This window comes from Cupressus sempervirens, chromosome 2, assembly GCF_028749045.1.
Source record: "Cupressus sempervirens isolate cs-2001-9-10 chromosome 2, ASM2874904v1, whole genome shotgun sequence".
In the NCBI taxonomy this organism is placed as follows: Eukaryota; Viridiplantae; Streptophyta; class Pinopsida; order Cupressales; family Cupressaceae; genus Cupressus; species Cupressus sempervirens.
Window position 1 is genome coordinate 150817941 of NC_143119.1, and position 72089 is coordinate 150890029.

The window sequence follows — 72089 nt, forward strand, 5'->3', positions numbered from 1 at the left end:
TAATCTAGCCTCTATTCATGTCTCCATGGTCAAATCCATCTTTTTCTAGTTGTCAAGAAGTGGAAGCTTTGGCATCATTAGTAGTATTTGGAGTATCTTCTCCCCAAAGGAGAGAAGTTGTAGGCACAAAATCTTCATCTTGTGAAGTAGCATAGACAAAGGGAGGGTTATCATCCTATGATTCACTAGACATAGGTACTCTTTGATCAAATGTTGATATATCATTTTCTAGCCCAAAACCTAGGCTAGTAGTATCTTGAGCATCACAACCTTGAGTATGACTTATAGGTTAAACCAGAGCTTTTTTGTTACCAATTAGAGACTCGTGGCCTTGATAGCCCATGTCTATTAGAAATTTATAGCCTTTTCCACAACATTTAGGATAGATGGGAGTAGTGACTATGACTTCCTCTTCATCTTCCTCTCCCCTATAGATCCAATCTTTAATAGCCTATTCTTCTTTCTCTGCTTCTAGGGGAATTGAGGACTGTACAAAAGTACCAAATAGAGTCATGGCAGAAGCAGAGGGCTTCTTTTTGGTAGATGGTTTCCCATAAGACCGAGGGGAAATAGGTAGGGCAACAATAGAGTCTAGAGTGTATTCACCCATGCCAAGACTCATCATCATCAATTTCTGTTCACACCCTTTGAAAGATGGTGTCAGCTCGTGAGAAGAGCGATTATGTGGAACCAATGTTTTAGCAGCAGATAATGTCTTGATAGACATTGAGTTATCACTGGGGACAACTACTTCATTACCATTAAAAGGGAACTTGATACACTGATGGTACGTAGAGGGTACTGCTTGCATGTTATGGATCCATGGTTATCCCAACAACAAATTGTATCCAAGTGGTATGTCTAGGACTTGGAAAATGACATTCTTCTCAACTAGACCAACTCTGATTGGAACCACAATTAGACCTTTAGAAGGCCTTTCGACCTCATGATAGGCTTTTATAGTGATTTTGCGTTTAAGATCAATGGAAAATTCAAACATGCCCAACTGTTGGATTACATTGAATGAAATGATATTCAACCCTACACCATTGTCTATCAAGACTCGACGGAGGCAAGTATGGAAGATTTGAACTTTGACACGGAGAACAAGGTTGTGGGGATGACTGAGGGCTTGGTCATCTTCTTCAGAAAAGGTGAGATAGTGAGGTGAAGAGATATGGTTCACCATGGCTTCAAATCATTCTACATTAATGTCAGTGGGAACGTTGGTAGAACCTAAAGCTTTTTCGAGGATATCCCTGTGCAAGGGGGACGATTCTAACAACTTGAAACTAGAAATTTGGGCCGGGGTATGTTGTAGTTGACTTACAAGGTCATAGTTGGAGATCTTAGAGGTAGTTGGTTGTTTAGAAGATGAAACATTCTTAGGATCATGAGCAACTTTAAGGAAAACCTTAGATTGCCCCCTAGTGACGGCGTTAACCAGTTCACTCTGTGAAGAGGAAGATTTGGCCACTCAGAGCACCACCTTAGGTCTAGTGTCATTATGGTGTTGACAAACATTTCATGCTTTTAGGATAACTTTGGGTCGTTCATCCTCAACATCATAATTGGGTTGTTTATCATCATGAGGACTAGCCATGCAGAGATACTCAACGGGCTCAAGCATACCTATAAGATTTTTCGTGTTAGCATAGGCATAGTTGATTTTGGCATCATGATTCTTTTTAGTAGCTTTGGATGTCTCATCTTTCTTGTATTCTAGCAAGGGTTGTTTAAAAGCTTTGTGGTCAGCATTTTTAATGAGGCCATCTGTGACAACTTTTCCTTCCTTAATGAGATCTTGAATTATGTCTTTGAGCTTAAAACAATTTTCAATGTTATGTCCCTTGCTTCGGTGATAATTGCAAGTGTGATCCTCTCTCCACCATGGAGGTCTAATGGGTGGATCATAAGGATGAGAGTTGTTTGGTAAGGTAACCAGTTTGTTTGCAATCAAAGTTTTCAAAACCACTTCATAAGGCTCAACCATAGGTGTGTAAACACGTCGTTTCTTGGTAAACTTAGAGCTCTTGTCAAATGCTTATGGTTTTGAACTTTCTTATTATTTTATAGCATAGATGGTATTAGAAAGGTTAAACATAGGTTCCTTGGTCTCAGGAGTGTCCACTACTCCATCGTTGACAACATACTTATTCTTATTCCAAGGTTTGCCTTTGTCTTTACCATTTTCATTGTTATTTTTGTCTTTGTTTATAACAATGTCACCCCTTTTGATAGCAACAGCCTCAATGCGATATTTACTCTCAACCATGGCATTGAAGGATGTGAACAACTATTTTCTTAGATCAAAGTATAGCTTAGGTACAAGTGTATTGACAAAAATGTCAATTTTTTTAGCCTCAGAAACTTGTCGAGGATACCAAGAGTATAAAGATCTCCATCATTAAAGGTATGTTGCAAAAGGTTCTCCCAATTTTTGTTTGATGTTGCATAAGTCCAGCACAGTCATAGGATGTTGAATGTTGTATGCATATTGCTAGATAAAGTGTTCTACAAGTTCATTGAATGTTTTAAGAGGAGGAATCAGTTTTGTGAACCATTCCAAAGCTTGCCCTCTTAGACTTCTAGGAAAAAAATGCATAAGAAAGGTGTCTTCATGCATAAATTCCATGCTAATAGCATAGAAATGTCTCACATGATCATGAGGGTCACCATTTCCATCGTATTTTAGGAAATATGATGGAAATGGTAGCATGTATAGACTCCTATCAAATGGAAGAGCACAAATTGATTCAACAAATGAAGTCTTAGGTGACTCTTTTGAAGTTTGTAGTTGTGCAAATTATTTCCTCAGCTCCTGTATTTCTTCCCTTAAAATTTTAGCCTCAATGAGCTCTTGTTTGGGGATTATGCATTCAACATCAAAACCTTGAGGGAGTTTCCATCCCCTAGCTACCATGTATCGAAAGTATCGGTCTCTATTTTCCTCTAAAGCTCTAAGCATTAGTTTTTGAGCGAAGCCATCTTGTTGGAACTTTATGACATCTTCGCTAGTTACTTCCTCATCACTGTCATGATGAGAAAGGCATGTGCCTGTGGTGACTCTAGGAGTTTTTGGAGGTGTGTGGTTGCCATCGTTGCCATCAAAAGTATTTCGAGAGCAAGTCCCTTTGTTCCCTTCATGACGAGTATAGTTATTGTTTTCCAATTTTTGACATTCTTTCTCCCTAGCATACATGGCTTCAATGATCCTTTGGTTTTCACATGCTTGTTCCTCTAAACAATGTTGGACTTCATTAGGGTGTACTATGGTTACCAAACCATTCTCACCCTTAGGTGTCTCACAAGGTGTGTCAAATGGGTTCTCAAAACTATAAAACGGATTATGCCTAACATTAGATGTTTGTGTTTGATCACAAGGTTTCTTGCGAGGACATTTAGATGGTGTTTCTAATTGCTTGAAAATGAAAGGCATATGGTCATTGTTACCAATTTGATGTCTAGTTGTGACTGGCATGTAAAGATTTGTCTTTGTTTAATAGGACAAGAGAAGTATGTTAGATTTGAAGCTTTCACAACCAGGACTAGTCACTTGTCAAAGTGTAATAGATGGCTTGTCAAATAGTACTCAAGAGCTTACAACACTAGTGAATCGAGCTGAGCGAGTGAGCAAGAAGCTCAATAGCGAATAGCTAGAATAGAATAATAATAAGATTTTGACAAGTGATTCATCAAGGATGTTTCAAGACTTACATTCGACAAACTAAATCCATGTTTTCAACTTAGGATAAATTCCTAACACACGAACATGCAACCAGGACCAAGGAAGGCTGACGTGAAGTACCTTAGGCTAGAAAAATATGATTGCAGACATTATTTTGGCAAAAAATAATCTCAAGCGATACTTTCTCAGGAAGTAGGTGACAGTAGGACAACATAAAGTATCATGTGATATAGTTTTCAACTTTGAATGACACTTTTTTAGTTGGTGATAATTCACACTAAGCAAGATGATAGAATTTGAAACCAAGTACAATAGAGTTTTATACTGACAGGCAACACAATTTTTTTGAAAATCATGTTGCGTGATATTTCTCTTGAAGATCGGAAACACAGTGCTAGTTTTGTGCAAAAAAAGATCAATTTTTGACTTAAAGTGTTTGTTTCAGTTTGTCAATCAGATGGTTTTTCAAGTCAGACAGTGTGTTTTTCCAGTTCATGTTAGTTATCAGCAAGGTTTGCAAATAGTAGGTATTTTAAAATGTCTTCAAACAATTGAATAAGGGTAAAAACAACCTTGTCAACAAGCATTCATGATATTAGAACAACCTTCCTAACAATTTTACGAAAATGTTTATGTTTTGCAAGAACATTAACACTGGTCAACACATCTGAAAATAGTAGCCAAGCAATCTACCTTAAGGTCATGGTTCATTACTGAACAACTTGGCCCACGCTTGATGCTCCTTCACCTCACACCAAGTGGTTGTCCACAAGAGATATTGGCTTTGTCATGGAAGTGCCATAAACACAACCAAGGGAACACATATGGTGAGTGTAAAATCTTGGGGTGATCCGGGTAGTCCACTAGGATCGATCCTTGCACCAAGAAGTTGAGCAGCTAAAAAGGGTAGTTACTAACTTAGAGTTTTTAGATAGGGCTTCCGTTTGTAATGTTCCTCTTGCACCCAATTAAGGGAAACCACACCTTGCAGTGGGTAACAAGCCTCGTGGCCACAAGAGCACCTTAAGCATTCTTGCCTAGTGATCTCCCTATGCTCAAAATTCCATAAGCGATCACACTAAGTGAAGACAAACACTATGTCTACCAAGGTTTTGTGTCCTTTATAGCCTTGAGTTTATAGTAGGTTGGAAGAGTTGGGTAATCTATCATTCCTCTCAAGTTGTCTGAGAGCAAGCCCACTAAAGGATTCTAACTAAACATTGAGTGGATTAACTTTTGGAAGTCAAGATTTTTGATTCACCTCAAGGGTGAAGAGCATACTCTCCTATCCCAATCATTTCTCCCAAACATGCCAAGAAGATTCAATTACCTCTTACTTTCGAAAATCCCAAAGACAAGTCAAGATTTCTGATTCACCACAAGGGTGAAGAGCATACTCTCTTATTTCCAAGGGACCCCAACTGCAAGTTTTAATGTGCCTAAAAAAATGAACAATTAGTCAATGCTACACATGAAAATAAAAAATCAAGCAAGTTTGGCTTTTTATGCTTTGGGCAGCCCTGTAAACAGGTATTAGTAGCCCTTTTGCATTTGAAGCTTTGACGTGCAGTCTTTTAGGCAATGTCTCAAGTTTTCAAAGAATGGCAACCTTCAACCACAACCATTAGCATCACGAGTTAGCTTCAAAAAAAAACAAAAACCTACAAATTGGCCTCTATAAAATAGCTTAAAGACCTATAAAAGCCAGTAACCAGCCAACAATAATGGAATACTTGGCTAAAATACTATAAACAACAACTGATCTTTGTCAGGCGATGTTTTGCGCTGGAAGAGTATTGCACGATACTTCACAGTATAACAAGGTGATATAATTTTTCTAGGTGATACTTCTCACTGATCTGTATGATAGAAATTTCACTGAGTAGGTGACAAAAAGTAGTAAGGACATGCGACACAATTTACACAAAAATTATCGTACGACAATAATGTGAACAGTCGCACGAAACTGGAAAAATGTCACCCACAACTGCGACTGTTAAAAAAAGAAAATGCAGAATAGTAAAGGAAAAAAGGCAACAAAAATAGCAAGATGAAGGACCAAACATACATTTATGCTCCATGGTGGGCACCAAAAATGTACACTAGAAAAGGTGCACTTCTCTAAACCATTCTATCCAAGGTATTCCATGAGTTTTGAATGCTTGAATGGCGGTTTAGAGCTCCCTAGTCATGGAGTGCAAGAGGCATACAAATGAGCATACAAGAGCTCTCAGTTAAGCTTTAGAAATGTAGCCCTTGCTAGTAAACCACAAAATGGAAGATTCTTTAGACAAGAGCAAGAATGCTAGTGCCAAAGAACTCTTGAATCATGCAATGCAAGAATGGAGCTATATTAAGATGAAATGCACAATGCAAAATATTCTAAGCATGGATGAGAGTACTAAAAATATAACTATTAAACCATGTGATCTAACTATTTGCAAAGAAACTACACTACCATGCAATATGATCTTAAGGCTAATATGAAGTGGATGAAAGAATGAGACAAGAAATGAGAAGTTCTCCAAAAGCTCCAAGGAAATCTGTTAGAAAACCTGCAACATAACAATACTCAAAAGATGGATCCTTTGGGAAGGAGAGATCTCTCTCTTTTAAAGTTGTACAGATGGTGGAGATCAAGATGAAGATGGTGGATGATCAATGATTGAATTCAAAAATGGGAGGGATCCATGTGCACACACAAGTCAACCAATAGAATATAAGTTGACTTGTCACATAATACAAAAGTCTCAAAAGCCTTTTCTTTTAATTAAGAAAATAGAAGAAGGACTTTATGTGTGCACTTTAAGTGGGTTAGAAGAATGGGGTCTTTTATTTAATTAAAGGGGACATGTTCTTTTAATCAAATAACAAACTTAGGATAGCATAGTCAAACTATAGGTTATAATCAAATTAATTGATTATTAGCAATTTGGTCTAGGTAAATGATTAATTAATTTAGCCAAAATGCTGAGAAGGGGTTTAATAGTCTAGATGACTATTTTTAGGTGATTACAGTAAGGACCAAGCCATGTGGGTTCGAACTTGCCTTTCTTTTCTCGGTCAGCTTGGACCTTCATGTTTTCTTTAAGGACCATGTCTCCTTCTTAAAATTGGCACATATGTACCTTCCCATTGAAGTTGCGCTTGAGGCGATTCTGGTAGACCATGAGATGGTCATAGGATTGTTTCCTTTTTTCATCAAGTAAATCCAGGTGGGTAAGTCTAGCCACCCTATAATCCTCATCTAATATCTGGCCCCACAAAGAAATGCACAGGGATGGGAGTTCAACCTCAATAGGTAATACTACTTCAACACCATAAACTAGGGAGTATAGGGTTGTGCCTATTGATGTATGGAACAAGTTGAGGTAGGCCCATAGGGTGGGGTTGATTTTCAAATTCCAATCATGACTGGAATCATTAACAACTTTCTTTAGGATTTTAAGTAAGGTTTTATTAGTTGCCTTCGCTTGAACATTACCTTGTGGAAAGTATGGGCTATAAAAATGGTGGTGGATATGAAGGGAAGTGCATAATTCCTCCATATTGAGATTTTCAAAATTACTTCCATGGTCAATAAAAATTGCAGCTAGGATACCAAAGTGACATATGATATGATAGAGGATAAACTTGGACACTTGAACTCTCATAGCAGTGACAAGTGGGACTACTTCCACCCATTTAGTGAAATAATCGGTAGCGGTGATTATCCACTTGTGTCCTTCTAAAGAGAGAGGTGCTATAACACCAACTAGGTCAAACCCCCAACATGCAAATGGCCATGGTGGCACAATAGGTTGCAGATCTTGAGCTGGGGCTTGGATTAGATTAGCATGTTGTTGAAAAGGTAGACACCTTTTCACAAAGTCAAATGCATCATGCTCTAGAGTAGGCCAATAATATCCAACCTAAAGGATTTTCTTAGCAAGAACTATTACACTCGTGTGAGAACTACAAAGTTTGACATGTACCTCTTTAAGATAATTGCAACCTCATTTTGGTCTAAATATCAAGAGAGAATATCGTGATAGCCATGATGATATAGGGTTTGAGCTTTGATAGTATAACGAGATGCTGTACGAACAAGCATATAGTGTTGGGTTTGTGTGAGATGGGGAGATATGATACCATTTAGTAGGTAGGTGTGAATTTCATGGTACCATGGGGATTGGGGACCAACCAAGATGCATACCCATGTTGATTCACCATTCTCATATGTAGGTTTGTGTAGTTGCTCAACTAAGAATTCATATTATGTAGCCTTTCGCAGGATCTCCAAAAGTGAACCAATAGTGGTCATGGCATCTGCAACCTTGTTTTGTAACCTAGGTATTTGTATGAACTGAATCTAAGTAAAGTATTCCTTCAACTGGTTTACCAACTCCTTGTAAGGTTGCAACTTGTCATCTTTGGTCTGATAGTCATCTAGATCATGCCTGATAATTAGTTGTGAATCTTTGAAGACCTGTAGCTCTATGATATTCCATTCAATTTTAATTTTGAGCCCTGCAATAAGGTCATCATACTCTGAGATGTTGTTGGTACACTAGAACTATAGTTTAAAAGATTTAGGAAAGCAATCTCCCTGAGGTGTGACCAAGAGTATGCCAACTTTGGAGCCATGGGATGTGTAAGATCCATCAAAGTATAACTTTCAGGATGGTTTTTCTTCTACTAAATAGAGGTGTTCATCTAGGAATTCCATAACAAGAGGGTGATTCACAACCAAAGGTGCATCGTCCAAGTGATCTACTATAGCTTGGCCTTTGATAGCCTTTCTGTCGACATATTGGATATTGAATTTGCTGAGAAGTGTGACCCATTTAGCCAAATGCTCTGCGAGCATTGTGCATGACAACATATACTTTAATGGATCAATTGTGGATATTAGTTGCATAGTGTGGCTTAACATATAATGACACAACTTCTAAGTGGAAAATACCATGACTAAGCAAGCCTTTTCCATTGGTGTGTAATTGAGCTCATATCTAACTAGAGTATGACTGATGTAGTAAATAGGTCTTTCCTTGCTTGTGTCATCAAGTTGTGCTAAAAGAGCACCTAGTGTTGTTGGGGTAGTTGTGATGTATAATATGAGTGGGTATCCTGCAATAGGAGGAACCAATATAGGTGGATTAGCCAAATATTTCTTTATTAGTTCAAAGTTGCATTGGAAAATGGGGTCCCACCTAAAATTTTGATCCTTTTTGAGTAAATGCGTAAAAGGTCGGCACTTATCAACGAGCTGGGAGATGAATCATCTGATTGATTGTAGTTTCCCCTAAAGAGAGAAAAGCTTCCTAAGTGTCTTAGGAGGATCCATATCCATGATGGCCTTGAGCTTTTTAGTATCAATCTCAATACCACACCGTGATATAATGAATCCCAAGAGCTCTCCTGAGGTAATGCCGAAGACACATTTCTTAGGGTTGAGCATGAGACGATATTTAGCCAACCAATCAAACACTTCCTCAATATGAGATAAGTGATCAAGGGCATTAAGATATTTGAATAGAATATCATCCATGTAATCCTCAAGAGTTTTATGGATTAGGTCATGGAAGATGACTATCATAGCATGCTGATATGTTGCTCCAAAGTTCTTTAATTTGAATGGCATTATGTTATAACAAAATGTCCCCCAAGGGGTGTAAAAGTTGTCTTATGTTGATTTTCTTTTGCTATCTAAATCTAATTGTATCTAGAGAAATTGTCCATGAGTGATAAGAGCTCATGACCTACAGTGAGATCAATGATCATGTCTATGTTTGGCAATGAGAAATCATCATTAAGGCAGGCTTTGTTGAGATCTCTGAAGTTTGTGCAAATCCTAATGTCCATAGAAGGCTTTGTGACAGGTACCATATTGGAGATCCATTTTGAATAGTCAATCGAGTGAATGATCTTTGCCTCTAGTAATATTTCTAACTCTGCTTTGACTAGTAAAGCAACTTTGGGGTGCATCTTTCAAAGTTTTTGCTTGACAGGCTTAGCCTTTGGATACATGACCAAATGGTGAACTACCATCTTGGGGTATAACCCTAACATGTCTTGATAGGACCACACAAAGTGACCAACATTTTCACAGAGGACTTTGAAAAGAAGTTCCATCTATTCGGGTGGTAGAGATGCCACAATATATGTGATCTTTGGTACCTCAGTCAGACTGACATTGATTGGTCTAGTTTCTTCTATCAAGACTAATGATATGGTAGGCCTGTGATCCTATGGGGGAAGGATGAAATCTCCATCGTCGGGTGCCTCCAAGAGGTTTCACTGTTGGATGCATCCTTTATTTTCTTTTCATTTTTTGAGTCATCTAATGGCACTCTAGAGGAGTTTTCATGAGAGGATGGCTTTGCTTAGCTTTTATGTTGTTTTGTTTCATTTTTTAGTTCAATAGTGTGACTGGATATTTACTCCTCCCCAAAGTAACCTACTGGATCCAACTTGTAGACATATGTTGATGGTGGTGGTGGCCATTTATGTGGTGTTTCTACTCCCATGAATCTTAGGAGTACGTGCTCTATAGAGAATTTGTCAAGATGGACACAACTTGGTTGGTCCTAATCAATGAGTTCAGGATGAGCAAGTGGTAAGTCTATGAGGTTTAGGGATAATTGGCAGAGCATAGAAGCTCCTAGGATAATTTCATCAAGGGAGATATCATTGTAAGCTTTCTTTTCTATTTCCTTAGGGATGTCTTTAACCTCAACAGGACAATTTTGGATTTGTGTGAAGGCATGGCCTTCTTTCGTGGTGCCCTTAGTTACAAGGAGTCCATAGCCTAAGCCTTTCTTTTTATTTTCTTTATATGCTTCCACAGGCTACTTAATGCCTGACTCTAGATGGCCTAGACCACCTCCTTGATAATCCCATTGTGCAGTAGCAAGGTGATGTGACCATGGGTATTTTTGTTTAAGGTGATCGAGAAGTTCTTCACTTTTCAGAGGTGGCTCTTTGTATAGCCATGTACTAATGTCTAGAGCGGTTTCCTTTCCATCGAGGATACCTTTGGTAATAAATGTGGAAGGGCCCAATTTTCTAAGTTGAGGGGTTGTATCTAGCCTTGGACCTTGATGTGTCGGGTGCCCTTGAGTATGTGGATCAAGTGGTAAAGCATCAACAACAAAAGCATCTATGAGACTATATTCTCTGCAACCTTGGTAGTTGACCTTAACCATGCAAAGGGTGGAGGCTAAAATGGTATTGGATCATGGAAAGTGCTAGAGGAACTAGCCATGATGTGGCCACTTTCAATTCTAGGATGATAGGGGGTGTATGAAGCTTTGACCGCATTGCAATAAGCAAAGGGTTTAGGATATGTGTAGATGGTTATCTCAGTGCCATTATGCAGAAACTTGATGCATTGGTGATATGTGGATGGAATGACCTTCATGGTGTGAATCCATGGTTGGCCAAGAAGGATGTTGTATGAAAGGTTAAGATCAACTACATGAAAAATTATTTCTTGAGTGGTTGGGTCAACTCTGAGAGGTAGTAAGGTGGTTCCTTTAGTGGTGTGCTCCAAGTCGTCATATGCTTTGATGGTAATGACCTCATTAAGGATATCCACCTCAGTTTATCTTGCTTGTTTGATGAACTTTAAAGTACATATATTTAGAGCGAATCCATTATCTATCATGACCCATTTGATCGTGAAGTCATAAACTATGATAGCTATGCAAAGTGGAAGTATATGATCGGGTTCAACTGCTGGGATGTTAGAGGCTTTGAAGGATAGAGTACATGATGCAAAAAGGTGGTCAACCAAGTTGCAAAACTTGGTGGCATTTATGTCCATGGGGATGCATGATTCATGGAGAGTACTATTGAGGATCTCTTGATAAAGTGGGCTTGTTTGTAAGGGGTCTGGAATGGAAATTTGAGCTAGCATATTTCCAAGGTGTTACAAGATATTATATTGTGTTCCTAGTGGGGATGCTTCTGATGAAGGTGGTCTTGATGGTTTAGATATAGATGGGCCAACTATATTGAGTCGAGATCATCAAGTAGTAACCACACATTGGGAGTCTGGGCCTTTGATGTTTATAACATTGATAGAAGGCTCTACTTTTGATATACATCTTATTATATTTCCATAGTCTAAGTATGTTGAGGTATAATTTTGAGACTTATCTTAGTTATCTCCTTTTTTTTTTTGAGCATTGTTGGGTTTTTTATTGACAAGAGTGTTTGTTGGTGCTTTACCCCTATTTGTGTTATGGGAAGGAAAAGCATTTTGGTATATCAATAATCCTACATTTGGTAAGGCTTGTACCCCCACTGTGATCTCTTTCTGATCAATAAGGTCTTGGAAATAGTCCTTGAGTTGCATGCACTTGAGGGTGGTATGCCCTTTGACACGATGAAATTTGCAAAACTCATTATCCTTATACCAAAATGCCCTAGACTGATTAGGTTCGAAAGGTTGTGTCTATGGATGTCAAATAAGATTATCCTTGGCTAGTTTCTCAAAGATTGCATCAAGGAGCTCCCCAAATGGGGTGTATACATGAGGTTGTCTCTCAACACGTGGTTTAGGTCCAATTGAAAGTGTGATAACATTATTCTAATTTTGATGGCTGGGTATTTGGACATTGTCTTTATTGATTTGCATAGGCAGTTGCTGATAGATTGATGGTTGTTTCTGGTAAGGTTGTTGTTGACAAAATGTGGTAGGAATGTCGGGTGTTGGTGATGCCATTAGTAGCTATGTTTTTATTCTTATTCCAATACCGTGGTTTGTCATTGCTTGGATCATGGCCCTGGGTGTTTTCCTCATAAATTTTGATGACACCATCCTTGATGAGCCCTTGCTCAAGTCCCATCCCTTTTTCCTTAATGTCTTTATATGTTTGTAAATAGTTCATAACCATGTGATGGGCAAGACTAGGATGTGTGTTGTTAATGAACATTTTGACAAGGTGACATTTGGGGATGGTACCTGAGATCCTAGTTGCGAGGGTTTGCCAACGTTGTAAGTATTCTGCAAGGCTTTCTCCTCCCTTTTTCTTGGTATAAACTAGGTCTACAATAGATAACCCAGCCTCGACTAGATCAACATATTGAGCCATAAAGGCTTCAGAAAGATTAGAAAAAGTCTTAATGGTACCCTAGGGTATACGACAAAACCATTTGAGGGCAGGGCCCCCTAAGCTTTTTGGAAAAAGTGGCATAATGAACACATCATTATAGGCTACTTCTTGGCACCGCATATAGAATTCCTTGACATGTGTTACTGGATCGCTTTTCCCTCTAAATTTATCAAAATTTGGGATCTCAAAATGTTTAGGAAAATGTTTCATCATAATAGTTTTGTCAAATGGATATGGACAATCATTTTTGAATTTGAAACTTTTTTACTCTGTCCCATCCTTAAGGGCTTTGAGAGCATTTTTCATCTCTTCCCATTCAGAGTTTATAGGTAGGTTAATGGGTGCCCCTGGTCTAGGTGCCCCCAGTGTGGGGTATGTAGTAGATGTTCAAGGTTGGTATGGAAAACCTTGACTGCCATATTGTGGTGGTAGAAAAATAGGTTGCACCATTGTTGGGATGGATGTCATGGGTTGTTGGAATGTAGTTTGTGCATACTACTGCATCTGCTGGGTAGACTGTTGATGGGGAATGTAAGTATGAGGTTGTTGCCCTACTATACAATTCTATGAGGATGCCTGAGCATGCTGCTATGTTAGGAATGCTTTAAAAGAACTGGGCAGAGGGGGGGGGGGGTGTGAATTAGTTATTCAAGATCCAAATGTCCTATTCAAACTTTTCACTAAGTATAGTGAACCCATTCAACCATTCATTCATCCAAGCTTTAACTTATCTAATTAGCAAGTTACTGTAAATCAACATGCAAGCATAAAATATAAGAAATCAACACATGACATAGTGATTTACGTGGAAACCCAATTTGGGAAAAACCACCAGTAACATGCTACTCAATTCTCACTCTTATGAAGTGATGCCCTGTGAAAGGTCTGCCCTATTAAAGGCTTACAACACACTGTTAAATGTGACCTTGTTAGAGGATTTATCCACCTTGTTAGAAGTGGACCTGGTTAAAGGACTTTAGAACATTCACTTGGAATGCCACCCTTTTAAATGATTTACAAATGGCTATTAAACCAACCTAAGTCCATAGGATTTTTCCCTATCTAATACAATTGCTAGAGAGTATTAGAAAATCTTGACCTGACTACAATATACAACTTATCTTGCAGATCTCATATCACTTCTCAGCTCATACCCTTGCCTGGCCTTCAATCTCTGCAACTCTGATAGCTTGCCCTCCTTTCAAGCTTTGTCTCCTTGAGTCTCCATACTCAATGTACCAGTGCAATCATCCCTTCATGACCACTCATAGAATCTGAGCCTCTATGCTCTTCCTTCTCCTAGATGTCTTCCCCTTGGCACCCTTCCAACCACTTTGCAGATTTCGCTCTTCAGTAGCAACAGTATTAGTAGCTCTTTTCTTGTTGGTCTATGAATCCTTAAATAGAAATCTTGGAGTTCCTTTTCCTGCTTGATTCTTTCATTCTTTTATTTTAATTCACATGGATTAGGTAGGATTCAATACATCTAACCCATATTTTGTTTACTCTAGAAAATTCTTGAATAATCCTCTTGAATTCACTCAAAAATGATTTACATAGATTTCTGTGCCACCAGCTCATCATTCTTATCTTCCAACTCGTTCACAAAATACAGAGTAACCACTTTGTTAGCTTAGATTTGGTGAATCTTCATCATTTGAAATAATGCAGTAGCTTGGCACTATTGAAATACTAGTGTTCAACGACATCAACTAAGTTTTCCTAATGCTTGGCACCTGAAGATCACTCGGCACCAACTAAGAATTTTCTAATGCTTGGCACCTAATCTTCACTTGGCACCTGAAGATCACTCGGCACACACTAAAATTTCCTGTTACTTGGCTCCAACTGAGAATTTTCTTGGCTTCAACTAACTTGGTCGGCACCCACTAAAGATCTTAGTTTAAACTTTGCAGTCAACCTTGTTACAACTTCTTCCTCCAATGTTTCTAAGTGTGGCCAACCTCTGTATCTTTGAGTATGTTATTAATACATCATTTAACCATTGTCTTAACTGATCCTTGCACTACATTACAACATCATAAATCAAGCTTTCCCTTAGGTATTCTTGTCACATCTTTTTGATCAAATCCTCTTCATCAATCAACTAAGTGATAGTACTTGGATCTTAAAGTAAATGGTATTCCTACAGATAGTAGATTTGACATCAATGACAAAACAATGATTGAAAATATTATTTTACAACAATCTCCCTTTTTGATCTTCAACAATGAGCTTTTTAATCAGATTTCCAACAATCTCCCTCTTTGGCATTGATGGCAAACCAAACTGATCAACCATCAGACTCAACTATTCAACCACAAGCTTACTAGGTTAGAACAGTAAGTCAAATGCCAAAAATTAAATTGTATCTCCATATCTCCTTTTACTATTCTGATTGCTTCATTTCTTCTTCTCCCTCTTTGTTGTTGTATCCTTGTTCTTTGTCTTTCTCCCTCTGTATTGCTCATCTTTTGCTGTTCTGATCAATCTCTGATTATTTCTATCAATTTCTCCCTCTATCTTCAATTGATCAATTTTCTCTCCCTCTTGATCCTTCTCCTATTGATTAGTTTCAAACATCTTCTCTCTCTTTGACAACAATGCCAAAGACATATAAACATCTTAGTATGTAGGTGTAGCTTTTGCAGGTTCATTCAATTTCTCCCTCTGTCACCTGGCTTGTGACTAATTTGGAATTTCAACACTTCTACTACTTCAGGCATGAATCCTAAAGTAAACATCCTCTACATCAATGTGTAAAGTCTTCAACATTCAGCTCATTTGATGTAGGGCATGCTTGCTTTTACTTAAAGTAGCCTTGGCTAGGGGTATCACCCCTAACTTACCTCTAAGATATTCAAAAGCATCTTTAGGTAATGCTTTTGTGAAGATGTTAGCAATCTGTTCCTTTGAGCTAACATATTCCATCTTCACTTGTTTGTCTTCCACCAACTCTCTTACATAGTGATACTTGATTACAATATGCTTAGTTTTGGCATGCATTACAATGTTCTTTGATATGTTGATAGCACTTGTATTATCACAATAGAGTATCATAGGCTCAATTACCTCTTCCTTCATACCTTGCAGCAAATGTTTGATCCATACAATATTGGTGCAATTTATAGCAGCTGCCACATATTTAGCTTCAGCAATGGACTGTAAGGTGCAGCTTTGTTTATTGCTAGTCCATGTAATCAACCTTTTTCCTAAGAAAAGTGCTCCTCTATTGGTGCTTTTCCTATCATCAATGTTACCTCCCCAATCTACATTAGTGTAGGCTCTTAGTTCAAACTTCTCATTCCTCTTGTAGTACAAACCAATGTCATAAGTTCCTTTCAGGTATCTTAGTATTCTCTTCATTGCCATTAAGTGTTTTTCTCTTGGATTTGCAGAAAATCTTGCCACTATTCCAGTATCTAATGCAATGTCTAGTCTACTATGTACAACATATTGCAGCTTTCCAATCATTGATCTATATAATGTCTGATTTACTTCACCAGACTCATCATTCTTGGATAGCTTATGACCTGTTGCCATTGGTGTCCTAACTAGTTTTGAGTCTTCCAACCCAAATGTTTTGAGTATCTCCTTGATGCATTTGGATTGGGTCACAAATATGCCATGCTTCAATTGATGTACTTGTAAACCAACAAATAATTTGATTTCTCCAAACATTGACATCTCAAATTCATGCTTCATTTGATCAGCAAAATCTTTGCATAAAACATCTTTTCCTCCAAATATTATATCATCAACAAAGATTTCTAATATCAAAATGTCTTTACCTTTTTCAGCTTTCATGTACAAGTTGTTGTTGTCATCTGTTCTTTCAAATCCTATTTTCACAAGATATTTGTACAACCTCTCATATCATGGTCTAGGTGCTTGCTTCAATCCATAAAGTGCTTTGTGTAGTTTGCAGACCATGTCCTTGTTCTTCTCATCAACAAATCCCTTTGGTTGTTCTATGTAGACTTCTTCTTCTAGTATACCATTTAGAAAAGTAGACTTCACATCTAATTGGTAGACTTTGAAACTTTTGTATGCAACATACGCAAGCAGTGTTCTTACTCCTTCCACTCTTGCAATAGGAGCAAATGTCTCTCCATAATCAAATGCTTCTTCTTGTGCATAGCCTTTGCAAACTAGTTTGGCTTTGTTTCTTGTTATCTCACCATTCTCATGAAGTTTTTTTTTAAACACTCGTTTGGTACTAATCACATTCTTATCAGCTGGTCTAGGAACTAGAGACCATGTTTTATTCTTCTCAATCTGATCTATCTCTTCTTCCATGGCTTTATACTAGTCATCATCTTGTAGTGCATCTTTCACTATTTTAGGTTCAACCTTGCTTAGCAGGCATGATTCATTCCTGAGTCTATTCCTTATCATTGGTCTAGCATCCTTATCACCAATGATTTGATTTGCAGGGTGATGTTTTCTCACATACTTGGCTAATCTTGGTTCTATCCTTCTTTCTACGTTTGGTCCTTCAGCTTTAGAGTCATTTCATTCTTCTTCATCTGACACTTCATCATTCCTCTCATGTATACTATTTTTAGAATTAGAATGTGCATTTTCTACATTCTGCAACTTGGTTTCTAAATGCAGCTCGACATTCATAGGCTAAGATTTGGTAGATACTAAATTTTTTTGTTGATTCCCAACTTGATTTGCAGTATTGTCTTCAACAGTCATTCCTTCATAGAAGTATACAAAGGATCTATAATCCTCTGGTTTCTTGAACTCATCAATCTAAACTTCTGCATGTTCATCAAAATTTACATTTGCACTCTCCATAATCTTGTTAGTGTTAGTATTCAAACACTTATATGCTTTGCTTCTAGTGGAGTATCCAAGGAATATGCCTTCATCACTCTTTGCATCAAACTTTCCATTTCTAGTATCTTTAAGAATATAACATTTACAACTAAATACTTTGAAATGTTTAACATTAGGTGAGTGACCATACCATAGTTCAAAAGGTGTTGCATTTGTACCTTTCTTGACTTGAACTCTATTCAATATGTAGACTGTAGTACTTACAGCTTCTCTCTAGTACTTTAGTGCAACATTTTTCTCCATCATTAAGGTTCTAGCATAGTTAATCACTAACATATTCCTCATTTCAGAAATTCCATTATGTGGTGGAGTTCTTGGTGCTGATGTTTTCCTTTTGATACCTCTGTCATTGCAAAATATTTCAAATTCTTTTGATGTGAACTCACCTCCTCTATCTGATGTTAGGAATTTCAGGTTCTTTCCTGTTTCTTTCTCAAGTCTGGCCAAATACCACTTGAACATTTGAAATGCATCATGTTTGCTTCAAGAACATAGCAGTCATCATCCTGGAATAATCATCTACAAATAACATTATGTATATGTCTCCTACATAGCTTTGCACTTCTATTGGACCACATAAGTTTGTATGAACTAACTCTAGTACTTCTTTGGAAGTGTATGTTTTACTTTTGAAACTAGACTGTCATTTTCCCTAGTTTACATTGTTTACACATTGTGTTTATAGGTTTCTTCAATTTTAGTAATCCTCTAAGCTTATTCTTTTTGCTAATGCTAACTAGATTATCAAAGTTAACATGACACAACCTTTTATGCCACAACCACACATCATCAAGTCTAATAACAAGACATGTTGCATCTTCCATATCAAGATAAAATAGATTACTCCTAGTTTGTTCACCTTTTCCTATCAGATTTCCATCAGTATCATAGATGTTGGCAATTTTGTTTCCAAATTCAACTTTGTAACCTACATTGCCTAACTGTGATACACTCAACAAGTTGTAGTACAATCCTGCAACATAGTATGCATTATTACATAAAATTTTCTTTGTGAGCTTAATAGAGTCTTTTCCTTTGATTTGACATGGGGCATCATTACCAAATCTAACACTATTTTCATCATGCTGCGTAAAGGTAATGAACTTACTTTTATCTCATGTCATGTGATGTGAGCACCCACTCTCTATGATCCACTTGTCATTCTTGTTCACACAAGTAACCAATGTTGTTGCTTCATCTTCATCTTTATCTTATTCGTCCTTCATGGCTACATAGACTACTTCATCATCATTCTCATCAGAATCTTCTTCAACAATGTAACATCTCTTGCCTTTCTCCTTGAAGTCTTTGATATCATCTTCTTTCTTGTTCCTGTACTTGTTTCTTTCTTTGTAGTTCTTCTTCTGTGTACGTCTTGTAGCAATATGACCTACTTCATTGCAATTGAAACATATGATAGGGAGCTTACCTTTGAATTTACCTTTGCCTCTATGGAATCTCCTAGCTAGTAGTGCTTCTAATTGTTCCACATCTTCCTCATCTGTGCTGCTATCACTGGATGCATGTTTTCCCTTTCTTCTCTTTTTGCTTGATGTTTCCTCCTTAGTGTCTTTTATTATCATCTTGGCCTTGAAAGAAAATTCAAGGTTCTTAGTTCTGTAGTTGTCAAAATTAGATAGCTCAAATGTAGTTAGTCTTCCCACTATTCCTTCAAAGGTTAGTGTGTTTCCTTGTACACACCTTAGCTCTTGGATGGCTAAAACTCTAATAGCATAGATAGGGAGTAGAGTTCTTAAGTATTTTCTGATGGTTGTTTCTTCTTCCAATTGACCACCTAGGCTTCTTATTGCGCTTACCACTTCTTTCATTCTTGCAGCATATTTAGCATCATTTTCACCTTCCTCCATTTTCATGTCATCAAACTTTCCTCTTAAGCTTTCTCTTTTTGCTCTCTGAACATTCTGATCTCCTCCATAGATATCTGATAAGGCTTTCCACATCTTGAATGCAGTGTCACAATCTTTGATATCATCATATTCAACATAGTTAAGTGTAGAACCAATTTCTAGGATTGCTTGATTGTGCTCATTTTTATTCAAATCTTATGTAGTAAGAGGTTCTGCTAGATTTACATATTCTGTTCCAATTGAGGTTTGTGCATAGTCACCTATTGATCCAAGGTGCAATTTTATCAAAATTTTCCATGTAGCAAAGTTATGCTCGTTGATCTCAAGAACTTCTCTCTTGGACATCTTGATCTTCTTGCTTCTCGTGCCTTGAAACTAAATCAACAGATAGCTCTAATACCAATTGTTAGGAATGCTTTAGAATAACTAAGAGTAGGGGGTGGGGTCAATCAGTTATTCAAGGTCCAAACATCCTATTCAAACTTTTCACTAAGTATAGTGAACCCATTTGACCATTCATTCATCCAAGCTTTAACTTATCTAAATAGCAAGTTATTGTAAATCAACATGCAAGCATAACACATAAGAAATCAACACATGACACAGTGATTTACATGGAAACCCAATTTGGGAAAAAACCACCAGTAACATGCTACTCAATTCTCACTCTTTTGAAGTGATGCCTTATGAAAGGCCTACCCTGTTAAAGGCTTACAACACATTGTTAAATGTGATCTTGTTAGAGGATTTATCCACCTTGTTAGAAGTGGGCCTGGTTAAAGGACTTTAGAACATTCACTTGGAATGCCACCCTATTAAAGGATTTACAAATGGTTATTTAACCAACCTAAGTCCATAGGATTTTTCCCTATCTAATACAATTGCTAGAGAGTATTAGAAAATCTTGACCTGACTACAATATACAACTTATCTTTCAAATCTCATATCACTTCTCAGCTCATACCCTTGCCTAGCCTTCAATCTCTGCAACTCTGATAGCTTGCCCTCCTTTCAAGCTTTGTCTCCTTAAGTCTCCATACTCAATGTACCAGTGCAATCATCCCTTCATGAACACTCATAGAAGCTGAGCCTCTGTGCTTTTCCTTCTCAAGTAGATGTCTTCCCCTTGACACCCTCCCAACCACTTTGCAAATTTGGCTCTTCAGTAACAACAGTATTAGAAGCTCTTTGCTTCTTGGTCTATGACTCCTTAAATAGAAGTCTTGGAGTTCCTTTTCCCACTCGATTCTTCCATTCTTTTATTTTAATTCACATGGATTACATAGGATTCATTGCATCTAACCCATATTTTGTTTCTTCTATAAACTTCTTGAACAATCCTCTTGAATTCGCTAAAAAATGATTTACATAGATTTTTGTGCCATCAACTCATCATCCTTATCTTCCAACTCACTCACAAAATTCAAAGTAACCACTTTATTGGCTTAGATTTGGTGAATCTTCATCATTTGAAATAATGTAGCAGCTCGACACTATTGAAATACTGGTGCTCGACACATACTGTGTTACTCGATATCAACTAAGTTTTTCTTGATGCTCGACACCTGAAGATCACTTGGCATCAACTAAGAATTTTTTGATGCTCAACACCTAATCTTGACTCGGCACCTGAAGATCACTCGACACACACTAGAATTTTTTGTTACTTAGCTCTAACTGAAAATTTGCTTGGCTTCAACTAACTTGCTCGGAACCCACTAAAAATCTTAGTTTAAGCTTTGCAGTCAACCTTGTTACAACTTCTTCATCCAATGTTTCTAAGTGTGACAAACCTTTATATGTTTGAGTATGTTATCAATACATCATTTAACCATTATCTTAATTGATCCTTGCACTTCATTACAACATCATAATTCAACCTTTCCCTTAGGTATTCTTGTTACATCTTGTTAATCAAATCCTCTTCATTAATCAACTAAGTGATAGTACTTGGATCTTATAAGTAAATGCCATTCATACAGATAGTAGATTTGACATCAATGACAAAACAATGATTGAAAACATTCTTTTACAACAATATCCCTTTTTGATCTTCAACAATGAGCTTTTCAATCAGATTTCCAACATGCTGGTGTAATGATTGTGGCTGAAAAGATGGTAGCGTAGGCAATACCTAGGTCATGCTTTGGGAATGTATACCTTGCCCAATATATGTTGGTTGTGCTCCTACTTGAGAAAGCAATTGAGTATTAATAGGTGCTAGGTAACTGATGCGAGGAAGAGTGTTCACAACTAGGTATTGCAATGGAGGGGTGATTTGGCTATTGCCTAAGGGTGGCATAGAAAAATGATTGGTAATGGGTGGTAATGAATAGACTTGAGGAGGAAGGGATGAATGTGACTGAGGTATGGACATGGATGTAGTGCTGAAGCGGATACTAGTAGTAGGTGTTTGTGTCGTGCCAAAATTCCAAGGTCCTAAAGGAAATGAGGTCGAAGTACCTTGGCTAGTGACAAATGGATTGATAGTGATGTTGGGTAGGATGGAAGATGAAGTATTCGACCCTAATGAAAGCATTCCTATAGTGTACTGGGATGTAGTTGGATGGTTATGGTACTAGTGAATGGATTGGCTATTTTTTGAGATGGAAGGAAAAATGTAGTGTTGCCAAGTGAAAAATGAGTATATTGTGAAGTAGGGATATGGGTGGTGGAAGCAGATGCAGATGGTACACTTGTGGATGGTTGGGATGTGGTATGAACTAAGGTTTGAGTGAGGATGGGTTGAATATTTTGTGGAATGGGGGCATTGACTTGTGTTGAAGGGATATTAAAGTTTACTGGTTTTACTTGTGTGACTTGGTACCTGTTGTTTGGTGAAAAGAAAGGATCACGAGTAACATATGACCCTGCACATGGTGGTTGCCATCCAAATAGAGGATGTGTAGGATTTGTGATGTTGGTAGGCAGTGGCCTTCCAAAATCAAAGGTGCCAAAATTGTCTCTTAGGAAGTTCTCCATGATGGTCTCTCTATTTCGATCTATGATGGCATTAACAATGGTTGTCTATCTAGGTTGGTTCATGAAAGCATTAATATCTATTGAAGAACCTATTTCTTTAGGATTTTGTGGTAGTGGGTCTGGTGGTACCATGGAAACTATGTTGTATGGCTGAGCCCGAGCTATGCTACTACTAAGACTAGGATCCATGTCATTCTTTTTCTATTTATTCTTATTGACATGTGTGTTAGGTGGCATGAAATGATGACCTCCCTATGGATGGAATGCAAAAGGATGATGATAAATTTATGTGAGAAGATGACTTGTCTAGGTGTGACTAGGGTGTAGGAATTTCCTAAGATGCAAATGAGGATGTGTGAAAATGTTCTTAGTGACATCTAGGAAGCCTAAATGATGTGGTACTAAGTGAAGGAGATTATGTTTTCCTTACATGTGAACTTGAGAATGTGATGGTGATATCAAACCTTAAGGTCACCTTGTGACCTTGTGGAAGACAAATGGGGATCAAGTGTGTAGCCTGACCTTTTGCTCAAGGTGATGTGGGACACAAGTGACAGTTTATCCTTAACAATGCTTAGTTTGAGGGTAACTATGATAGTGAGATGGATGAAGACTCATTAAGGGAAACAAAACTTTTAATGGGGTGATGCTAAATGCTCTAAGTTATGACTAAATAATGGAGGATACTAGGGCTTAATGATGTTGAATTTGGAAGATTTCTGAAAATCTATGGTTGATGACAAAAAGAGAGGAGATGACTCTACCAAATGCTTAAATGGGATGAGGAGCTATGTGAAATACTAAGCCTATGAGGAGCTAAGTGCACAAGTGTGTTTGAAAAAAGGACCTAATCAAAGTAAGTAACACTAGAGTTATCAATAAGGCTATGGTTGACACCTCGTCAGAGAGTTAGGTTTTGAATTTTGTAATCCCACTTAGTTTGTAGTGTAATGTCTACACTGTCCTTCTCAATTTGGTCTAGTTTAGCGATCCTTGGGTTGGGGATATACTTCTTGTGTTCTAGTTCTATTTCCTTGTAAACTAGTATTTGTGGAAGTTTAGCCTTTTTGAACTTGGTCTTGGTTTGGCTTGACATGAGATAAATCTATGAGATTTGATCACAACTGTGGGTTTTTAGAGGTAATGACTATGCTAAGTATACCTTTTAACCTTGGGCTGAAAACATAAATAAGTTGAGGAGTAGCTAGGTTTCAAGAAATTGTGTGTTTTATGTAAAAGGGGCAAAGTGGTTTTTGAGGTATTTTGGGATGTAAGTAGTAAAGTGAGACAAACTAGGCTTAGGATTGTTGCGAATAAACTTGCTAACAATCCTTTTGAACAAAGGTAAGGATGACCTATTTTGAAGACAAATGTTTTGTTTGAAGGATTAAAAAGAAAGTTTTCAGTCAAGTAAGATAGGTAACAAGGATATTTTGAAAATGATAAATTTATACTAAGGAGAAAAAAGTTTGTTTGCAACAGAACCTTGCCAATAACTATTTTTGAGATTACAAGGATAGTTTTGAAAAAAAGTTACAGTCGAACCAACAAGACTAAAGTTGTTGTGAATGGACTTGCTAACAACTACTTTTGAAATAACAAGGATAGGACCTTTTTTGACGTGACAGGTTATGAGCAAACAGTTTCTCAAAGGTCAAAGCAACTTTGAGAAAGATAAACAAGCGATCTCTTTAGCAAAAGGATTTGATAGTAACCATAGAAATTGTGTATGTTTTTACAAAAAAAATTCATAGGTCTTTTGCACAAATAAGATAATTCAAACACACTCTTTATCCCTAAGGTCAAATTTTGGTTGCAATATGCTATTTAACGGCCCACAACTTGATGTATCTTAATTCTAGTGCATATGAGTCGATTAAAGAATCAATCAACAAATGATACACATCAAAGAATCTTAAAGGCATGGCAAATAGAAGTTCCCCTTTTGTGGGAACAGTAACCCTTGGAGATGAAACCCAAGTAGCCTTATGCCTCTACCAGGGGAGCACAATGGTGAGTAATCTTGGGGGATATTGTTTCCCTTGCATTGTGAATTAACACACCATGGATAAAATCATGATGACTAAAATGGGATTGTAAATAGGTCTGTAGAGTCTTGCCAAACAGTTGTTACGTATGTGATCCACTTAAGGATCTATTCTAGACATGCTAAAATTGTGGGAAAGTTTTCCCACCTCAGGCTACCCCTAGAAACACACCACCCAAACTTGGGAGATAGAGCGAGAAATTTTACCTTTCCCTCATTTATATACCAGCCAAATTTTTATTGGTTTGAGCTTCTCACCAAAGGGGACACACTTTTCGGAGGTGGATGAACTCGCTAGAAGCATTCCTAGGTTGTTGCAGATGATCTTGCTAACAACTTTCTATACATGCATCGTGTACATTAAGGTCTTAAGTTGTAGAAAATAGAGAAGAAAAAGATGTGCTAGAGGGCACAATCTCAAAACATGCAAGGCAATTGGTTCATTTCTATTTTGGATGCTTTAGTGTATCCTAACAAACTAGTTTTGAAGACATATATGATCTTAGTATTCAATTGTTCATTTCCAACTTCACAGTGATGGCCAACAAAGTAAATTGCATCAACAAAAGGAAATTGATTGAGAAAGCTTTTAAAAGGAGGGAATAAGAGCAAGTTTATCCTTAGATCATTCAAGATTTGATGAATTCATTTTAAGCCCTAAAATTGAGGTGTTTTCACACAATGTTCATTTGTGCCTTTAAATGAAGTGTTGATCACATTGGTTTAGGCTTTAACACTTAACATTCAAGAGTGGAGTTTGTAATTAAACTATTTCAAACATTCCAATGAAAAAATATTCTAAGTTTTCAGCATGCATTCCATGAAAAAGAAAAAATTGTTCATTTAAAGCACTAAAAGATAATTTTTTTAGCAAACATTGTAAGAAAACTTGCAAACACACATTAGCATTTAGCTTCAATAGATACCCACAACAGAAAAATGTTAAAATTTGGCACTGGTAGGTGAAACTAGCAAACCCACAGATTTTAATCCATGATCTCGTTGTGCGGGAACATAGTTAAAAGATCATGGGATCTAGGTGCAGGTAATTGGTGAAAACACATAAAAGCGAGCCGTGGGAAAAAGGATAATAGAGCGATCCCATGAAAGTGTGATCCCATGGGTTTGTGGGGGAGTGTTCTCAGAGATAGATTTATTCACAGTTTGATGGAGGAGAAGAGAAAGTGGGGTTTAAAGTTGATTGCTTTGGTCATGCATTCTTGCATGCTTTAACAATGATCCCACTGGTAAAAAATGGCGTTCTTGCAGGAATAAGCTCAGTGGGAATGATGGGGATGTTTTTGGTGGCATATGGTGATGGGGTTTAAGATAGAGAGAAATCCTATCCTCACAGGTCGCATTCCCGCTAGTTTAGGATCGTGATATCGCGGCTATGGGTTCCTGATTTTGTGGTTGCAGGATCACGAACAAAGGTTGCTAAAATGTGGTTTAAGTTGGAATTTTCTTTTATGGCCGGGAGTGCACTTCCTGATAAGAGACCTTGGTGCCTACAAAAAATGTTAGAAGACCACTTGCGTACACAAACACACATAAAACATTAGGTTGGTTAGTCTAACATAAACAAGCAAAAACATGATTATAGTGACCCAAATGCGGGGTCCCAAGGGGCGTGCCAAAATGTATCACCTAATTTAGTATATGTAATAAAGGAATGCTAACATTTAACAAAGTATTCACAAATACTAAAAAGAGCAAACACTTATGATAGGACAAGGTTATCACCAAGAAGGAAGGCAAACCAAGAATATTAAGCTCCTTGGGTGTAACCTATGATGATGTAGATATGTCCCTAATGGATAGGGAATGTATGCTCACGGTGTGTTCAAACTTCCAATGGATAGGTGTTTTACCAAGCATGTAGATGGGTGAGGGTTTCAACAATGGAGTTATGGATGGATTTTAGCCTAGTGATGGTGTAAAAATGGCTGTGATGTAGTGGTCAGTGGGGCATTATAAGTTTGCATGAAAGTTGATGATGGATTGTGAGAAGGAAGGGTTTTATTTATAGGCCAAGGGTAAAGAGATGGATGATCAAGATGCTTTGATGGAAGAATGATGAGGGAGGGCTAGGATGTATTGAAAGGGGAGCACATTGATTATGCTTGTTCAAGGCTCTAGTCTTGTGACAAGTGTCACAAGGGGATTAGGTGGTCAAAATGGAGGGTCAAGGGGAGTAATGAGGGAGAAAGAGTGTGTAAGAGGGATGTAAGAGGCATTAATGGCATGTAAGAGCTATTAATGCTCTTAGATAGGGATGGACTAGGACAAGGGAGACTTGTTGACTTGGGTTTGGGTTGGCAAGTCCTAACCCTTGCTTAAAATTGTGCACATGTTTAGGAAGGGGATTAGGCTTAGCTTAGGAAGGGGTTTAGGGGGCAAGTGGCTTATCTTTGATGGGATGGATTAGTTAGGTGGCTAAGTGAGGTTAATATGGGTGAATGGGTTGGATTGGGGGTAAAGGTAGGGTTTAGGGATATTTTAGGGGTTAGGAATGATTTATTAAATGATTTATTTAATAAATGGGGGATGTGGGATTAAATTAAGTAGATTTGGACATTTATTTAATTTAATAGAGGAATAGAGTTTTAATTGATGAATTGATTTTAGGTTATCATTCAATTTTATCAACTAGACTATAGTTAATTAAATAAATAAATAAACTAGGGAATGATGATTAATTAGTTAAATAATAAATATTTAATCAGTAATGTCCTAGGAGATGACTAAATATGATTACCTAGTAGTGTAATCAGAGTTAGGTGTCTACACCTTGAAGATAATTTTTCTGAGATTTAATTCTATCTACACTTATTGCTGGGAGACATCTTTGTTTAGAATATTACTTACAATTCTACCTACAAACCTTAAGTGTTTGATCTGCACTAGGAAGGGTGGCTGTAAACATATCTATCTTTGTTGATATTGTTGCCTGAAAGGTCATAGGATTTTGAATAATTTCAAATGCTAAAGTCCTGTTCTTGGCATATAATTGTTCATGGTTTCTAAGTATCGTTTGTGGCTTCATTCATGTGAGTTGTCCAGTCCCAATTATCATCCACATGAAATAGTCTAGACTAGTCATCATCTCTCGTGTGCAATCCAAGCATATCAAGGAGGACCTGTGGTTTGCTAGTTGTGTTCTAGATAGCAATAGCATATCGGTTTCCAATAGTGATCATCAATAATTTTCTATTAGGGCCTTTGGTATATACATGGAGCTGAGTTTTGAGAATCATAACCAGATCGCATCCATTATATGAACCATGGTTGGTTTTTTTAGAGAGTTGTAGAATATCTAGAGGCAACAACATTCATTTAGAGGGAAGTATTAAGGAGAAAAGAGGCTTGTTTTGACCTCGAAGTGTCTATGTTCCATGATTACATGCATTAGCAGCAAGTTATATTCAACTTACGAGAGATGTTATCCATTTAAGGGCTTCATCATAGTTGTGTTATCTTTCCAGGTACTGTTGTAGGTGAACATTTAAATCAGATTATGGAATTGTTTAAGAAATTTATATTTAGTCAAATTTCTTGGCTAAATTCATATCAGTATTGTCCTAAAGTTTGCAAGAAATAATGAGTATTTAATTGTATGTCATAAACTTTGATGTAATGTGATATCTTAACTGTTCCTATGCAACATAATAGCTTTCATGCCAAGTGTTTGACAAAATGTCAAACTCATAAATTAGTGCAAAGAAGTTGTTGTTAAGTAGATATAGCCACTCAGGGTTTTTATAGTGGTATCAGAGTGGTCTCCTACTATCTGGTGGGGTAGGAAAATATTAATTATTTCATGTCTTCTATTGTGATTGGAGTGATCAACACTCTTGTTGTTTATAGCTATGGACAGTTACAGTAGGCCTAGTAGTTCCGGGAGCTGGTGGAGTGGTGAGGGAGTTAGTTTGAAAATGAATGCTTTGTAGAAAAGTATGGAGAAACTTAAGCTTCATCAAAAAAGGCTAGTGGAGAGCTTGTCATATCTAGTGATAGTTGAGAGGGTAATAAAGTATATGCTTTCCACCTTTAGAAGGCCAACATCAAGGTTGCAAGGAAGGAAGCTTGAGTTTTCCCTGACAGGTGTCCATGATGCTGATGTACCTATATTTAGTATGACACTTGCAAGTCCTATCTTTATCATTGATAATGGACTTATTTCATAGGGACATGTAGATGTGCCCATGATGGATAGCAACACTAAGCTTCTGTAGGTTGAGGCTCCTAAAGTAGTCGCTATGGCTAGTTCAAAGGCAGTTGATGTTGTAGTTATCACTGACTTTTTAAATTCAAAGGAGGAGGGAGTTTTTGTCAGCTACTATAGTGTTGCTTTAGTATAGGACGCAGTTGCTTCCCTAGGTGGGGCTGAGGCATGTATGGAGTCACCCAACTTTGATGTTGGTGATATAGGTGGTACAATAAAGTTGGGAGATGTGGATGCAAATGATATGGACACATCTAATGATGCTATGAGCTACACTGGGTATGATATCCCTTATTAGATATTGGGTGACAACTCTGAGGAAGTTTTGGATGAGTCCCAGGATTGATGTTTACATGATCTTATGATTGAGGTGGAAGTTGAGACATGTGAGGAGATTGATATTGCAAGGGCTTTGATTTCTTTGGATGAAGAGTTGTGCAAGGATGATGAAACACGTATGAGTGATTTTGTGGTGAGTAGTTCTAATTTAGTTTCCTATCACAGTATTGTTAGTGAGATAGAGAGATTTCATAGGAGTCAGGGGTCACAACGATATCATGTGACCAATTAGTTGATGGTGAGTGACAATGACATTTCTTGAGCTCTTGGCCATTGTGGTGTTGTTTGTCATATGCTAGCTACATCTAGTTTGGGTACTCCTATGTTTAATGAGCACAGTGATAGTACTCTTTTTCTAGTAGAGGTTCATGCACTTCAAGAGGCTATTAGGATCTTGAAGCATAATTACTCACAACTAGGTGATGACTAGGATTACCTTTTGGAGTGGGGTAGCACTTATCATGAGACATTGTTAGAAAAAGAGGAGGAGGTGGTGGAGCTCACCCAAGAGCTTGAGGTGGTCATGGACTCTCTTCAGTGTATTAAGTGGGCTCTTCAAGAGTCACAGTCATGACTAGATGAGGTGATTATAGAGTTGAAGCATGTTCGAACCACAATAGACCCAAATCTAGTTTAGTTGCATATTGTGGTTGGTGGTGAGTTTGCTTCTACGGTTGGGGATGATGGATGTAATGATGTGGCTAATACATCCGTCCAAGATATGCGTGTAATAGGTATGAATGAGTGTATCAAGGGTGTTGCGTTCTCATACTGATTTGCTTCCTTCTGCTAGAGGTGAATCTATTTCTTTGTCTCATACAACTGTTAGCATTGGACAATTGGCAGTACCACATTTTCAGAGTCATCAACTGTGGGTTGCGGGGGAGAAAGTTGATGGTTCCACATATAAATTCTACTATATTGAGTCATTCATGGAGTATTTTACTAAGAGCTTAGACTTCTGAAAGGATTCATACAAGGTTTCTGAGGGTACTCTCATTTGGGGCTCTCATGCTATATGACATTTGGTGGGGAAGATTGTAGAGACCTTGGTTACGATGCTCCCTAATAGAGTTTGGGTTTGCTGAGAGGATTACCCATGATCTTGGCCAACCAATAGTTTAGTGTCAGAGATTGGAGCCATCTTCTGATTCCCAGAGTGATACTGATGAGCCCTTGATAGAGATTTGGAGTTTTAATCAACTTTATATTGTGAGGAGTGCTCATCACTTTTATTTTGGCCCACAGGTCAACAATTTGGTTTCATGTCGGTGGGGGTTGGCTCTAGTTTCATACCATCCATTATGGGATGGGTTAGAACCATCTTTTATAGATAGGATTAATAGTTGCAAATTTGATCCCTTGTAATCTCTACACACCTAGGGTAGTTTGCTAGAGGTTGGAGTTGGTGATAGTGCTTTAGGTACCTATGGTTGTCACCATCTCCATAGTGTGGTTAGGTGTGGGTATCAGTTTGATGGGAACTTAGGTGTTGATAGAGTTGGTATTTCAGTTATTTTGAGTTATGATGGGTTGTTGCTTTCATCAGCACCTTAGGTTAGTTTTCAGATGATTCTAATGTTGATTTTTGTTATTTGGGTGTTGGTGCTATAGGAGTTTCTTATACACAATAGGGATGGTACACAGTTCTACCTTTGGGATCCAGGTAGCTTCTCTGTTCATTTTGCTCTGGGATTACTTGGGGAAAAGCAATCTTAGGGAGGGAGGACTGTCACGTCCCCATTTTTAGTAGGTTCCTATAGTTGGCCAAGTCTGTTCACCATAGCTGCCCTCGTGAGCTAACAGGGCATTTTTGGGGTCTCAGTTATGGATTTACTATTTTTAGTAAGTCTATTTTTAGCAATGTAGTGGGTGGCTTGGTAGTTGTTCGTCACCTACAGTTAATCAAGTTAAGAATTGCATGAACTTTTATTTGTTTATTATTCATTGAGTTTGATTATTATAATAATTTTTATATTATTGTAATAATGACTTTAAGAGATATTTCTAAAAAGCAAGTTGGCAAGTTTCTAGTGTTGAGTTCTTTTGGGAAACTTCCAAGATTTTTGAAGCAAAGTTTTATGGAAACTTTTGCCAATGAAAGCTTATAAATGAGAGATCATTTCATTGGGAAAGGCACACTTGATTATATATTTTCTCTTGTGCCTTTGTAGCTTTTTCGTAAGCTCTAAATTGTATACCCTTTCTTATGTATAAGGGTTAAGTTTGAGAAGTTTTCTTGGCAATTGTGCTGAAGTATACAATTGGCCAACATTCTCCTACTGTATTTTTTGTAGCTAAGGAGAACAATCTTTATTATTATATTCTCTCATCTTCTGATCTAGCTGAGGGTTTGAGTAGTTTCTAAGGCTTCCCGAAGATCATATATTTTCCAGTCTACTACTAAGGTATAGTAGAATTGGGATTGGAGACTAGTGAATTAATTTGGTGTCTTTGATTGATGCTATTAGTGTTCCTTGAAGATAATTGTTTTGAGATTTAATTCTATCTACACCTGTTCCTGGGAGACACCTTTTTTGGAATATTAATTGCAATTCTACTTACAAACCTTAAGTGTTCGATCTACATTAGGGAGGGTGGTTGTTGACATATTTATCTCTGTCAATATTGTTGCCTAAAAGGTTGTGGGATTCTGAATAATTTCCAATGCTAAAGTCATGTTCTTGGCATATAAGTTTTCATGGTTTCTAAGTATCTTTTGTGGATTCATGTGAGCTATCCAATCCCAGTTATCATCCACATGAAATAGTCTGGACTAGTCATCATCTCTCATGAGAAATCCAAGCATATCAAGGAGGACCTATGGTTTGCCAGTTGTATTCTAGATTGCAAGAGTAGATCAATTCCCATTACTAATCATTAGTGATTTGCTATTAGGGCCTTTGATATACATGTGGAGCTGAGTTTTGAGAATCATAACTAGATACCAACCATTATATGAACCATGGTTAGTTTTTTCAAAGAGTTGTAGGCTATCTAGAGGCAATGACATTCATTTAGAGGGCAACGTTAGGGAGAAAAGAGGCTTGTTTTGACCTAGAAATGTCTATCTTCCATGATTACATGCATTGGTAGCAAGTTATATTCAACTTCTAAGAGATATTATCCATTTAAGGGCTCAATCATACTTGTGTTATCTTTCTAGGTACTATTGTATGCGATCATTTATATCAGACAACATAATTGTTTAAGAAATTTATATTTAATCAAATTTCAAGGCTAAATTCATATCAGTATCAAGAAATAATGAGTATTTAATTGTATACCTTAAACTTTGATGTAATTTCATATCTTAACTATTCTTATTCAACATAAAAGCTTTCATGCCAAGTGTTTGATGAAATGTCAAACTCATAAATTAGTGGGAAGAATTTATTGTTAAGTAGATATAGCCACTCAGGGTTTTTACAAAATTCTTGCAAGGTAAGCAGTCAAAATTGTTACACGAAGAATGCCACATTAGAAATGAGGTAACTTCTATTCAAGCATAATTATTACCTCATATGGAAGTAGTGCAAAGGAACTTACAGACTATAGAGGATATTATTTAGAATCAACACTTATCAATTGCTGATAACGTGGTGAATTTGGTGGCCAAGATAGAAATTGAGAAGTAGGTCCTTAAAACTTTGAAGACTAATTGAGACAACACAATGGCTATTATTATTGTATTGCACCATCCATTTTTGAAAGATTTTGGTATACTATCCAAGGGGTTTAGCTTAGTTTTTTGAAGTAATGAGTTCTCATTGTGGACACCCTAGTTCAAATCCCAAGAGGGACATCTTTGTGGAATTCTAAGTTGTGATTCTTGGTCTTCCAATTATTTTGTCTAGTGTGATTGCTTGAAAGGAGCTTGAATTAGTTGTAATTGCTGCTCTTAAGGAGCACCTAATATGTAAATGATCTTAATATAAAAAAAGAGAGTCTGGTATACTCCTTGCGCCCCAATTGAATATCACTTCTAGGCACAAGTGACAGAAAAAAGGGGGAAATTCTATGATCAAGTAAGTATAAGCATGAAAAAGGTATACATATTTTGTTATGTATAATAAGAATATTTATCTTTTGATGCTATAAAATAAAATATTTTTTGGAAAAAGATTTTGAAAATGCAAGTTATAGTAGCATATGTAGATCGAGCTATAGTTACGGTGTATATCCTAAGGGGGAGTACATATTCTTGAAGTTTTTTGATATGCTAAGTTATGATCATGACAAGTGTTTTTGATTGTTGACCCTAAAGGCAATCATATTATTGTCAGTTACTACAAAATACTTAAGTCATTTACAAGGTATAGTTGGTTGGTCAACACCATGACTGAGATACTCTACATAGGTTGAGCTACATAAAGAAGAAGTGTATACATTTAGTTGTTTTGGAGGAGTAGTGACTACTGAGAAAATCAATAGTCACCGAGTATACAATGGTTGTCAAGTTATAAAGGAGGCAACACATGTGGTTGAGTATACTATGTGTTGATGGAAAACATGAAGCTGAAGAATGGTCGAGCATTAAATGGTATATGTGCTGAGTTAGACAATTTTTGTGTATATGTATAGAATGGCACAAAGTCTTAAGTTAAACCATTTTTGTTGAGTTGGAAGCATGTTTTTACCACCAAGGAGTTAATCAAGGAGGTAATTATGTCTGTAATCATTAGTCCCTATGTAATGAAATCAACCAATTAGAAAATTGGAAGGACTAAGCAACAAAAAAGATGAATCTGGATCATTTCTTAAGAGCTAGAAACTTCTAAGATGGCTATTTAAGCTATTTAAGTACTATTCCAAGACAAAATTTTGTAGTTGAGAGATGAAGGATTGCATGTGTCCGAAGCTAAGGCGAATCAAAAAATTGTGAAGTAAGGTGATTGAGAAGTGCAGAGAGCAATTATTATATGTCAAACATAGAGAGATGATAACATATTGGAAAGATAAGATTTATCATTAGCATTCAAATGAAAACTAAAGGATTAAGGTACTATTACATTCCATTAGATGTATCAGGGTGAATCTCTTAACATAGTTGTCCTAAAAAGCCTATGTAAATATCTTAATAGAGTGCTCACTTAATTATGTAGTTTAAATCCTTTAATCAAGGTAGACTCAACAATACTATAAGCTCTTAGTAGAGAAAACCCCTCATAGGGTAGATCATCAGAACTGATCAAACTTTGTAGCTATAACAAGGAAATTTTATTGCTATAGTAGTGAAGATTTCGTGGGTGTCATCCCCACTGCAATTTTACCTTCACCTTCGATGGTTTCTGTGTGATGTAGGAGCATCCAGAGGTATAAGGGCAATCCTGTGTCACCCAAAAAATGTACTTAGACTTAGTTTCTGTTTCATGTCTTTACATTTTTGGATACCCATTTGGCTCAAATAAAGGTTCTAACTCTCATAGTTCAACTATCAGTGCGTTTGAAAATCCCAAAAAAATAGGAGCATGTATTTGGGCCATCATTTCGGTAAACTAGAAAGTGTGAATTGGCTAGATGAATGTAATCATGATTTAGAGCATTCCAAAAAAAGAATCAGGTCAATAGGCCCCACGGTTAAAAAGTTATTGCAGTTTTTCAGGTTTTGGAGACCTCCTAAGAATGCTTCAAAGTCAGGTTTGGGGCATTAAATGACCTCAAAAAGGGTCAAAAAATGGGGGACGAGCAAAGCTGTCCATAGGGCTATAGAGCACTTTGAGAGCTTTCCGAAAATGTAAATGGTTCGTCAATCGGAGCTACGGTTCAAAAGTTATGCCTCCCGAAAGTTCGGTTACCGTTTCTGGATTCTTCTAGATTTGCACCGACATCTAATGCAGCTTCCAGAACCTTCTATTTCGTCGGTGGATGCCTACTAGCACTTTCTAGAATGTACTCCTAGTCCTTAACCCTTCGGGGTCTATTTAAGGAGATTTCTGGCATTGTAAAAGGCAGTTCGGAGTGGAGTTTGAGAGGAGGTGCTAAAAGGAGAAATATTCTCCAGATTTATGCTATTGTGAGCCCTTAGGGCATGTTCTGAAGTTTATTTTCTCTATACTATTTGTACTAGCTTATTTTCTCAGTTAATATAATTTCCCTTTTTTGTTGTGTCCATTCTGTTCTTGGGTTGTGTCCCCATCACTATGTTACCAAATTTGGTTACATTTCTATGTGTTTTATTCATGCAAGTAGATGTATACCTAATATTTGATGAAGTTACATGTTTGACTACATACAATGTTAAGGTTTATGAAGTTTATGGTGAATATGTTAAAAGCATGATTTATGTTTGATGTGATAAGCATTTTAGAGATCATGATTCACCCCCCTCTCAATATATTGCTTTCCCATAGATTTCTAACAAGAAATACTCAAAGTAAAGCCTCATCCCAACCTCTAATTGGGACAATGACCAACCCACTCACATTCCTCGAGGCACAATGATCACCTATGGAATCTTTCACAATGATGCGTAACATGTCATCCCATTCAAAGAAGTTGTGCCCAAAGTTCAAACATTTTGTTCTTGGATGGTGGAGGAGCACATCCAAGAATTGAAGGATTCCTTGGTTAGAAATATTGTCAAACATGAAGATGTGGCTTGTCACTTATTTCCAATAACCTTGGGTCCTAATGAAATGAATTAGTATTTAAATATCCCTACTAACTCCATCACTAGGTGGAGTGAAAGTGAAAAGACATTCCTTTCAACATTCTAATCCCAAAAGAATCATGCCTTATACCATCTCCAATTCATTAGGATCCAAAAATAACCAAATGAATCACTTGCTATCTTCAACAATAATTTCTAGTGTGCCCTTAGATGGTTTTTAGGTGCTTTCATACTAGAACTAGACCTTTCCCTTTTAACTTAACTAGATGCACTGGACCAAGTCATTTCAACATTATTTATATAGACAATACCCATAGGAGACTAGGATAACCTAGCCAAGGTTTATGCCATAGCATTGGATATTTTTGAAAAACTTACCCAACCTCCTCTAGATGCATGAAAAACTCTATTATGCCAACCTTAGTTTGGAGGAGCTCCTCATCTTGGTAGTTACAAAATAATTCCTATTGTGGGGCTTCAAGCCTACCGAATCTCTCATCACACTTATCCATTGTGCACTGCACCTCCTTTAGCTCTAGAGTACTCCAACTGGGGTACCCAACAGACAATACCTTGAGTACCCAAGACTCTTCTTCCCAGCCTAGCCCCTCGAATATATATCATATGAAGTTATTGCCTTCTTTTTGGCTAGCTCTAGTGGGTGGAACCTTACAACTCTTTCCAACGCGACCAGTCTGGAAACATAGTCATCACTTCCTTATAAACAAGTTGCACACCTCACTTCTAAGATGGAATATTTCCATAGAGTCATGACCAAAGTGGCTAATGACATGAGATGGTTGAAACTAGATAAGGTTGCAATAACGACTCAATAATCCATCCCCTCTCACCAAGGGAACCTATTCTCGTAGCATAGAGGTTCCTTTAATTTTGGCCCTCATGGTACCAAAAAAATGATAATTATAACCAATGGTCAGGAAATCAACAATAGAATAATATGTCAAACAATGGGGGTGTCCCCCCAAACTAGTCTGATACTTAGGGGAGTGTGGGGCCCAATCAATCTACACACCTTGTAGAATTTCATCCCTTGATTAATTGGTGTTAGCTACATGATACTAGTTCATATTTGGAGGCCAAATGTACCACTTTAGAGAAGCTAATTCAAATATCCCACTTAGATCGACAAACATGATATGAGAAAACATCTCTAGAGCATCTAATTAAATCTATCTTTATTTGCAAAACTATCTATTTTGGTGAAGATAAAGAAGGTGAGGAAGAACCCAATCTCCAAGGGTTATTTGATGATTTCATCCTAGCCTTTGAGGTCAATGCCTTTACTAGTTCATATGATCCTTATAGTATAAGGAGCCAGTCTAACAAAGACCCCTTCACCATGTCAACTCCACCAAAAAATTCTAACATTCCTTGCGATCCCAATGATAACATGAATCTACCTCCCCCCAAGGACTAACATAGAAACCTCATGAGTCTAGGAGAAATTTTTTCACAACTGCTTGGTTGATTCTAGAGCTTATGGAAATGTCATGCCTTTATCCATCTATAAGAAGCTTAGGTTCATCCTTGCACCATCTAGAGGTGTAGTAGTCCAACTTAAATTATTGTCAAGATGGTGGACGAGCTAAAAAATATCCAAATCTAACTTGTTCAAGAACCTCAGGTGCCCAATGTCATTGAAATCCAAGTGGTAGACATCTTCAAGACTTCTAGTTGGATGTTATTATGTCAACATTGGTCCAAGGCCCTTAAAAGGCATATCTCTATGGGCTTTTCCCACTTGTGTCTTTCCTGAAGATAGGAGGGAAACCAAATAAAGGTTGATACTGAACCCCAAATGAAACATGCTCTCACCGATTATGATCAAGTAAGTGAAGTAGTGTATGCACAACTTAAACCCAACCTTTATCAAGCTATGAATATCTTGACCCTAGACATCACTCCAAGAAGGATGTTCCTCAATGAGAACCTTGTCATCACATAGAGGTTTCAAGACCTCGATATAAGGTTGAAGCATGACATAGCCTTGAGGGCGATTGTTTCTCCCTATCTAGTCTCATGTTTGATGCTTGGTCATGATTCTTTGTGAGGGACATTATGAGTTATAATGAAAGCCTTATTTTGACCGAGCCTCTGTCCATCTATTGGGAAACATAAAGAGAGGGCATTAGGAAGAGATTCCAATGCTAAGAAACCCACCTATGATCATATCTGAAGGCTTGATTATTGAGGGAGGGCTTATGTGTCTCCCATCTCTAAAGATAGGTTAGAATCCCCTCCACTTCAAAATGTCCTACCCACTACCCTATTGCTAAAGTCCCTTCCAATTGACACTAGTCTATGGATCCTAAAATTTAATGAATCACAAGCCAAATCTAGGTCTGCAGATAGATTAGAATTGATTAACCAAGAAGCTATGTCTTTCCTTTCCTCCTATCTATTATAGTTTGATTGCACAAATAATTTAAGTGAGTATGAAGCCTTAGTTTTGGAACTCTTGTTCACACTACAAAAGGGAGTCACATACCTCTAGTCTTGGTAAACTTGGAGCTTATTGTTAGAAAAGTCCAAAGTCAGTATACATGCCATGATAAATAGATGGTAGCATATCATAATCATGTTTGGAGCATGATTGAATATTTTGATGCTTTCAATATTGAGGTCATCCCATGGAAACACAATTATGTTCTAGATGCCCTCATTGTGTTGGCCAACACTCTTAATCCTATGGTAGTTTCCTACCTCCAATAATTTTCTATTGAAATGGCATCAACCCCCTCCATCATCGACAATATAGAGCACTTCCAAGTCTTTCAAGATGATAGATACATCCTAGATTTTTTAGCTAATACTGGTGTCTTAAAAAACCAAATTTTAGAGAAGGAAGAACACGATGACACAAAGATAGGAGGATGATGTGGGAGAGATCCTTGATATCACTACCAACACTATTTCAAAGGAAATGATTTCCCTTGAATGCATCTTTAACTCAAATCCCTAGGTCAAGGATAAAATTCCCCCTTCCACTGAGGGAGGAAAATACAAAAAAGTTAACCTAGAGACATGCACTGAGGAGAAAAACATTTTTAATAGAACCTCCTACTCCCTTAAGGAAAATGAGAATATTCTTGCCATTCTTCAAGAATACATTGATTCTATAGCCTAGGGTATGAAGATTTGAAAACTTATGTTACATCCATAATGACCCATACCATTTTTCTCAAGTTGGGTTCTAAGCCTTTTAGGTAGAAAAAGAGACTAGTAAATCCCCTGAGCGAACACCTGATCTACCAAGAGGGTTCAAAAATGGTTATTTGAAAGGATAATCTTCCTAGTCTAGCATACCACATGGGTCCAATTTAGTCCAGATCTAGAAGAAGAGTGGGGAAATAAGATTATGCATAAACTTATAAAACTTGAATAAGGTTTCAATGTAAGATAACCATCCCCTGCCCTTGTTGGATGAGGTTTTATAGATTGTAAATGGATAACAAATGATTTCCTTCTTGGATGGGTACTCAGACTATAACCAAGTCATGGTTAAATATGAAGACTACCTCAAGATTGCATTCACCACTAAGTGTTGGATTTTTGCTTACAAATATATGCATTTTGGTATAATCAATGATGGGACATCTTTTCAAAAAGCAATGGACATATCCTTGACAGGTTTGGTTAGCAACTGCATAATCATCTACATGGATGATTTGGAAATTTTCTTACAAGATGGGTGTGATCATCCTACCCACCTTGCTAAGGTATACGAGCGATGTCAATGATAAAAATCTCCCTAAACCTTAAGAAATACATATTCAAGGCCATTGAAGGGAAATTTCTAGGACATGTCATCTCCAAGAAGGGAATTTCTATCAACCCTAAGAGATTAGGGCCTTTTTTGAACTTGTAGATGCTTGGCAACAAGAAAGAAATTAAGTCTTTCTTTGAAAAGATAAATTGCATCTGATGTTTCATCAAAATATTTGTTGAGGTAGTAAAACCATTAAATGACATAATGACAAAGGATAGTAAAAGTGAGTGGAGTTTAGAGACAAAACAAGCCTTTGTCAAAATAAAATAGGCCATAATAGAAGCTTTGGTCTTGGGAAGCCCTAACTATGATCTCCCATTCTACATCTACTCATTTGCCTTTACACACTCTGTCACTGTCATATTAACTCATAAGGTTTAAGGGGAAGAGAGACTTATTGATTTCATGAGATCCCCCTTTAATAATTCCAAAGTGCGGTATTTAACCTTAGAAAAGAAGTCATTTTCCCTTATCCAGGTAGTTACTAAATTCTAACATTATATTCTTAGGAGCATTCTAACATTATATTCTTAGGAGCAACATACATGTAATTATGCCAGATCATGCCATCAAGTCCTTTCTCATGCAAAGTGAACTAGGTGAAAAAGGAGGGAAATAGATGGCTACCCTCTATGAATTTTATTTATAAATGCAACCCATACGTTTAGTCTGTGGACAAGGGATATCAAAGGCTATATCCTCAATAAATCCTCAAGTTGATTGTAACACCTATATAGTGGAGTCCCTAACCTTAGATCTATGGTATACTAATTTGGTGTACCTATTATTGAATAATTGATGCCTGGAGGGACTCTTGACCTATAAGCATTGTGTGCTTTGGTTGAAGAGTGCACACTTCATGATCAAGGGAAAAACCATGTTCCATCATAATTTCAAGGCATCTATCTCAAGTGCCTTGATCAATTGAAGGCTAAGAAAATAATTAATAAATTCCATGGGAAATTTGGAACTGGGCATGGCTCTATTAATCCCACTACCCACCAGATCCTCAAGGATAATTACTATTGGCCCTACTTATTTCGAGATGTCCATACTCATTTGAGGAAGTACCACACATGTTAAAATGTTGCTTCTAGAGAGAAAATTTTGGAAATGTTGCTACAAGCTATCTTTGAGCTAGACCTTCCATCCAGTAGGTATTTGATTTCATCAAGGAAATAAACCCCAATTCATTTGTTTGACAATGATATGTGTTAATAGTGACTAATTATTACAATTGATGGTCTAAAGCCATCCCATAAAGCAACAACATAGTGGTTGTAGTAATACACTTTATCAAGGATAATATTTCCACAAGGTTCAAGATGCCCTTTGCTCTTGTGTGTGACAATGGTGTAACACTCACTTCAGCTCAGTTCCTAGAATGGGCTTATGATAAAAGAACTACCTCAAAATATTCAAGCAACTATTACCTACAAGGTAATGTTATAGTAGAATCAACCAACAAGAACCTCTTAGAGGCCACCAAACACCCGCTAGAGAGAAATCCATGACATTGGCACCAAAATCTCATATTCTCCCTTTGGGGGGTTGTATTCAAATTTAGGCAGCCTTGGGAACCTCTCCATTCTACCTAGTTTATATATAGAATACAATTTCCTCGTGAATTTTTAGATTCTTGTCCTATGATTTATGTGGGAGTTTGACGAAAGGGATACCATTGTGGAGGTTCACCTTCTCAATCTTGTTTGTCTCAAAGATGAAAGAGATAAATCCCTTAATCATTTCATGAAATGCCAAGTAGGGGTCAAGTAATGGTTTGACAAGAGATCTTGATATAAAGCCTTTCAAATTTTGGACCTAGTCCTCTGTTGGGACAAGGCCCATGAGAAGAAAAGAAAACATACAAAATTCCAATGGCTCTAGCTTGGACCCTAGTAGGTTCCAGAGATCTGCAGGGTTAATATGTATTCTCTTAGTTCTTTGATAGGTGAGGTTGTCCCATTTCTCATCAATGTATAGTTTCTCAAGCATTACTTTAAAAAAGGAGATAGAAGAAGGATGTCCACACCCATTTTGCTTGTACCATATGTATAACTTCTTGTAAATATTTGTCTGGTGCACCTCCGAGTTCACCTTGTAAATTGTTTTTTTTTCTTGCTTTCACTTTGTAGGCCCCTTATAAGTAGTATGGTAAGGTCCTTTATTTTTTTTGGTTTTGGTTTGGTTATTTTTGATGATTTCACTACTTTCTCCTCCTAGTAGGTAGGTATGCTTTGCATGACATCTGTTGACTCAGTAGAAGACTTGCCTCATGAACTTTGTCCCTCTTTTTTTGATCTTATGAACTACATTTTGTCCTATTTTTTATGAGCCAAATTTTTCAAGTATGAACTATAAGAGAATGGTCAACCTTCACCAAATTTGGATAACTTTGCTTATATTGCAAGCTAAATCAAAGTCCAACTAAGTTAGCAAGAAAAAAGGAAGAGAAAATAATGAAGAGAGTTGAAAAAATAGATCAATCACACTTAAACTTGATGAAATAAAAATCTAATTGATATCCCAAGGAGCGGGAGTCCCTTTCCTCCAAAACAAGAAAATATGTACAAGGATGAGATGGTGAAAGAAGTACTGCCATAGTAACAAACTAATTTTGATGAGTTAGGGGGAATAAGTATCATCTCCCATACCTTAAAAGCACAAAAATTCAAAATCTAGAGGAGAGATATTCCAAATCCCTAAAATTGCACGATATCTAGTAAACACAAAAAAAAAAAATCTTCAGTGAGATGGATTTCTCTATTTTCTTTGGGGAACTGAATGATATACCCCCTTTCAAAAAACATAATCATATTTGGGCACTTGCAATTCACAAATTATGGCAAGTTGGGATTTTTATACCCTAATTTTGTGCTTGATAGAATCTGCTTCATAAGGTTAGGCATTGGTATGTTTAACAATAATTTTGGAGTTCTCAAATGTATGAGGCATTTTTCCTATTAAGTCACCATTTGTTATGACCTTCATACCTGTTGCTACATTTTGTGAGAAAAATTTGGGTCCCATCTTTTTTTCTTTTGTCTTGTCTCTCTGGAGGCAAGGCTTTTGTGTTTTTGTCTTTGACTTTTAAGATGTGGGTTCTCATGTCCTTTTTTCAAGGGTGTCATTGTCCTATATGATAGGAATAAGTGAAGGTCTCTAGCTCTCTACCAAAAATCTCCTTAGGGATCGTGAAAGACAGTCATCTTTCAAACTTTGTGGAGCCCCTTTCCCTTTGTGTCTTTCATGGAAAAAAGGAGTTTCTATCATCTTAAGCATGACATGTGTTATGCCTTCTTAAAGGGAGGCGAAGAATAATTAATACACTTTAATCAACATAATTACTAGCTTATTTAAGATAGTAGAAGTACTCAGTTGTTACTTTATTATGTGATATCACTTGTGATTTGTACATGAATATTTTCAATTGTCACCTCCTTCATGCGCAATCATTTTCTTCCATCTCTGGATCTGGTGGCACTGGTTCTAGTTCATGTTTAGTGATGGACATGTTCAAGCATCATGAATTTGATGCATCCAAAGTTTTAGTTTGGTATTCACCACCTCTCCTTTCTTTTTAGTCCTTAGTATTTTTTTCCTTTCCATTGTTTGTGTGGTTGCCCCCTGTCTTTGCATTTTTTGGTTGTGGGTGCCTCATTTGTCATTGGGTCTCTTTTTTCTTTCATTTTGGAATCCCTTGTCCTATCGAGGCATACCTTTTGGCTCTACCCTTGTTTTGTAGGGACAAAAGAAACTTTGTCCTAAAAAATGCCTCTAATGTGATTAAGTTAGGTCACCCTATTGAATGGAATTTATAACATGGGTGGTATTTTGTAGGAGTGGGTTTCATCCATTTGCTTTCCTTTTATTGGATGGTGTGAGTTCACCCTTCCTAGTTTTTGAGCCCTAGCTCTGCTATAAGGGTTAGCTTGCATCTTCTGTATCAGTGATGTCTTTAGTTTTTCCTAAGTGTTTGTCATAGGTGTTTACTTTTTCTCCTTGGTTTTGTGTGGGGTGGGATCCCACAAGTCAATTTTTTCTTCTCAATATGACCAAGAAAGTTGTTGGCATGCTTTTGTAGGTGCCTTGTCTCATTTCTATGATAGTCTTTGGTCAATTTTTTGGACAAGTTGCCTTGCTCATCCTTTACATATAGCTTCAACCATAGTTGAGTAGTGGTGGCCCGTTAGTGTTGCATGGACAATGCCTTCATTATTTTTGGTGGTTACAAGTAGAAGTATCCTACTTTTGACCGCTCGCTAGGAATATCGTGTTGGTTTCTCAAATTGTTGTTTGATATCCTATGAGCTTGCCACTCAATGCTGGGAGTTTCAATACAATTTGGCCTATGAATGGGTTTGATCCTTTAAGAATTAAATCTACCTGCTCTTTAAGCCCTACAAAACCTAGGTAGGTGTATCTCAAATTTCATCTTCTTTAAATGTTTTAATGCTTCTAAATATAGGGTTTTTAGATGTACTCTTGAAAATGTAAAGTATTCTTTCAAGGAGAAATTAAAATTATGAATTGAATGTTTATGGAATATGTTAATAATTTATATGATGTTTACAAACTATGTAGATGGATATAGTAATGAATATCACCAACCACAAAATGATACCAATCTTGGTGAACCAATAAGACTAGTTCCTTATTTGGTTGGGAAATATAATCCAATTAAAAAACAAGCTACAAATATCAGATTGTTTGGAGACATGCATGCTACCATCAATTACTAGATAGAGAACTTGAGAATGTAAAATCCTAGTTAATTATTTTTAACTTCAATTTGTGAAGACCAATTAAACAAAGGAAACGTATGCATAGGAACTTTGTTAGTAAAGATTTTGCACCAATTTCAATCTATCAAAAGTAATATGAATCCAAGAGGACAATTCACAAGTGCCAATTATGTGGACTGATCTCCTTGTTTGGAATAGAAAACAATGTCTTTTTATTAATTCAAAAAGGTAAGTACAATTGGGTCATGACTGGTTGCAATACATATCCAAAAACTACTAAAAGCTTTTATACTTTGCAATAATATCCCTAGTATTTGTATATCTATCTATATCATTGTTATCGTATCTTCTATATATTATCCAAGGTCTTGGTACCCCTTCTTATAGAAAATGAAGGGGTGTACAAAGCTTCAGATCTTTTTTAAAAATGTAACTAATCCTAAAATAATTACAATCTATCACTGATATTTACAATAATAAATAATAATAATAAAACCCTTGGGGGCTAATGTTCTCACATCATTTCTAAAATTTCATCAAAATGTCAGTTACCATGCATGTCTTGGAACTCTCCCAATATTTGTTGCATTTTGACCTTATCCTCCTTAAGCTCCAAGTCATGGAAGTCATTGGTGTAGCTTGCATAGTTGGTTCTCAATTCCCAAGTGGTAGTGTACATGATGTGAAAATGTCTAATTGGTCCTCCTATTTAGGATTCAAATCTGGTTGGATGACTATTTTTGGCTCCTCATGCGCTAGATGCTCCTACATTGGTAGTCCCATCTTTGCAAATTTGAAAACTTTCAAATGCAACCTAGTTATGAATAATCAACCTCCGCTTGAAAATCTTTTTTGTGATACTAAATTAGCTTTCTCTCACAATATAAAAAATGAATTTAATGATCCTTCAATTTTATGTCACTTCAAAATATTCTACACAGATTCACATTCATTTGTACCTTTAAATTTGTCACATCAGCTTAGTCATTAATTCAATTTTGTACTTCCGAAGATAGATCGCTATTTTCACTATCTCACATGCTTCTCCATACATGGGTTTTGAGAATGCAGTCAATGCTTCATGCCTTTATGATTTTCACCATTTTAGAGCTTTGTTTTATGACCCTTGGCGATTCTACAATTTTTTCATGTCAAAACCTTTCCCAGCCATGCTATACGAAATCATAGTTTTGGAGATCTATTGCTAAGTCTCTTATGAAATCGAAAAAAATGCTATATCACTATGCCTTGAACATGTCCCTTGAAAAATTGCAATTTTTTTCCATTTTTGCTAAGCTATTGACTTCTTGTCTACGAAATAGAAATTTTTTTTGTTCACATAGTTATTGATTTTATCCTTCCAAAAATATAGTTTTTTATGGGAGTTTTCATGAAAAATTTGGAGACTCCATCACATCATTCTACCTCTAGCTTCATCTTGGTTAATATGATGTATATTTCAAATTTGAACACTTGTCACATCACAAGTACATACCATTAGTTTTTTTTTATGTGTCACACGTGGTAATGTTGAATAAATTGTCTTATCAATGACATTAGGACAACTTAGTGTTCATGGTCCACATTGACAAAATTTTTATTAGGGAAACATAAACTAGGTTTCTGGTAAGAATGAGCTATACATTATTCCAAGTATGAAGTTGCCTCTTCTGCTTAATATTGACCCAAAATTGTAGGATTTTGGGCTTTATAGACCCTGCCTTCCCTTTCTAACAAAGATAGTCTTCACAATTGTAATGTAAAATCTTTTCAAACACCATTTCATCCATTCACCAAAGCTTGTTTTACTTGATTTTTGGACTTCATGTTTTTTGGGTTCCCTTATAGGATGATTCATCTTATGAATAGGATGGGAGGATGTAGGATCCCAAGCCCATAGTAGTATTTTGACCCTTGGTAAGGTCATAAAAATGTTTTTAAGTGCTAACATATGCCTAACCCTTGGAGGTATTTAGAAATCATGAAATGAATTTGCATGTGTTTAGATGTGAAATCCTTTGTGAGAAAGACTAGGACAAAGGAAATTTTTGGAGGATCGATAATGATCCTTAAATATTGAGATAAAGAAAAGGCCTAGCATGCTGCAATAATTAAGGTATCCCTTTGGGGAATAACTAGTGCAAACACTAGGAGATGGGTAGAATCCTAGGTAATATGGAAGGCCCTTTGACGAAAATAGAAAAATAGTGGTCCAATAGGTTCAGTTTTACAATGTGTCAACTGCTTAAGGTTTGAAAAATTAGTCACAACCATAGGACACGAGATGTCCAAAATAATCAAATTAGTAGGACAATCAGTTCATAAACAAGGGGATAATTATAAATTTAGAATATCTTGTAAGGGATCCTAAAATGTTCTTCACTTGACCCCGAGCAGGTTTCCTCTTCTACATTTTGTGCCTCTCACATAACTACATGGAGAATTGCACTTGAGAAACTACATTACAAGCAAGATTTTGAGCATTGGGGGTTCTTCTAGGCCTGGTTGGATATTTGTTCAAAGATAAATCATGTTATATCAAACTGTCTTTATACTTCTACAAAGTAAAAACTTCGAGTAATGGGATTCCTCTTTCACATGGTCTATCCCGACGAGCTTGCATTTCATGGTAACCAATAATTAGAACTCTAGACCAAAAATTGTATTTGTAAATTCACTAGTTCTTTCATGATGGGAAGTGTTGAAGATACCCTAGATTCAACCATATGTCATCATACATAAGTGTTAGGCCTACTAAACAATACACATGGGCAATGGACGATAACAAAAATACCCTTTTGCTTGCACATTTCCTCATACACTCATAATGCATTTGAGATTGTGAGAGAGGATTGAGTGCTATTATTATCCAATGGGTGCCTCAAGGTGATAACTAACAGAACTTGATAGAGGAAGCATGTAAAGATCACATTCAAGATTTGATTTCCTCTAAAAGGTTTCCCTCCTTTCTCCACCTATTCCTATCCCTTCCACGGTTGTAAAATAATTATATTCTATTTTAAGGAAGTTCTTGCATGTAAATGGTTATAAATATATGTAATTAAGGTGGTAGATGGATAAGTTAGGGTTAGGCTTAGTTTCTTGCCCTAAAGATGTAAATATTTGTCTATAAGTAGTAAGAAGACCAAAATTTTAAGGGTTGGTGAAATTAATGATTTTATCATCCACATTTTGCTATCAAATTATTGTAGTACATTTTGAAGGAATTAATGAAAGTACACATCGCCTCTTGGAGTAATTTGTGTCCTACCTAGTGATTTCTAGTCTTTTAAGCTATGTTTTGAGTAGAGGAATCTTGAAGTTCTTGTTATGGGAAATATTTACCTTCAAAAATAGTGAGATCTTTTTGCTTTGTTATTATTATCTTCCTTAGCTTGGATAACATTGAATGATTTTTCTTACTTTGGTACCAGTTTCATTTGCAACACTTATTTATGTGAAATTGATTGATTAAGCATAAATTTACACGATCCTTCCTTGTACGCATGTATTGTTGATAATAACAATAACAAAGGTAGACTATAGGTAGATTAAATTTTTGAAACCTTTAGGCTCTTTTCTTTCTTATTCTTTTTTCTTTTTCTTTTTCTTTTCTGGTTCCTTCTAATATTCTCACCTAATGATGTTTAGTGCCACAATTCTTAACCAAACACAAGTGGAAGTGAATGACCAGCGAGTTGCCTTATTATAAATAATAGTCACCTCTTCATCCAACTATTCATGTCCCTACATGACCATGACCTAATTTAGAGGACCTTCATGGTGAGAAGTTCTTCTTCTCCACTCTTTCAAGTGATATTGGTTAAACATCTAATGTTTGGTGACAATTGTTACTTTGTTGGTTAGATGGCAAAAAATGTTCCGATCAATAGATGGGTTCCTTTAGTGATAAAGATGTATATGATATATAATTACAATGAATAAATTGATATTATAATAAAGTAAATGCCAATTAATAGAATATTATATAATATTTGATAAATAAAATTAAGTACATATAGAAATATAAAGGATGAACTCGCCTTGAAGGAGGAAGAGATAAAATGAAACTATAGATCTGGTTTTGAGTATTATAGAGTTGTCAAGATCAGCTAAGCTTCTATAGCTATCACTCTAACACCTGCAAATTATATCACTAAAAATTCCAAATACAAAGGATACTATCAAGTAAGTTGGCCTTGTCTCAGAGGCTCCAAATCCAGTGAAAGCTATGAAGGGTTTGCAACTAGTTTTGTGACTCTCGAAACATAGATCTAGAACTCTAAAAAATTGTTCTTGCACACAAAAAGAAGGGAAATAGTTATGGAAAGGGATTTTTTTTGGTCAAGCTCATGTATAGCAATAAACTTTTAAATGAAGTATAATTTTTTTACAAGGGGTAAAATCACATTCAACTATCACACTTTTATAAAGGAAAAGGTTAACAACACCAAAATTGTTCAACTTCAACAATATAAAAATAAAACTCTGGTTGGGAATTTGGATATGTTATAAACTAATGAAATATATAAAGTAGAATGAATTTTATGATTATAGTTTAAAAAATGAATAATACTTGATGTACTTTGTAAAATTTTATAGACAATTTATTGATTGTTGAAAAATGTAAAAAATTAGTTGGTCTACTTCTTGCCAAATAACTATATGTAATTTTTTTTGTCTGAGTTTAAAATATGTGTTAGATGACATATATAGCTAGTGTTGGAAAAAATAAATAATTATTTATGATCTATATTTTGTAATTTATAGCTTTTCAAAGTCAAACTTATCTAAAATTGACAGTTTTCATCTCCCACCTTTGTTCCCCTATCAAAATTATACTAAACAAAAAATTAATTATATGTTCTTGAAATGAATTCTCTCCTCTACTAAATCATATAATTTTTATAATATGTGGATATGATTTACTATTTTTGTTTTGTTTTTCAATCTTGCTCTTTTAAAAATTTAATATACTTATTTGATAAATTTAAAATCATTTTTCTAATCAAAATTCTATAAACAATATATTCTCAAATTTATCATTCTAAGATCTACAAAAGGATATTCTTAATTTTTTTTTTTAATTTGTCAAATTTAAGTAGAGAAATTAATGGTTAAGTCCATTATTCTACAACTATACAAATTTTGGCGATGTGGTTGACACATGGCACGCAAAATCAAGAGGCTCGATGGAGACCCTATACAGGTCAACCCTTGCACATGGTTGTGTAGGTGTCAATTTCTCATATAAAGGAGGATTTTTTAATTTCATCTTCAAACTAAATCATATCAAATATTTCAGTCTTTAGTGCCTATTTGAGTTGCAAATTGGCATTTTCTATGGATCAATGGGAAAACAATATTTTTAATCAAGGAGTACTAAAGTGATTTATTTGAATACTTTGTGCAATAAGAAGTAAAAGGAATATCACAATGGAATATGATCAAAAGAGGGAAGAAAAAATGAAATGTCATAAAAAATGCAATCAACAAAAAGTTGTTGATGTTGAAGAGGAACCAATCAATGTTGAAGAAGATGCAACTCAAATAGGGGAAGAAATTGGTAGTAGTTGAAGTATATTTTTTGGTATGTAAGATTTGATGGAATTTAATGAAGATTCTCTTTTTAGTCAAATTTCATTTAAGATAATGTTTTTGACAACACAATCAAATTGCATCTTAGAAAAATGTGGGATGAATATTTTGAAAAAATATTTGTTAGGAAAGTACAATTATTTGTTAGGTTATTCAAAAAAAAAAAATGACACCAGTTTTAGAATTGTTGGGTGTCAATAATAAGAAAATCTCAGGAGCTCAAGTAAAAGAAATTTTACTTGAAAATTTGCCTGATGCTTTGAATTTTGTTAAGAGGACAAATCAAGGAGTTGATTCAGTCATTGCACATAAAACATTGATGACTATGATTTCTAGTAAGAGGTTGATATGTAGAAGACAAGTTCAATAAATTTTTTAATTACTAAATATTTTGAGAAGAACTCTTAAAAGATATATTTAGAGAAGAAATATATTAAATGAAAATATTGAAAAGTATTCAGTAAATATTTATAGACTTCCTCGAAAAGACAAAATTTTCAAAGATGTAAGAATACATATCATTGAATATTGGACCAATCACTCTCATGTTTCATCAAATAGAAGAAAAGATGCATACAAATGAAAGATGAAGAGATGGATAAAACAATTTCTCATCTAAAACATTTTGTTGATATTACCTAAGTGAGTTGTTTGATGCGTTCAAGCAAGAATTTCTAGATGTGAAAATAGGTCAGAGAATGTTTGAAGCGTTGTGCCCTTACTTTATATGCATAAATAAGGTTTGTGAAACTTGTTGTTAAAATCATGTTGAGTTTCATCTATATTTTCAATCATATCAAAAATTCCTGGCACTACTTAATAAAGATATGGTTGTCCCTGGAAGTAAAACACAATTTACGAAATTCATTTTATGTGATAAATCAAATGATTCAAATGAGTTAAGTGTCTAGTGTATAAAAAGTGAGTGCATTTATTATTGTTATCCCCAACTGATTATGTAATTAGTAGTGGGAGATTGTTAGGTGATGATTCTATGAATGTTTGTAAGAGAGTCATATCAATTGTTATAATGTCATTGTTGTCAAAGTCTTAGTTGGCTAGACATTATGCTAACTCAGTAAAGTGCCATTTTATTTGATTGATGAAGAGGATTTGAAGAAAGTGTGACAAAGATAGAAGTGATATATAAGGTATTTAATGGGTACTTGAATTAGGTGGACAATGATAATGTAATATTGGTTTGATTGTTTAATAATCATGTATTGTTGCAATGTATTGAAGAACACTAGGTTAACCAAGTTACAAGGTTAATGAAGGGAGACTTTATTCACTGAGTGACTACAGTGTTGCTCGAGCAATTGGTTAAGGAAGAAGGAAAACACACTGTTGCCTGAGCAATTCAGTATTAATTGTGTGTTATGTTATTTCAGTAAATGAAATATTTACCAACTAAAAACTAGATCTACAAGTTTGGGAAAATAAAATATGAGGCTGACTTTTAATGGAAATTTGGAAAGTTCAAAGATAGTCTAAGGCACAAGTCAAATGTTGTTACAAGATCAATGATTCAGAAAATTCAAGAAGGATCTGATGAAGGAAATTGAATGAAGATAAGGATGTGCACAAAGTTATATGCTATTATATTTTTGAAGTGTCTAAATTCATTGTATGAAGAAATTATGTTATGAACCTAAGATTGATTATGTTGATTAAGCGAAAAAAGATGGAAGGATCTGGAAGCATTGAGAAAACTATTTAAGAAGATGTTAGAGACATTTTTAGGTTGCTAATAAAAATTTGATGATGATCATAAGGATCTAATTGAAGGTCATTGTGAAGTTCAAAGTTATTGAAAGAAAATGAGTAAAGAGTTTAGCAAGGTGAATAGATCAGAGTAGAGAAAAAATAAGAAGAAGAATTGATGAAAGAGCGAATCAACTGACCTAGAAAGAGAAAGAACATAGATATAAACAAGAAAAGTTATTTTCTTGTTGGAAGTCTAATGGGAAAGTAAGATACGGGGGTGGGGGGGTGAGTCAGGATCTTTAAAACTTTAACCCTTTTAAACAAATGCCAAATCTGATAACTTCACCTCTAATCCTTATCTTAGAAATACCATAAATCAAATAAAATTTTACTACAATAATGTCTTAGATCTAACAATCAATCACATACATGAACATGTAAAAAAATGATCAACACATAACACAAAGATTTTGGTTACCCAAAAATACTCTGAGGTAAAGGTGAAATTGGGGTGGGGATGGCACCCACAAATCTTCACTACTACAGCAATAAAGTTTTCCTATTAGGGCTACAATTTTGATCACTTATGATGATCTACCTTATGAGGTGTCTGTCCTATTAAGAGCTTACAAGACTTATACAGTCTACCTTGATTAAAGAATTTAAAACTTACAACTAAGTAAACACTCTGTTAGGAGATTTACAAAGGTTTGTTAGGACCACTATATAAAGAAATTTACACCTTGATCACTTGTTAAAGTAAATTAGTGCATGATCCTTTAGTTTACAATAAGATGTTGGTTACTGATCTCCTCTATTCACTTATTTATCACTAGTCTAATATGATCTATCCTTTACTATGCACTTCACTGCAATACTATAATACTTAGTCACTTTGCCTTGTTTCACCTTCACATACATATCGTCTCTACTCCACACATCATACTTTACATTTATGCATCATACTTGAAATTAGGTCATAAACTCTCCTTAAATAATTATCTGGCGAAGCTTGTAGATCAAGATCAATGATCTAGATTCATCTCTTTGATCGCTTAGCCCTTGCATTTTTTTTGATTTGCTACATTGGTTGCATAGGGATTGATAACCCTTAAGGAAACATGTAATTAAATCCATAACAAACTCCTTGATCAAATAAAAGAATCTCAAGATAGGAAAAAATGATTTACCTTGATGTTTGTGCAAAATTAAAAAATCTATGTCAAACCTAGGTTGCTTGACACTTGAAGTATCCTTATGCTCGGCCATAACTAAACTCATATGTTGACACTTGAATTCTATGATGCTTGACATAAAAGTAAAATCAACATAACCTAATCTTCTAATGACTTGACATATACATATTTCTTGGTTAATATACTCAGCTCGACATCCATTGGAGTACTCAGTGACCATAAAATTTCTTAGTTATTACTTAAAAATTGAATATATACAAGTTTCCCTTTACAATGCTCAACCTGTATAGGATGACTTGATCATAATGACGACCAACCAATATTGCCTTGTAAATGACTAAGTGTTTGGCACTAACTATCAATACTATGATTGCCTTGGGAAACCACCAATATCCCCCTTTGACATTAGTGGTAAAAACACTTTTTCATGACCAAATAAGTACATGTAAAAACTACAATACAAGTACTTCCCCTGAGTATTTATTCTAGACATCAAAATGCAATCAAAATTTTAAAACTCAATCATTCCCCCTTGTTTTAGACACTTACGGTTGTTGGGGAGTGGGAGTTAGACCATGTTTATCCAAAAATGGTCTGTGAATCTGTAAGATCATTTTCAAGGTATTCTCCCAGCTGGTTCTCACAGATTCCAACACTTCGATATTTATTTCTAGCAATATTGCTAGATCAACTAAACTATCAACCATATTGAGACTAGGATTTCTCTATGCTAAATCCTTGGCTGAGGTTAACTTCCTCTCCATAACTTCCAAGTATGGAGTCAACATAGTCTAGATTTCTATGAGGTTAGAGCTTATTCTCCCATCTTCATCCATTAACTTGACTAACCCACCTTTCAAGAATTACAACCTATCAAAATGAAATGAGCTAGAACTTGTTGCCATACTCAATAAATTGCCACTGTGTTGCAAGTTGGCTTGTAATTTGTCTATTGACTTTTGAGTATGCTTGGTAAAATTGGTTACATCACACAATTTATTACACAAAGACTGTACATTATTCACTACTTTTTTTAATGTATTTACAAGATCAAAAAGTTCAACTTGCCTTGCAACAATACCTTGTGAAACTTTCTCCAGAACTTTCTTCTCAAACCTACTTTCTCACCATCTCAAGAGCTTTTCATTTGTATCAATGTTAGAATTGTTGAGCTTATCAACTATCTGCACTAATTTTTTAATGATAGGGGATTTCTCAATGAGATTCTCCACATCTGCTACCTCTAAAAACATACCTTTAATATCATGCAAGAATTGCTTCTATAGAAGCTCTCTCTTTATTTTTTCTTGTTTGGTCTTTCTTGCTAGTAAATTTTGCAAAATTTTCATTTGATTAAAAGTTAAGTTAGTTGTGTCCCAATTTGGAATCACTATAACTTCCTCTAATGTCATTGGTTTCCTAGGTGAATTGACCTTTTTATTCTTCAATCTCTTTCCTTTAGAATCTGGAGTATTGGAGCTTGGCAGTGAAGTCTACAAATTTTGTGATGGTAGCTCTAGACTCAATCTTGTTGTAGCAACTTGTTCAATGATCTTCTCCTATTCCTTTGTTATCTCTTGTGATAATGGTGCTTGTACACCTAATTTATCTATTATAGTAACTTGAAGTTTAGTTATAGGATTTGATGGTACAACCTTGTTAACTCCCTCCTATAGAGGTCTTGAGGTAATTATAGTAGACTCATTTGCTTGAGCTCTAGAGCTCTCTTCTCCATTTTCTCCTTCATTAGTAACAATGCCCTTAGTGGTTTGATCTTTCTTTTTAGCTTGGTAGGATCAATACTCATAGTATTGGTCAACCTCCCCTCTTTCTCAATACCATCTCCTTGTGCATCATCTTGTTTTTCCTTCCACTCAATTGCAAATAAAGGTAATGTGGAAGTGTCTAGTGTAGTATCCACTATTGGTACATTTTCTTGTGTGCCTACCTTGGGATAATTTCAAACTTGAATCAACACAATATTAGAGCATAGAAATGATGTATCAAAAGTTATCTTGACAAGAATCTCACCTTTGAGCTCTTCCTCTATCAAAGCATTAGTGTTCAGTGGGGTCTCTTCTGGACATCCTCAACTATAAAGATCTCTTGCTACTCACTTTCCTACACCTTTTCCCTTATGACCTTTTCAAGATTCTCAGGCTTATCATTGATATCTTCCTTATTATCTAACTCAATCTACTTATATGTACCTTCATCTTTCTTCTCTTCATCAATAGGAAAACCAAATATATTTTTCCAAATATATTTATCTCTGTTGAACAATATCATCAATTTTGTTCTTCAACATTAAAAATTCTCTATATTTAGGAACAAATGTATTCCTTAAATTGTCCATACATTTCACAATTTTCTCTTTGTGAACTCTGACATTATTTGAGCTATGGTGCCCTCTCTTATTTTCCTTTTAATCATTATGGAAAATTGCCATCTTTCATCAATTTTATTCTACAAATCATCAGGAACATGATTACCTATCTCTAATGGTGTAGTCTTGAAAGTTTCCATCATGTTGAGTACTTCTTCCTCTATCTTAATCTTATCAGCCTTGTCTAATTCATCATGCTTAATAAATTTGAAACTTGGAAAAGTTGCACTGCTCCTTATGCTCTCACATATCTTATCAATTCTTTTTGGAGTTTTGTGTACTACCACTTTGAACTAGCTGATATAATCAAAATCAATATTTTCTTCATCTTTTTCTTCTTTCTCGAGTACCAATCTTCTTAGATAGTTTTCTCAGATTCTTTTCTCAGCTCAATCTTTTCTACTGCTTACTTTCTCTTCTTTGAGCTCAATCATTTGCCTGGTCTAAATTTAGTCACCACATTCTTCTTTTGTGGCTTGGTTAATGCTACAATTGCGGCTTCCCAAGTTCTCAGTCTGGTTTGGCTTGGAGGAGTAGGATTGGGTTTAACAATGTTTTTTTTTCAAACCCTCCTTCACCATGGGCTTGACAATCACAACTTGTTTTCCCTTCTTGTCCTTAGGCTCGACCACATCTATCACTTTCCCTTTCTTATTTGCATTCTCTTCCTCCTCTTCCTCTTCACTTCCTTTATCATCACTTGACTGGTCCTCACCTAGACCTTGTGTAATTTGTAATGGAAATCCTTGTTCTATACCTTGTCTTAGTGACTTCTCTAAATTCTTTACCATTTTTTTAATGTTCCCATCCAATTTTTCTATTTTTAATCCAATTTTGATTTTGGTTTTGGCTTCTTCATATGTTCCAAAGTACTCGACATTCTTATCCACTTCTTCAGACAATAATGCTATAATAGCTACTGATACTTCATCTATGTTGACCTCATAAGATAAAGGTCTCAACCATGCTACCCTAGGTATTATTGCTTGTAGATATGTGAAATCAATATCAACCAAAAAACAAACTTCATCATAATATTTTTTAATCAATGAATTTGGAATTCTTGTCCTCTTCTTCATATTTTATTTAAAACCTTCAAAGTAACTATCCATCACATTCTCAAAGTTTTCACCTAATTGCCAAGTGAAATTATTTATCTATTGTGTTATGGATTTGCCTTGTTCCCACACTACATCGCCAATTGTTGGAAAGTAATTTTGAATATAAAAGAACATACAGACAATGAGTGAGCCAAACTTAGACATTGAATCCTCAACCTTGTGAATGGCAATTAGATCTCCTGCCAATTGTGTCCGCTGAAGCTCAACAAGGTCATACTCATGATCTTTCTTGACAATTTTCCATGTTTGATTTACTGCAATGTAGGCTGCACTTTTTAGTCAGCTTGATTGATAAAATTTGTGCAAAATAGTTTGAATATTGAACTCAATTAAAGGGTCTTCAATGGTTGAAATAAACATCCCTCTTCCATTCAACATTGCCTTAGTATTTTCCTCAATCACCTCTCATTTATGGCATCTCATGGTTCTTTCTATTACACATGGGGTAACTAGTTACAATGTGGATTATCTCCTTGGTGAAATTTATTGATCTAGTCTCTAGCCATAATCACATGTTGTGGATTCTGTTAAGCATAGTTTTGATCCATTTGATTTTGAAACCCCAAGGGAAATCTAGGGAACAAACTAACCCTTTCTTGGCAACAAGTTTGTGCTCTTATTTCAACACTCCTTTTACACATAACTTCTCATATGCCATTATGATCTGATAGGCTCCCACCTCTCTAATTTTACACATGTAGCATGATCTCGCAACATGTATCATAGTCACTTTGGTTGGAATTAATGATAGGGGACCTCTAGAATCACCCTTCATCATAATTTTAGTAACAACCTTATATTTAGGAGGTGGACATGCACCATTCTTGACCACTTAAACATTCCTTACCTCAACTCCTTGCTTCTTTATGCCAAGAATAACTCAACAATAACAACTCTTCACAATCTTGTAACACTCGACAATAACAACTCTTCAAAATCTTGTAACACCTGCCAATAATACACCTTTAATCATTGACTCAATCATTTCTAAAAGTGCTCTAGGTACTCAATTTCAATTTGCTCTCTAAAAACTTGAATGCATTGTGCTCAAAATGATTTCAAAATTTTGATATATAATTTAGATTTTCAATTTTAGGGCCTCATAAATATTTCATACACAGATTGGGTGGTATACAACTATCTTGGTCTTTATGGAATATCTTGGTTAACACATTCCCTCATTCCATCACTCAGTGAATGCCATGACTTGGTCACAACTGCACTCTAACTCAGTCAAAATGGTGCTCAGTCCATACTATTGCTTGGTTCTTACTTCCACTTTATCACAATGCATCTTTGATCATGTTGATATGGGATTTAATACATTCAAGTTTAGGAACTATTGTGTGATATATCATTAAGAGTCCATTTCTAATCATACCTTCATTATTTAGATAGAGGTAGTGTGATCACCTAATCCATTGAATTCAGTGATCACAAAATTATGTATACTACTACTTTCTTTGTTCCTCCATGCTTGATTCATCTAATTTCTTACTTGTTCAACATCAACAACTTCTTTGCCTTTATTTTGTCCATTGGTGGGTGTTGGTGCTTAGGTCCTGTAGTTTCTACTCAAATGTCCAATCTTATGATAGCTATAACAAACTATACTCCCATTAATCCAACTCTTGGATTTACCTTTGAAGCATGTCCTAATACAATTTGTTGCAACATGACCATATTCACCACATAAATGGCAATTGTACCATGTATTGCAATTCTAATTGATCATGTTACCTTTCTTGGGCACATTGCCTTTCTTTTAGGTGTCAAGTTAGTTTTTACATTAGATCTATAATCTTGTGCTTTATGACCATACTTTTGACAATTGTAACAATATCCTTCAAATCTAAGTGCAACTAATGCATTGCTATATTTTGATCTACACTAATGTGCTTGATGTACTTTCTTCTTACAATTGTAACAATATCCATGAAATTTGGCCTTAGGGTTTTTCTTTGTAGTCCTACTACAAAAACTTCTTATGTGACCTAGTTTTCCACAATGATAGCATGTAGGTTTTTTGTTCTTTAGCCTTGCATTCCTTTGTTCTCCACTCTTTGATGATTATCCTTCCTCGGTAGATGATAGGTTCTCAGTATAGCCTAGTCCAGATGTGTCATTGGATCTTCTCTATGTTCTCATTAGTTCATCAAAATATCTCATAGCTTCTTTGGATTTATTCATCCTTTTAATGAATTCCTTTTCAAGTCTTAACTCATTCTTTAGTTGATCATTCTCTAATCTTAGATTTTAAATCTCCACATCTTTCTTATTTAGCTCTTGGTTTACACTTAATAGTTGGTTGATCATATCAAATTGCTTGTGTGTGAGTTTTTGCACATCAAATGTCCTTTTATCAAGTCTTGTAGTCATTTGTCTCTTATCTTCATAAGTCATTGTCTTATCTTACATATCTTTCTTTTTTCTATTCAATCACTTCACACAGTCTTACTAATTGGATTTCATGTCCTTTCTTTAGTCCTCTTATATCTTCATTTAGTATGTTGTTCCTTTCCAATATATTTTTTATTACTGCATCACTTTCACTTTAATTTCCACCATCAAATAGAAATTTAGTCTCTTCCTCCTGTATTACATATCATTCTTCTTGACTGTTATCTCCTTCCTTCTCTTTAAGGATTTCTTCAGTTCTTCTCTTGCTATTTCAAGCTATTGCAATGTAAGTTGTATATCAAGCTTATGATTTTCAATGATCTTTCTCAACTTATAGACCTCCATCTCTAAGATCTTAATTCTCAAGTGGTTAGACTTATGTTAAAAGAACTATGCTCTGATACCAATTGTTGGAAGTCTAATGGGAAATTAAGATACTAGGGGGTGGCGATAGGAATCAAGATCTTTAAAACTTTTACCCTTACAAACAAATATCAAATATGATAACTTTACCTCTAATCCTTATCTTAGTAATATCATAAATCAAATAAACTTTTAGTGCAATAATGTACTACATTTAGCAATCAATCACATCCATGAACATGTAAACAATTTATTAACATATGACACAAAGATTCTAGTTACCTAGAAACCCTCCAAGGTGAAGATAAAACTGGGGTAGGGATGACACCACAAATCTTTACAACTGCAACAACAAATTTTTCCTATTAGGGCTACAATTTTGATCACTTTTAATGATCTACCCTATGAGGGGTCTACCATGTTAAGAGCTTACAAGACTTATACAGTCTACTTGATTAAAGGATTCAAAACTTACAATTAAGTAAGCACTCTATAAGGAGATTTATAAAGGTATGTTAAGACCACTCTATTTAGTGATTTACACCTTGATCACCTATTAAAGTAAATCGGTACCCAATCCTTCAATTTGCACTAAGATGTTGGTTACATATCTCCTTTGTTTATTAATTGATCACTAGTTTGATATGATCCATCCTTTACTCTATACTTCACTACAGTACTGGAATACTCAGCCATTCTACCTTATTTCACCTTCACATACACATTATCTCTTCTCCACACATCATACTTTATATTTGTATATCATACTTGAAATTAGGTTGCAAACCCTCCTTAAATAGTTATTTGGTGAAGCTTCTAGATCAACATCAACGATCTAGATTCATCTATTTTTCCACTTAGCCCTTGCATTTTTCTGAATGGATAGATTTCTTGCATATGGATTGATAAACCTTAAGAAAATGCATAATTAACTCCATAACAATCTCCTCAATCAAATAAAAGAATCTCTAGATCAGCAAAAAAATTACCTCAATGTTTATGCAATTTCAAACAACTATTCCAAAACTGTCTTGCTTGATATTTGAATTATCTCAATGCTTGACCATAACTAAACTCATATGTTGATGTTTGACATAAAAATAAACTCAACATACACTAATCTTTTGATGACACAACATATACATATTGCTCGACTAATATACTCAGTTTGATATACATTGGAGTACTTGGTGACCATTGCCTTGCTCGATGATTACTTAAAAATTGAATATATACAAGTCTCCCTCTACAATGCTCAACCTGTATAGGATGACTTAGTCACAATGATGACTATCCAACCCTACCTTGTAAATTACTAAGTATTTGGCACTAAGTGTCAACACTATGATTGCCTTGGGAAACCAACAGTTTCTATTCTAACATATCATTTGTATATTGTTACTATTTAACCATTTTAGTAGAAAATTTTAGAAGTACTAAGTGGATCTAACAAATCTATGAAATCCTATATGGTAACATTGATTAGTGGTGCTTGTAAGTACTTTAAATTAGGCCACTCTTTTTAGTCAAGGATGGGGAGTGATAAGGTCTAGATGATATTTAGGTAAAATCCTCTAACAAGGTCACATTAACAATGTGTATGTAACCTTTAACAAGGTTGGCTCCTAGAAGAGCTCACCTTAGAAGAGTGAAAATTTTGGGCTGTCGGTCCTAGGTGGGTTTTTTCGTTCACAAGGTTTCCATGTTAAAATCACAGTGTTAATTGTGTGAATTTTATTTGTCTTGCAAGTTATTTTACATGTTTTATAGTTAACTAAAACTCAAGAATAATTAAGATATCTCTAGGTAATAACTGGAATTTCACCGTCTTTTGGCATTGCAAGGAGAAATTTATTAACAATTTTCTATGAAGTAAATGAAAGAGTTATGTATTAAGTTGGATGATTACACCAAGTGATTGAATTTAATGTTTATGATGTTTAGTTGGTACTGAAATGTTTGAAGGGACCATATGATAATTGATTCACCACCACCCCTGCCCCCGCCCCCTTTTAGTTATCTAACAATTAGATGTTACAAAGTTAGTTTTGTGAAAGAGATTTGAATATGAGACATGCAAAATGAATTGTGGAAGAGATTTGAATATGAGACATACAAAATGAATACTGATGAGGAATCCAAAAAAAATTGCATTGAAGTAGAGTGAATAGTCCTACCTTGAGTTTATGATCAGATTTCATACTATGATTTATCCACATCCAAAATTATCACGATGCATGATGACAAGATAAATAGTTTTATAAATCTAAAAAATTGTTTCCACCTAGTTGTATTATTTCAATTGTATCTTTCTTTGAGAACTATACATTTTCCCCTCAATCAAAGATTCAAGCACACTATTATCATTCTAAGAAAGTTATAATATTTGTACAATTGACCTATAGACATGCACAATTTGGTTTCTATAAGGTAGAAAGTGATCTAGCTGAATTAATTATCAATAAAGAGGTGTATTTCTGTATCAGTGATAATAAGGTACATGAAAAGAGCTATGTGGCTTATCATTTTGTAATATTTTTTTAATGATATTGCACAACACAAGATAAATGCTTCACAACACTAGATTGGGTTTGATGGTTGTGCATGTGAGTACATTATCTTTAAGTTAATTTTTAAAATTGTATCTCATTTAGATTTATAATATAGATCAGTTTACATGTTCTTACATCTAATCATTAATGCAATCAGTTTTACATGTATTTATTTACATATGTACATTTATGTATAATAACCTTAATCACATGAGAATTTAAGTCTGCAAAATCTATCAATTGGGTTGCAATGGAACATGCTAAATGTAACATTAAGTTCATATGAAACTTTTTAAGAAGTGGACATGGAAAAGTAAAGCATGATGAAGTAGGAGAAAATATGGAGCATGTACTCTGACAATATGAACTTGGAGTTAGACAAATTGTGTTCATATTAGACAAATTGTGTTCATATTTTTAATGTTTCATGTAACTCAAGTACATTTAATCTTATTTTTCATTTAAGTTATAAAGAAATTTGTACTTATTTTTTGTAGGTAACATGATAGAGAATTTAAATAAAATTGTTGAATGATGTCGATCTCATTTTAATAGTTGGGACAAAAAATATAACAAACATTATAGTAAACATGTATCATTCTTTAACTTATTTCTTATCATGATTCCTAAGTCTTCATCTCTAATGATTTGATATGGTGTGTACTGTCTTCTCACATATTTTACTAAATCAAGTTCAAATATTCTCTCTCCTTGTTGCTGTTCACTTGGTCTAACTTGCTCGATTAATTTAGGTATCTCCTGTTGTATCTCAACATTGTCTGCTTGGTGTTCAGTCATCTAGACTCTATGACATGGCTCCTATAGCCTGATGCTTGACAACTTGTTGACGCTTGATAGAGATTTTCTATTGAAACGTAACATCGCCTGTCTATTGATGCTTGGTAGTCTTTTTCTCTTTTTCAAGTAAGATAATTGGTTCTCCTTCATAGATGTATACAAGAAATTTGTAATCATCTGCTTCCTTCTTACATTCTTCTTCATTCTTTTCTACAAATTCATCAGCTCTAACATTTTTACTTTCCACAATTTTTTTAGTGTAAGTATTCAAACACTTGTATGCCTTGCTTTTAGTGGAATATCTTAAGAATATACCTTCATCACTTTCTGCATCAAGTTTTCCTTTCTTTACATATTTTAGTACGTAATATTTCCTTCCAAATGCTTTAAAATATTTGACATTAGGTGTATAGCCATACCATAGTTCAAAACGGTTTTGTGTGTACCTTTCTTGACTTGAACTTGGTTCATTATATAAATAGAAATACTTACAACTTCTCTCCAATACTTTTGTGAAAGATTTTTTTTCCATAATTAGTGTTCTTGCACAGTCCATGATTGATCTATTTCTTCTTTTAGCTATCCCATTTTGTGGTGGAGTCCATGGTACTGACATTTGTATTTTGATTCCTTTGTCATTGTAGAATGTATTGAACTCATTTTATATGAATTCACCTCGTCTATTTAATCTCAAGCATTTCAAACTTTTATTTGTCTCCTTTTCAACTCTAGCCATATACAACTTAAACATTTGAAAAGCATCACATTTTTCTTTGAGAAACATCACTGTCATCATTCTAGAGAAATCATCAACAAATAAAATAGAGTAATTATCACCATAATAAATTTTTCGCTCCAATAGGACCACATAAATTAGTATAAACCAATTCCAAAATATCAGTAGAATAATAGGTCTTTCTCTTGAAACTAGACTTTTCCATTTTTTCCATTTGACATTGTGCATCAATTTATCAGGTTTACTCAATCTTGATAATCCTCATACTCTTTCCATCTTACTTATTCTTACCAAATTATCAAAGTTCAAATGACATAGCCTCTTATGCATAACCAAACATCTTCAAATTTTACAAATAGACATGTATTTTCAAATAGGTCTAGATAGAACAAGTTACCTCTTGTTTTCTCTCCACTTCCAATCAATTCATTAGTAGAGTCATAGATCTTTTCCTTCTTGTTTTGAAGTTAAACTCAATAGCATGACTATCTAGTTGTGCCACACTCAATAGATTATATTTTAGTGCATCAACCCAATATGCATTATCACATATGATCTTGTCATTCAATATAATATATCTTTTACATTTCACATAACATGGTGCATCATTTCCAAACTCATCACAAATTCCATTATGGTGTTCTATGTTTTTCAAACTTACTTGTATTGATAATCATATGATGTGAGCAATCACTATCAATTATCCATTTATCATTCTTACTAACATGTGAAATTAGAGTATCTTTCTCAAACTTTTCATCTTCATCAGATTCATCTTTCATTGCAACATAAACAACAACTTCATCATGTTCATCATAATCACTTTCAGAACCATCTTCTTTAGCAATGTAACAAGATTTCTTATCTTTTCCCTTGTGGTCTGTGTTACCCCAGTTGTCTCTATTGTCTCTCTTTCCTTAGTATTTATTGTCTTTATTTTCCTCCTTTTTATATCTATTAGGGCACCTTGTAAGAATATGACCAACTTAATTACATGTAAAATAGATTATAAGAAGTTTACCTTTGTATCTGCCTTTTCCTCTTGGTAGCCTACTTACCAATTTACTTTCACTATCCATGGGCTTACTTTTTGAACTTTTTCTTCTTTTTGATCTATCAGGGGTTGGTTTAGAACTAAAAGCACGTTCAAGAGTAGAAGGTGTATAACTATCAAAATTTAATGATTCAAATGCAGTGAGTCTACCAATTAGACTATCCAGGGTAAGATTATTACTAGGTGTACATCTCAGTTCTTGTATTATAGATAATCTAAGGGTATAGATAGGAAGTAAAGTCCTCAATATCTTGTTGATCATAAAATTTTCATATATATCTTCTCCAATACCTTTAATTGCATTCACTACTTATTTGATTCAGTCACAATACTGAGCAAAAATTTCTCCCTCTTTCATTCTCATGTCATCAAACTTGCCTCTAAAACTTTCTTCTTTAGCCCTTAACACATTTTTGTCTCCTCCATGAATTTGTCCCTACTTATCCCACATTTTCTCTACAGTAGTACACTCCTTCACATCATCAAACTCATCATAACTTAGGAAAGATGCCAAATCTATCATCATTTGATTGTGCTTCTACTTCTCCTTTATTTTCTCAATGGTCACGGGTCTAGTACTTCTATGTATTCATTGTCCAAGTAGTATAGCATGGAATTTCCAACTCTAGATAGATGCAATCTCATCAGAGGTTGCCATGTTGGGAAGTTCTCTTAGTTCAGCTTAGGTACCTCTCTCTTGTACATCTTGATCTTTAGCTTAAGTCCCTTCAAAATTTTATTATAAGCACCAATGCTTTGATATCAGTTGTTAGAATTATTAGAATAACTAGGAGGGTAGGGGGGAGGGGGGAGGGGGTGAATCAGTTACCCTCAAGTCGAGAAGTACCAATTCAAACTTTAACAACTTTAAACAACTTAATCAAACTCATAAATCCACTTAACCAATATATCAATTCATTAGCAATCCAACTTATTTATTTCATCACTTAGCTCTTTGTTTAGTATATGCCAAATAATAGAAACATATAACAATAAATAGCATCAAACATGAAAATAATGTTCACACAAATATGACAACAAGATTTAACCTGTAAACCCAATTTGGAAAAAAACTACCAAGTAACATGCTACCACTTTTCACTATTTTGGAGTGAGTTTGTTTAAGAGCCAACCCTGTTAAAAAATAGAAAGAAAACTATTAGGTGTGACCGTATAAAACAATTTAATTTCCCTATTATGAGTGACCTTGTTAGAGATGTTTTAAATATCCTATTAGAATGTCATATTGATTAAAGGATTTATAATATGACTATTACGTTAACCTTGATTAAAGGATTTTACTATCATAATGGTTATAAAATAACAACTAGATTCATCTAATTAATACAACTCATTTTGCAAGTTTGGATCTCTATTCGGCTCATTCCAGGTTCATTGATTGGATTTCATCACACTTTTCATCTTATATCTTCTTGGCAACTCTTCAAGAAATCTCACTCTCACCAACTTCTCATTTTCCTCTACAACTCTATTCTTCACATTTTCTCCACAAATTCACTAGTCCAACAACAAACCTAAAACATCTATTGTGCCTCCTTAAATATATGGGTGTGATATTTTTCTACTTAAACATAATAATAGATCTTAGGGTTTGATCATATTCATTGAATATGTTCATCATTTTTTCCTTCTTCTTTTCGTTCTTATTTTTTTGAACTTCTCATTAAATCCTCACCTTATATCACTTAACATACTCAATTCATGCATTAAATATGTCAACTCATCAATCCTTATCATTTACACATTTTGGCTTTTTCATAAATTCAAGTGTGTTGGCCTCAAATCTTGATTATTTCACAAACTATTAATTTGCCAACACTCAGTCATCAATATGTTCTTCATCTCAATCATCATTGGTCTATCTTGCTCAACTTACACTTGCTCGCTCGACCTTTACTATCCTCGATCAATACTTTAGTTTCCCATCATTTCACTCCACCATTATCATCACTTGACTTATATTGTTTTGCTTGACTATTACTCAAGTTCCTTAATGTTTAGCTTCAACTTCTTCATTGACTTAGTAAACCGTCACTCAGTCAAGCATAGTTTTTTACTCAACTTCTTGTCCTTTATCAATCATCTCCTCTACACTTCAACTCATCTTTCTTCTTCACTTAATATAATGATCAAACAACATATTATCTTGTCAAATACTAACTGACCAAGTGCCCATTATAGTTCCATCACATTTACTCCTCTTTACTCAAAAACTTTACTAATTTGTCTTGATATGTCTCTTTTCAAATCCTCTTCATTAATCAAAATATACGGTACTCTACACTATTAGCAAATATCTTATTAGTAAGGTTTGACATCAATGACAACATAACAATTATTCTAATTGTAGTTTCCAACACTGGGGGGTAGACAAATTGTGTCCATGTGTTTAATGTTTCATGTAGCTCAAGTACATTTAATTTTAATTTTCATTCAAGTTTAAAATAAAGTTGTACTTCTTTTTTATAGGTAACATGATAGAAAATTTAAATAAAATTGTTAAATGGTGTCAATCTCATTTTACTAGTTGGGAAATAAAATATGACAAACAATTTTTTGGGAAGTGAAAGGTAAAATTCATTTATAATTTATAGTTTATTTTTTATTTTTTATGAAGTGTGTTTAATAATTCTTTCAAAAATGTTGATAGATAACACTTTTATATTTTTACATGTGCAATAGATATTGATTTATCTAATCCATTCAATTGTCTACCCATTGTTAGTATTATAAGTTTATATCAAGTGATGACTATAGATACCTAAATTTGATTATATAATTAAGTAATCTTATTTAGTTCTATTATAAGGTATTATTAATTAATTATTTAATATTTAATTAATCTATGTCATCCTCTAGTTAATTAATATAATTAACTACAAATAAATCAAATGACTACTAATAGTTTGATTATAATTTAAATTTCTCTTTCTCTATTAAATTAAATAATTGCACAATAGGTATTTTATTTTATTTCCAAATCTTCCTTTTGATTAAATAATACAACTTAATCAGTCATCAACCCTACGTAACCCTTAACCCAATCTTGACTCCTTAGTTCAGACTCAACCCAACCTATTCACACACACTAAACCTACTTGATTAACTAATTAAACCTAGTTGATTAAGTGATCCACTAGTATTCTTACATCCTCACTTGCCTCCCAATCACTCCTTAATGCAAAACTAAATGCACCCTAATCATTTTCACAACCTTAAGCATGAGTATTAAGAAATCCTAACCCAAAACTAAGTCAAGTCTAATCACATCCTCCTACTCCCCAATCTAAGAGCAATAGTGTCAAACTTAAATGCACTTACAAATCACTTACACATTCCAACTCCCTCTTATACATTTTACCCCTTCATATCCCCCAAAATGGTCACATTCCCTCCATAACCCTAATCCTCTCACATGCATTCTCCTTGTGACATGTTTCATAAGGCTATGCATTTGAGAAAGCATAATCCATGTGCTCTCATTTCCTTGCATCTTGGCCACTCCTCACAATCTTCCAAGTTTGCATCTTGATCATCCATTTCCAACTCTCCTTGTAAATAAATTGAACCCTTAACTTCTTCATTTTCATCCACAATAAAAAATAAAGTTATAATGCTAGTTTAAGAGCCTAAATTCTATCACATTATCATTATTATGCCCATTTTCTTCCATGAATCCATAGTTAAACCTATCATCCATCTTCATAATTGATCCTTATCTTATCCTTGAAGCACTAAGCATACATTTGAGCACACATTTCACCCTCTTGGACCAAATCCACTTTAACAAAAGGGGCTATTGGTATTGCAAAGGTTTGTCTTGTTTTTGTTTGCTCTTTTTATGGTCTTATCACTACAAGTTGTTTTGATTTAGTTTGTGAATGTTTATTTTTTCTTGATATTCCTTGAAATATTATATCATAGCATAAATGACTACATGACAAGGTTTGTCTTGTTTTTGTTTTCTTTTTTTATGGTCTTATCACTGCAAGTTGTTTTGATTTAGTTTGTGAATGTTCAATTTTTATTAACATTCCTTGCAATATTATATCATAGCATAAATGGCTACATGAATACATGACAACATAAGCCTCCACTTATTCAAGTAAGAGATAAATCACATCTTTGTGATGACTATGCGCAAAATAATGCAACGATACTATGCACAAATATTGTAAATGGATATGTTTCACAATGAGATTTGAAAGAGTTGATTAGAAAGCTTCCTTATGAAGATGATGAAAAAAACATAGACACTCATGATCAATGTATATTTAGTCAATTATGAAGATGTTTCTGATTTAGTTGTTACAGGTGTGCACAAACACACAAATACATTCATTTTAATTTAATTTTGATTTATTATGCATGAGTGTTGCTTTCAATTTATATGAAATCTATTCATTTTTTCATGTAGCTGATGTTAATGTGGTCGCATATCTTGAGAAAATAGAAGGTGAGGATTATTATATATTCAAAACCACAAAAACAAAATAGAAGTTATCAAAAGTAATCATAGATGGTTATAGATAGTCTTATCCAACTTGTTTTGTTGTTATTTGTATCATCTTAAAATAGAAGCACCCATTATTTAATACCTTTTACCTCCCATCCTTCAGCGACTTTATGGACCATAGATGGATTAATGGTCAACCAAATCTTTCTCATGTTAAGTCATGTTTGTTTCATTTTCATCTCATGTGCAATTTTTGAGACCTCAAGGTAACTCATCCTAGGGATAACCCTAGAATAGGTTGACCAAAGTTGACCTATTATAGAATAAGATGACCTAGATTGACCTTTTCCCTTGGGACTTTGTGTCCTAGGTCCATTCTTGTGTTGGGGATTCAAAATTTGAAATAAGGTGACCCTATTAGATTGCATCGTTTTCACACTTGAAAAATACTATAAAAGGAAACATTGGCACCTCATTTTTACATCGACATCCATGAAAATACACCATTCATTACACATAGATGGAAACTCAAGATAGCTAAATTCTTAAGGCATTTCAAGCATTCAAGATTCAAGGATCCTTCATGAGCTATTCTTTTACAAGATCTAGCATTTTGTTCGCCATCAAGGGAGGAGATCTACATTTTTGCATTAATATTATTCTTCTTTTGTTCATATTTATATCCATGGCTTCATGATGTGGTCTTGTTAGATCCATTACATTTGTGGATATTTTTAATATTCTTCATTGCAAATTCAAGATCTACTACAAACAAGCATTGCAAAATCCTTATTGATAATGGTTTTATTAAACAAGCTGAATATTTACATTTGTCTTGCTTCCTTTCTTTCTTTACATTTAATATTTAAATTTTGATTCCTCAATATAGGGATTTACCAAGGCAATCCCTCCTGAAACAAACAAAACCATTTTTTCTTATATGCAAAAGCAAGATATCAGGATTATAATTGTAGTTCCAAAAACTAATTTTCAAGAGATTCTAGGAGATTCTAGGTTGATTTTTTCTATAGTTTTTCATGACCATGTCAATTATCCTATAAATAATTTGCATACTTTTCATTAGGTTAACTTGTCCCTACAAGTCTGGAAAAAATAGAGTTTTCTGGGTTTTCTATCCTAATCGTAGATCTATAGTAAAAAATGTTAGAATTAGTAATCTTTCCTTGGTTGTATTTATTATATGGGATAAATCAAGGTATCCCTTATGGTTTTTCTACTCTAGTCCACATGTGAGTGTTGGAAATGAAGAGAGTAACTGAGAGGGGAGGAGTGAATCAATTACCACAAAATAATTCCCTGTCCCTGGATGTCAAGTCAAACTTTTCACCGATAATGCAATTCTTTGTCCAACTCAGTTAAAACTAATTTATTGTTGTAACTTGATTAAACAAAGTAGTTTTATGAATATTAATCTATTCTAACCTTTAGTAACTTAGTTGTAGAAACTGTTGGGAATTAACAAGTGGGAAATATACTTATGAGAGGGGGGGTGAATCAGAAGTATTAAGCTTGAACCAATAAAACTTTTAACTTTAAAACATTGCATGCATAAACATATGAAAATAATATGTAAAGTAAATGCATCCACATAAACACTTGACACTAGATATGGTTACCCAGAAACCCTCCAATGAGAAAGTAAAACTGGGGTGGGGATAACACCCACAACTCTTCACTACTACAACAATAAAGTTCACTTGTTAAGATTACATATTTTTTACCATTCTCATGATCTGCCCTATGAAAGGCCTGCCTTGTTAAAAGCTTACAAGGATTGTTAGATCCTACCCTGTTAAAGAATTTTAACACTCTATCAAAAGTGTACCTAGCTAAAGGATTTACAAACATTCACATGGAATGTCACCTTGTTAAAGGTTTTATATAATGGTTGTTAAACCAACCTATCTCCATAGGATTTCATTTTGCTAATACAATTGTTAGAAAGTATAGTAGAATGTTTGACCCGATCACTTGCAATCTGCTAATGCTAATTTTAGATCCTTGTTCTATCCAGTCTTATCCTTATTGATCTGGTATGAAACTGTTGTGACCTTGATTCTCTGTTCTACTAACTAATTCTGTAATGGTGTCCTTCTTCTAAGTTAATTCACTCCTTTCCCTTCCTTCAAACTTCAGTAGCATTCTCTCCTTGCATGCATTCTCTTTTTGCACTTCTATCTCATACATATTGAATTGTGGGGCTTCGACCTCCTTACAAAAGATTTCATGACTTAGGGTTAGGTATGAATCTACTATTGAGATTCATCCATCTTTTCTACTCAAATCTTTCCAATTTTTTGATTGGTTGCATGTTGTTATTATAGGGAATCAAACAGATTTGATCTTATCTTTTAATCCTTTAAGATCTATCCATATGTCATCTCAAAAATGGTTTACATCTTAGTTTGTAAAGGCACAAAGTCTTATGTTGGTTCTGTGTTACTTGGCACTTACTAATTGTTGATGCTCAACACATACTAGATAGATTCTATCTTGCTCAGCATCTATTAGTCACTCAGCATCTGAAACTTGCTCGACACTATCTATTTGCTTGGCATCTGAATGACTCGACACTTGTTGAATTTCTAGCTTGGCACATATTGTAACTCAACATCTATATTATACTCGACATCAACTTAGAAAACTTCTTAAGTGTGTTGACACTCAATTGTCAAAAGCAATCTGAGATCAACAATCTCCCCCTTTGACATGAGTGTTAAAAACACATAACTACATAATGAAACTAATCTCCTTAAGTATAATATACATTCTGTTTGGCATATATACAAAACTTCAAGATTGTTCAAAATTTTGTGAAGGACTATGTACCTCAAAATTTTGTATCTCCCCCTAAGTTGATGTGCCATATCCTTGTAACCAAAATATCTCTAGATAGATTGATGTGCCTTAGCTGATACTCTTTATCTTCAATTATGATATTCTTTATTTGATGTGTTCTATTATGCTCTATTTTGCTCCTTCTCTATTTATTTTATTCCTCCCCCTTTTATTTTTGCTCCCCTTTTCACATGTTCCCCTTGCAGTTTAAGTGTCCTTATGGATTTACAATTTCTCCACTTTTTGTCTTTTAATTTCTCCCCCTTTTTGACACTTATGTCAAAGGGTCTTAGACATTAACTTAATATTTAGCCAAGAATTTCTTGTTCACTTCCATTACAACTCTTAGAGCAACATCCTAGTTTTGTATTGCAACTTCTAGGGATTTATTTTGAATGGTTGTCTCTGTTGCAAGGTGAACTAAGCCATCTAATGTGGAAAGATTGGGATCTTTCTTTATCACATTCTTTGCATAGGCTAGTTCCTTGTTCAAAATTTCCATGTGAGGGGTTAGGGAGGCTTGTATTTGTACTAACTTGGCTCTTATGTTAGCCTCTTCTACTGTTAATACAGCTAGTTCCTTTTGAGTGTGAAGT